Source organism: Chrysemys picta, chromosome 2 (genome assembly GCF_011386835.1).
Source record: "Chrysemys picta bellii isolate R12L10 chromosome 2, ASM1138683v2, whole genome shotgun sequence".
NCBI classification, from domain to species: domain Eukaryota; kingdom Metazoa; phylum Chordata; order Testudines; family Emydidae; genus Chrysemys; species Chrysemys picta.
This window is the reverse complement of record NC_088792.1, coordinates 238,441,833-238,513,921: the sequence shown is the minus strand read 5'-3', so window position 1 is coordinate 238,513,921 and position 72,089 is coordinate 238,441,833. Positions and strand designations below refer to the sequence as shown.

The 72,089-nt window shown below is 45.0% G+C and overlaps 1 protein-coding gene across 2 annotated transcripts; it reads left to right on the top strand.

The window, feature by feature from the left end:
• Positions 1-53,126: 53,126 nt before the first annotated feature.
• On the top strand, positions 53,127-71,657 carry IL7 (interleukin 7). Of its 2 annotated transcripts, XM_005301534.5 has the most exons (5): positions 53,127-53,947; positions 59,254-59,393; positions 61,892-61,978; positions 68,750-68,905; positions 70,459-71,657. In XM_005301534.5, exons 1-5 carry the CDS (start codon positions 53,938-53,940, stop codon positions 70,606-70,608), a joined length of 543 nt encoding a protein of 180 aa, XP_005301591.1. In that variant the 5' UTR covers positions 53,127-53,937; the 3' UTR covers positions 70,609-71,657. The 2 variants fall into 2 exon arrangements, with proteins under 2 accessions (XP_005301591.1, XP_042700694.1); XM_042844760.2 differs by lacking the exon at positions 61,892-61,978 and having other exon boundaries at positions 53,805-53,947.
• Positions 71,658-72,089: the final 432 nt, after the last annotated feature.

The following is a 72,089-nucleotide window of genomic DNA, read 5'->3' as shown; positions in this document are numbered from 1 at the left end:
TGGGTTCCTGCCCAGCCTGTGCACCCACACCAACCACACCTGGAGGGGCCAAAGGCGCAACCTGGCGTACCGGACCATGTATATGCAGGCCGCCAACAGTTTCATGCAATTTCTGGCCATAGTTGTGGGGATTTTGCAAAGGTTTTCAATAACGTCCGTGAGTGTTTGGAAGCATGGCTCGGGCAGGAATGCCCTGGCCTGCGTGGAGTCCAAGAGACCTCCTATGAATTCTATTCTCTGCGTTAGGGCTAGTGTGGAATTGGGCACGTTCAATATGAGGCCCAGCCTGCGGAAGGTGGCCTGAGCCAGAGACACATGCTCAGCAGCCTGTGCTTGCGAATCGGCCTTGATGAGCCACTCGTCCAGGTACGGGAACACTTGCACCTGACGTTTGCAGCAGAAGGCTGCCACAACCACCATATACTTCGTGAATACCCGGGGGGCCTCCGATAGCCCAAATGGGAGCACCCTGAACTAGTAGTACTGACCGCTGACCACAAAGCGAAGAAACCATCTGTGGGCTGGGATAACGGAGATATGAAAATACGCATCTTTCAAGTCGAGAGCAGCGTACCAGTCTCCTGGATCCAGGGAAGGAATGATGTTGGCCAGAGAAACCATGCAAAACTTCACTTTCCTTATGAATGTGTTGAGGTCTCGCAGATCCAGGATAGGCTGGAGCCCATCCTTGGCCTTGGGGATGAGGAAATAGCAGGAGTAGAACTCCTTGCCCCTGAACTCCTGAGGAACCTCCTCTATTACCCCTAGACTGAGGAGCGACTGCACCTCCTGCAGAAGGAGTTGTTCATGGGAGGGACAGGGAAGGGGGGTGGAGGGAACAGAATTGGATAGAATATCCCATGTCCACCGTGCTCAGGACCCAGTGATCTGATGTGATCTGGGACCAAGCACAGTAGAAGTGGGAGAGTCGATCCTTAAAGAGGGGGTAAGGATCCAAGCTCGATAATGGTGCTCCATCCTCGGGTACATCTTCAAAAGTTTGGCTTCAGGCCCAAGGGCTGCTTGGCTGAACCCTGGCCTTGGCCTGAGGAGGATTGTGGCGGACGCCTTCTATTATTCCTGCCCCATCTCCTGGACGAGTCTCGCCTCGGGAGCCCAGAGTAGAAGCGGGACAGGGGCTGAGGCCTGAATGGCTTTCTTTGGAGTGCAAGGGTGTGGATCCCCAAAGACTTTAAAGTTGCCCATGAGTCCTTAAGACTGTGCAAGCGAGAGTCCGTATTTTGGGCGAACGAGCCTGCATAGTGAAAGGGCAGGTCCTAGATCGTGTTCTTGACCTCAGGCGCTGCATCTCATTGTAATGGCAGTGGTCATAGTCAGAGCTGCCGAGTCTGCTGCATCTAACGTGGCCTGGAGGGTGTGGACGCCACCGATGCGGTCCTGGAGCCCTGACCCTTTGCCTGATGATAGGCCCAAGGAGTCCAAAAGGGCCATTGTACTGGGCCCTGCCACTGAGGTGGCCAAGAGACCGCCGAGGCTGATGAGTCCCCAACTCTGTGGTGCTGAGACCAGTGCCGGGACTGCAAGTGGTTCCGGCTGCGTCGGGAGACAGAAGACTCAGTGTCTGACTCGGAAGAGTTCTTTGTGTCCGACCACGGGGGGCGGAGCCCGACGGCGCCATAACATTGTGGTCTTGTTGTGATGATGAAGCAGGGGCGCTGCTGCTATCGGTGCCGCTCAGGGTGCCGGAGATGGTGCCATATGTGGAGCTGCCATAGATGCCACAGACGGTGCCGTCGTCGGTGCCGCTGATGGTGCCTGAGCTTGCGGTGCTGGAGCTCGCATCTGCAGGGCTGGTAGGGTGACCAGAGAGTGAGTGTGAAAAATCGGGATGGGGGTAAGGGGTAATAGGTGCCTATTGTAGGAAAATGCTCCAAATATCGGGACTGTCCCTATAAAATCGGGACATCTGGTCACCCTAGGGGTCGGGGACTGCTCTGTCATGGCAATAAAGTTCTGCGCTATCTCGCAGGTATCTGGCGTGGAGGGGAGGTCAAGCTCTTCCTCCAAATCCTCCCGAGTCGGGGAGTCCACCAGCACCAGACTCAACAGGCCTCCGGTTGGGGCCACAGTCAACGGTGCCGGGTCTTGAGGTCCAGACCGTGGGTGTCCCGGTGGGGAGGACGCACCCCGCTGGAATCCCCCGCGGCTTCTTAACAGGGAAACGACCCCTGTCCACCTTCTTTTTCTTATGTGGCACCCGAGACTGTGAGAGGTGCCGCCCAGTAGCACTGGCCTTACGAGCTGGGGAGCAGTGCCGATGCTCCTTGGAGGAGTCCTTTCTTGGTGCCAGGGCATCCCGCACCGAGGCCAGGGCACTGCGCACCAATGATGCCATTGCCATTTCCGGTGCTGGCTGGGGGCGGAGGGCCAACTCCATCAGGAGGAGCTTTAAACGATAGTCACGCTCTTTCTTAGTCCTGGATCTAAAGCTCCTGAAAATTGGGCACTTGTCAGTGTGATGGCCTTCTCCTAGGCACTTGAGACAAGCAGCATGCGGATCGCCTGTGGGCATGTCTTAAACCCCTGCGACTGAGGCATGCCCTGGTGCCTGGGGAAACTAGGGCGGGGGAAAGCCCCCCAAAGTAAGCTTAGCTAACTAGAAACTACTATATAACTAATGATTTAACTATTTACAACTAAGAAATGGGAACCAGTAAGTAGGCACTTGCGAATGTGGGCACCAACGACCGTCACTGACGGTAAGAAGGAACTGAGCAGGCGGCGGGTCGGCAGGGACCTATATACCCTGCCATGAAGGCGCCACTCCCGGGGTCTCCACAGCCGACCTGACGGGTATCGCTAGGGGAAAAACCTTCCAACGACTGTGCATGCAGCGTGCACACACCTATTGGAATGCACATGAGCAATCACTCGAAGAAGAAACTCTGGTTTCTTCAGTAGTACTTCATACAGTCACATGGGCCCTTTTCTGGGATCAACTCTTCTGTTGTAGGATTTCTCAGAGTGGTTTATGAACACAGATCTCCACAATTTGATCATATGCACTCATGTCTTATTATACCAATGTATTAAATTCATAGTTCTGTATTTGGCTAATTTCATTAATACATTTATAGAAGAGTCAATGAATTCATCAGTTATTTGAAGTCACTGTCTGAATTGCACCATTACATCTCTATGTGCTGCAAAACAAGCATTTAAGATTGCTTTTGTTTCCTCAAGTGGGAAACTGGGGGAAATGATTTGCACACCATCTCTCATACACTGTTGCAAATGTCTCTCCTTTCATCTTATTAAGTGTTTTATCCAGTCCATGGATAGTCCAACCACAATGTTTTTTTCTGTACATTGGATGAGCTACATTAATTTTCAAAGACATTTAGTTTGCAACTTTCCCATCCATCACTACCAAACCCATCTCTCAGCACAGAAATGTTATGTTATCTAGGACGTATGGAGCCTAAAGTCTCTAAAAGTGGCATTTAATAAACTAAACACAAAAATATTATGGATTGAAGCAGAGACTCTGTCTCATACAGACGATGATGGTGTGGGTGCGAGGTTCCATCACTCTTTCTAGCGACTTTGAATTTGCTTAAATGAACACTGCAGTTAGATTAGCATTCCAGTAGATGGCAATACACTACAGCAGATGCAATGATAGAGGCAAAAAAATAAAAAAATCCTTTACTTTGGGTATGTCTACACTACCCACCGGATCGGCGGGCAGCGATTGATCCAGCGGGGGCCGATTTATCGCATCTAGTCTAGACGCAATAAATTGATCCCCGAGCGCTCTCCCATCGACTCCTGTACTCCACCACCGCGGGAGGTGCAGGCGGAGTCGACAGGGGAGCGTCAGCAGTCGACTCACCATGGCGAAGACACCGCGGTAAGTTGATCTAAGTACGTCGACTTCACCTACGTTAGTCACGTAGCTAAAGTTGTGTAATTTAGATCGCTCTCTCCCCCCACCCCAGTGTAGACCAGCCTTAGTCTTCTATACAGGAAAAACATAAAATACAAAAAACAAACCTCTATGCTGCTATTGAACTGATTTAGTTCAACTCTTCTGCCACTGGCTTTCCATTATTGTTAATATTTGCATTCCCATACTACCTAAGAGCCTTAGTTCTAGACCAGGACCCTGTTGTGCCAGGCACTATACAAACAAAGAAAAAAAATGAAAAATCCTGCCCCAAATCTAGATAATAATCCAAGGATAAGACAGAAGACAACAGATGAAGACAGACAGATAGAAAGGGGAGTACAAAGAAACAATGAGACAGTATTGGTCAGTGTGATACGTAGGGGTCTCAACACACCAGTGGTCTAACCATTGCCAAGTTCTTTGTCAGCATCAAGGCAAAGGAGAATTTTAAGGAGGATTTTGAAAGAGGATAATGAGGTAGCGGTGTGGATATTTATGGGGAGCTTCTCCCAAGTATGAGAGGCAGCATGATAGAAAGCATGAAGGGGCTTTTTTTTTTGAACAAATGGGTTGGATTCAGAGGTGCTGGAACAAGGGGAAGCCAAGGTGCCGTGTCCCCTCCCCTACATTTAGGCAGAATCTGTTGCCACTGGTTGGCTTAACAAGTGGGTTATGGAGGCTGGCATCATGAGCTGATTAGAGGTGGGAATCGACATCTCAGTAGTGAATGAAAAATGATAATGTGGCTATGCTGTGGAAGGCCTTAAAAGTGAAGACAAGTAGCTTATGTCTGATGCAGTAGAGAAGCAGGAGCTAGTGGAGGGATGTAAAGGGTGACACAGTCAAAGCGACAGGCTAGAAACATGATCTTTGCAGCAGCATTCTGAATGGATACGAGCAGGACAAGATTGCATTTGTCAAGGCCAGAGAAAAAGAGGTTCCAGAAATTGAGATGCAAAATAATCTGAGTCTGGATGAGAGTTTTAGCTGTGTGGGTGGATAGGAAAGGTCATATCTTAGATATGTTACGTTGAAAGAATCCACAAGATTTAGACATAGCCTGGATGGGAGGACGTAGAGAGAGGTCCAAGTCAAAAAATGATGCCCTGAGTGACAGGCTAGATGGCGATGTTGTCCATAGTGATGGGAAAAGGAGGTAACAGGGAGGGTTGTGAGCTGGGCAGGAAAGAGATTAATAGCTCTGTTTTAGCCACATTGAGCTGGAGCTGATGGTTAGGCATCCATGAGACATCAAGCAAGACAGGCTGAGATTTCAGTTTGGACGGAAGGAGACAGGTCTGGAACAGAGAGGTAGATCTGTGAGTTGTCAGCATGGAGATGGCAATTGAATTTGTGTTTGAGGATGAGATTACCCAGAAAGAAGGTGTAAAATGAGAAGAGAAGGACACCAAAGACAGAGCCCTTTGAAACCTGCACCAAAAGTTGGAGGGGGGGGGGTGACGAGAGTCCTCTGAAGAAGTGATTAAAGAGGTAGGAGGAGAACCAGAAGACAGTAAAGAAGCCTAGGGAGGACAAGATTTCAAGAAGACAAGCATCATCAATGTTGTCAAAGGCAGCTGACAGGTCAAGAAGGATGGAGTACTGATTCCAACCATCTTTCCCTCTTGCTTTACCATTCACAAGTCAGTTGAATTCCACAGTGACCTGTGAAGTGGCAGGGTACCAATGGCTAATGATAGTATTATTATGTCACACCAAACCATTGACAGAGATGACTGTTAGCAAGACAGTAATCTTCCTCAAAGCCCCCCCGAAACACACTGGACTCTGTTAGACTCTTCGGATGGACTATCTAATCAGGTCCTTTCCCCAAAATAACTGGTGCACTTTGCCTCAAATGGTCAGTCTGTAACGGGGTCTAGACTCACCACCGCTGGCGCCTCCTGCTGGTTGCTCTGTGAATTAGCTCTTGTCAGCTGCGCAGTGTCCTCTGCGCGTGGTGTCTCACCCGTTGTCTGCTCTGCTGATTTGGAAACCGCATTGCTCCCTGCTCGATGGTGTCTGCTTCAGGACACTGCCCTCCGGCAGTGCCCACCTCAGTGGCTACTGCCAGTCCTCATCTAGCCCCTGCTCACTGGGGCAGACTGCAGTCTGTAATTGCCACTCATCATTGGCAAGGGGTTAGGACCTGCTGCCTTTGCCTATCCCAAGGCTGCCCCTCTGCAGCCCCAGTACCTTTTTGGGCCTTTAACAAGGCCTGCAGCCTAGGGGTTTACAAGGCTGGAGCTCCCCAGCTCCCCTTTGCCCTTTCCCAGCTCCACTTCAGGTACCTTGCTCCCAGGCAGCTAGCCCTTCCCACTCAAGGGCTAGAGTGAGACTCCTTCAGCTCCTGACCCCACAGCCCTTTTATCAGGGCCAGCTGGGCCCTAATTGAGCCGGCCACAGCTGTGGCTGCTTCCCCAATCAACCTAGCTTGGCTGCTTTTAACCCCTGCTTATCGGAGTGGGGCAGCTGCCCCACTACACAGTCTATGACAAGGGAATACTTCCCACACCAGTTATTACCAAAACCATACTCGAAACAAATCCAGTCCCATGATTGACTCCTGTTTGTCTATTGGCACCGACTTTGAAGTTCCCCAGAATGTGCAGACTCTTTGAGTCAGGGGCAGTAATTTACTATAGAGTTGTACGGTGTCTAGCACAGCAGGATTCTGACCTGGTTGAGGCCTCTAGGTGCTACCACAATATAAATATTAAATTAATTTAAATAATGATTAGCCTAGGCTATGCCAATGACACTGTACATGAACTTTGTCAATGCAAGCAGGTATTTCATGGCGATTTGGACTTTGCACAGTCCAAGACTCACATTACTCATTCACAGTTACACTGTATCAAATGCAATTTTGGGTTGTGTCATTTAGGGGTAGGTGCAAACAGCAGAGTCATTCCCCTTTCCACGGGACTACTGCTGAACAAAGTAGTTGACTGGAGTCATCTGGATTCATAGTTAATCTAGAGCATCATCTAGTCAGGTCTCTGTTTTATATATATATATAAAGCCACGGCCTTCTAACCAAATCATGGATGGTAACTATTTTATTAGCCACTGACCTTTCATTTAACAGCCTGAATCAAAGAGCTGGGTTGTTATTTGAAGACCTCCTATGATCCTTGGACTAGACTCTGAGCATGACCGGTGAGATCTACATTAAATGCCACATTCTCAGCCTATGCTTCCAGGGACTGAGGTGTACAAACCCTCACAACCAATCTCCCCTGCACACAGTTTGCCATATCTTCAATTCACTGCAGTACTGTCACACTCTCTTGACAACCAAAAAGTTACCATTAAGAGAGACATCCTTCCAAAATGGATATCCAAATAGGGACCTCCAAGGTAGGCCAGATAAAATGCCAAATTCATGCAAAACCTGCATCATAAATGCAGATCTTAAGCTCTTCTACATAGAATCATAGGGTTAGAGGGGACCACAAGGGTAATCTAGTCTAACCCCCTGCCAAGATGCAGTATTTGTGGTGTCTAAACCATCCAAGACAAATAGCTATACATCTCATACCACATTTGTCTTGCAAATTGGATATTTCCATTGGACAAAATCCCATTTTTTCTTGGACTTCCCCCCTATGTGACACTGATGGTTAGATTAATCTTTTCTCTATGCAACCCCACCCATTAGTGCTTTCTGCAGAAAATGACTTGGGGATCACAGTGGACGAGAAGCTGAATATGAGTCAGCAGTTTGCCCTCATTGCCAAGAAGACTAACAGCATATTGGGCTGTACTAGTAGGAGCATTGCCAGCAGATCAAGGGAAGTGATTATTCCCCTCTATTCGACACTGGTGAGGCCACACCTGAAGTATTGCGTCCCCCCACTACAGAAGGGATGTGGACAAATTGGAGAGTGTCCAGCAGAGGGCAACGAAAATGATTAGGGGGCTGGCGCACATGACTTACGAGGAGAGGCTGAGGGAACTGAGGTAATTTAGTCTGCAGAAGAGAAGAATGAGGGGGATTTGATAGCAGCCTTCAACTACCTGAAGGAGGGTTCCAAAGAGGATGAAGCTCGGCTGTGCTCAGTGGTGGCAGATGACAGAACAAGGAGCAATGGTCTCAAGTTGCAGTGTGGGAGGTCTAGGTTAGACATTAGGAAACACTATTTCACTAGGAGGGTGGTGAAGCACTGGAATGGGTTACCTAGGGAGGTGGTGGAATCACCATCCTTAGAGGTTTTTAAGGCCCAGATTGACAAAGCCCTGGCTGGGATGATTTAGTTGGTGTTGGTCCTGCTTTGTGCAGGGGATTGGACTAGATGACTTCCTGAGGTCTCTTCCAACCCTAATATTATATGATTCTATGAACACCAGATTGAAAATTCCTAGTCTTTCACTCCCTTAGACCAAGGGAAACAGGCAAACCAAGCATTTTCACACAACTACCCTCCACCTCTCCCTGGAGAGTTGTTACAGCCCAGCACAAAACAGCTGGAATCGCTCATGAAAGCCAGATGTAAAATCACTCCCAGCCATTCACTCCCAGCCTCCTTTGATATGGAACTCTCCCTTCCTAAAAGTAAACGCCAGCATCCCTCTGCCAGAGGCCAAAAAGAAGGTAGACAAAACCATTCAATTATTACATTTTTAAATGATATTTTTAGAGTCTCCGGTCCTTGAGTTCTGAAATGTTTCTCCTTTGCAACATATAAAGATTGAAGAAAGAACATTTCCCATGGAAAATAAATGTACTTTATGGTTTCAATCTGTTATATTTATGTGGTGACCTCCAAAATACCACATCTTTTAGAAGGCAAATCTTTTTTCCACTGACCCACTATAATTAAGGGAATTATATTTATCAAACAACTAAGACAGTTACTAAATAAGATGCTTCCTCAAATGTTTCCTCCCCCACAAATTTTCTCTTCTGTGTGATTGCTAATAAATCAGAGGTTAATTTTACAGTACTAGGATCATAAGTAAGTTTACAGTAAGCTGGATGGGGAGAAATATTTATTTTTGATAATTTTCCATAACTAATAATTTACTTGGATAGCTTATATGTGAGTTCCAAATAATACATTATTAGAGGCAATATTTTTAAGTAGTTGTATTACATTTTATGATATGTAAATGTAAAAGATTGATTATTATTGGTGGCCACATATTGTACTTTATTTCTGTGCTCTCTACTGATGAATTGCTTACTGTTGTAGAGCAATCAAATAATTTATATAGCATTTGTTATATTTGAACTGGCTTGAGTTTTTAACTTCATGTTAGTATAATTTAATGCAGCATTATCTAGGTATAAATGTCACCCTATTATTCTCCATATGCATAGAAATCTGTAATCACAGTTAGGATAATTCTCGAAGGTATTGTGTTATCACATCCAGCTGGTGTTGGAAGACTGATGCAGAGAGGCAGCATGGTTTAATAGACAGAGCACAGTATTTGAAGATAATCAGGTGATAAGTAACAGTCAGCATGGATTTGTCAAGAACAAATCATGTCAAACCAACCCGATAGCTTTCTTTGACATGGTAACAAGCCTTGTGGATAGGGAGGAAGCGGTAGACATGGTATATCTTGACTTTAGTAAGGTTTTGAAACTGTCTAACATGACCCTCTCATAAACAAACTAGGGAAATGCAACCTAGACAGAGCTACTATAAGCTGGGTGCAAAACTGGTTGGAAAACCATTCCTAGAGAGTAGTTTTCAGTGGTTCACAGTCATGCTGGAAGGACATAACGAGAAGGGTCCTGCAGGGATCAGTTCTGGGTCTGGTTCTGTTCAATATATTCATCAATGATTTAGATAATGGCATAGAGAGTACACTTATAAAGTTTGTGGACAATACCAAGCTGGGAGGGGATGCCAGTGCTTTGGAGGATAGGATTAAAATTCAAAATGATCAGGACAAACTGGAGAAAAGGTCTGAAGTAAATAGGATGAAATTCAATACAGACAAATGCAAAATACTCCATTTAGGAAGGAACAATCAGTTGCACACGTACAAAACAAGAAATGACTGCCTAGGAAGGAGTACTGTGGAAAGGGATCTGGGGGTCATAGTGGACCACAAGCTAAATATCAGTCAACAGTGTAATGCTGGTGCAAAAAAAGCGAACATCATTCTGGGATGTATTAGCAGGAGTGTTGTAAGCAAGCCACACAAAGTAATTCTTCTGCTCTACTCTGTGCTGATTAGGCCTCAACTGGAGTATTGTGTCCAGTTCTGGGCATCCCATTTCAGGAAAGATTGGAGAAAGTCCAGAGAAGAGCAACAAAAATGATTAAAGGTCTAGACGACATGACCTATGAGGGAAGATTGAAAAAGATGGGTTTGTTTAGTCTGGAAAAGAGAAGACTGAGAGGGTACATGATGACAGTTTTCAAGTCCATAAAAGGTTGTTACAAGGAGGAGGGAGAAAATTTGTTTTTCTTAATCTCTGAGGCTAGAATAAGGAGCAATGGGTTGGACATTAGGAAAAACTTCCTAACTGTCAAGGTGGTTAAGCACTGGAATAAATTGCCTGGGGAGGTTGTGGAATCTCCACCATTGGAGATTTTTTAAAGTAGGTTAGACAAACACCTGTCAGGAATGGTCTAGATCAGTGGTGGGCAACCTGTGGCCCATTGGCCAGGAACAGCGAACCACAGCCACTGGGAGCTGCGGGCGGCTGTGCTAAGTAAACCAACAGTCTGGCGGCCCACCAGCGGATTACCCTGACCAGGCTGTGTGCGGCCCATGGGACGCAGTTGCCCACCACTGGTTGAGATGATACTTAATCCTGCCATGAGTGCAGGGGACTGGACTAGATGACCTCTCAAGGTCCCTTCCAGTCCTATGATTCTATGATTTGGAGCCAGGAACTTCTGAATTCTAATCCCACTCTGCCATAGACTCTTTAGGTGGCCTTGGAAAAGTCATTTAGGCAAAATTTTCAAAAGTAGCCTCTAGCTTTGGGTGTTGCCAGTTTTTGGATGTTCTGTTTTAGATGGGTAGGGCCTGGTTTCCAGATTACCCTAGAGAGAGCAGTGAGGTATGAGTCCATATTTTCTCCCACCAATCTGGGTGACTTTGTAACTCAGTGCTAAGAGCTACCAGCAACTTCAGCTCATCCTTAATAAGTGAAAAGCAAGATAAATATTTCCTTTTATACATCATGTTTTTTAAACATACCTCTAAGTCATATTTCTCCATTCACTGTAATTTGATCCTCCGTTACTGCCTCTTGATGATGCTGGCTATGGAAATAGCAATAATGAGCCCAATCCTGAAGCCTATAATCAGGCAAAGGTCCCACTGGCCCATTTAACAACATCCTGCCTCACCCTTTATTTATAAGGAGTACATTTTTATTGGTGAGAGTAATTAACCACTGGAACAATTTACCACGGGTTGTAGTGGATTCTCCATCACTAACAATTTTTAAATCAAGATTGCATGTTTTCCTAAAAGATCTGCTCTAGGAATTTATTTTGGGGAACTTCTATGGCCTGTGCTATACAGGAGGTCAGACTATATGATCACAGTCGTCCCTGGCCTTTGGGATCTATTAATCTACTTTGATTTGCCAATGACCAAGTTATATGTCTATTTAGAGGAAAATTCTAACATTCATTTAACAATGGTTATGTCTAGTGAACTGATTGTACATTCAATTGCGCCCACATGCATACACTCGGGGTAGGCCCAATCCTCCATTCCTTTTCTGTGCATCCGAAAAAAGGAGTAGGTGTTTTGCTGCTATTGCTTAGCTGGAGACAGGTCTCTTCAAGGCTTAATTGATAAGACAACTGAATGAATAATGGTTTCATTGTAAGATACAGCTTCATAACAGAAAGAGGCAAAAGGTTTAATTTATCAAAAAGAGCAAGACTAGATTCTGCAGAAAATAGATTGCAGAAAGATCCTAAAATCTTGGGATTCATAGACTATATTAAATGTAAATTTATTCATAGTAAAATAATAGAATACATATTATTCCATTAGACCCTACGTTCGACATTTAGTGATTTTTCTCTAAGTATGTGGCATTTCCCTGATAATTTCAAGTACTGGGAATACATTTTGTTTCTCAGCAGCAACTCACTCTTACATTTTATGCACACAAAAAAACATGTACATAAATTTGACATTTATTTTAAAAAGTACAGTACTGCCAAAAGAAAAATGAGGAATTCTTATTGGATCAACAAAACAGTCAGTAAACTGAATAAGTGACCAATAAGTTTGGTATGAAATATGGACTTCATTATGAGGACAATGTAATCTCAACCTGAAATGCTTAAATTTTCCTTTTCAATTTCAGCAGGCTTTATTTTCACTTTCAAGAGACAGTTTGAGCTCCCTCTCGTGGCTAATACAGCATGTGACAATGTTTGCTCTAAACGGAACATAGAAATTCATACATGTATAGATTAAGGCCAGAAGGAACCATTATCATCATCTAGTCTGACCTCTTGCATAATATAGGCTACAGAACCTCCTACAGTAATTTCTGTGCTCATAACTTCTATTTGAGCAATAGTATATCTTTTTAAACGGTATTTAGTTTCTATTTAAACACTTCAAGTGTTAAAGAATGCACAGCATCTCTAGGTAAATTGTTCCAATGGTTAATTATCATCACTGACAAATTTGCACCTTATTACTAGCCTAAATTAGTCTAACTTCACCATCCAGCCCTTGGATATCATTATACCTTTTTCTGCAAGATTAAAGAATGGTCTACGATCAGAAATCTTTTCCCCATGTAACTACTTGCAGACCAGGACCAAACCACCTTGTAACTTTCCCGGATAACTCACCTGAGAAGTGGCAGATCCCTGTTCAAATCCCTTATCAGGGAGAGAGGGAGAACTTGAACCAAAGGTCTCCAACATTCTGGTGTGTGCTCTAACCATGGGGCTAAAGATTATAAGGGAGGTCCTCCTCCTCTCCCCAGCTGTTTTGTGTAGAGGTAGGCAGTATCTGAGCATGCCTACTAGATCCGGTCCTGCAGGCAAAATAGCCAAGTGCATGACTATGTTTCCACAGTTCGTGAATCATCGTGGGTCTTAGGCAGGAGATAGGTGCCCACATAGGCACTGAGTTTTACTTTTTCCTGGGGGGTGCTCCACCCCGAGGCCCTGCCCCTTCTCCACCCCTCCCCCAAGGCCCTGCTCTCACTCTGCCTCTCCCTCCCCCCACTCCACTCCCTCCATGAGGCCCACGCCCACCTGCCACTCTCCGCCCTCTCCCAAGCCCCTCCCCCAGCCACCAAACAGCTGTTTGGCAGCACCTTCGATCAGCTGTTTGGCAGTGCCCCCATTAGCTGATCATCGGCGCCGCCAAAAAAATGGTTACTCACCTTTAACTGTTGTTCTTTGAGATCTGTTGCTCATATCCATTCCAATTAGGAGTGCGCGTGCTGCGTGCAAGGGCCGTCGGAGAATTTTTACCCTAGCAACACCCGGTGGGTCAGCTATGGAGCCCCCTGGAGTGGCACCTTCATGGCACTCGATATATACTCCAGCCGACTCAGCTCCCCTTCAGTTCCTTCTTGCCGGCTACTCTGACAGAGGGGAAGGGGGGAGGGTTTGGAATGGATATGAGCAACACATCTCGAAGAACAACAGTTACAAAGGTGAGTAATCATTTTTCCTTATTCGAGTGCTTGCTCATATCGATTCCAATTAGGTGACTCCAAAGCCTTACCTAGGCAGTGGGGTCGGACTGAAGCAACGTGGATTTTAGGACTGCTCTACCAAACGCTGTGTCGTCTCTGGCATGCCGGACGATGGCATAGTGCAAAGCAAAATTGTGTACCAAGGACCAAGTTGTGGCTCTACAGATCTCCTGGATCAGAACCTGGGCCAGAAAAGCCACCAATGAGGCCTGGGCCCTTGTGGAGAGAGCAGTGAGGGGAGATACCACCTTGGGAAGAAAGGCCGAAGCTGCACCTTATCTTTATGGAAGATCGTGTAGGGTGGTTCCGAGGTAAGGGCTCTGAGTTTGGAGACATGCTGCACCAATGTGATAGCGACAAGGAAAGCCGTTTTCCAGGAGAAATAGAGGAGGGAGCAGGTGGCCAGTGGCTCGAACGGGGGCCCCATGAGTCTGGAGAGGACCAGGTTAAGGTCCCATGTGGGGAATGGCTGTCGAACCTGTGGGTAGAGACAGTCCAGGCCCTTGAGGAACCTGCCAACCATGGGACTGGCGAAGACAGAGTGGCCATTTGCACTCGGGTGAAAAGCCGAGATGGCTGCAAGGTGAACTCTGACAGAGGATGCCGCTAGGCCCTGCTGTTTTAGGTCCAGAAGATACTCCAAAATGAGAGTCATGGATGCCTGGAGGGGGGGCATGTTGCGTTGAGTGCACCAGCACGAAAACCGCTTCCACTTAGCTGTATATGTGGCCCAAGTGGAGGGCTGCCCATCAGTACTTGCTGCACAGATTCTGAACAGAGAAGTTCTGAAGGGTTTAGCCACGCAGCATCCATGCCGTGAGGTGGAGAGATCGTAGGTCAGGGTGGTAGAGGCAACCATGATCCTGAGTAATCAGGTCTGGAAGAAGAGGCAACAGGACTGGAGTGTCCATGGACAGTTCCAACAGCGTGGTTTACCAGTGCTGCCTGGGCCACGCCGGAGCCACCAGAATCACTCACGCCCTGTCCCTGCACACTTTGAGCAAGACCCTGTGCACAAGGGGGAACAGGGGAAAGGCATAAAATAGTCGACCTGTCCACAGGAGCAGGAAGGCGTCTCTGAGAGAGCCCGGGGAGTGGCCTTGGAGGGAGCAGAAAGCTGAGCATTTCTGATTGCTGCGGGAGGGAAACAGGTCGACCTGGGGAAACCCCCACCTTCGGAAGACAGGGTGGATGACATCTGGCTGGAGCTACCACTCGTGAGAGCAGAAGGACCCGCTCAGGTGGTCCACCAGCGTGTTCTGTACCCCAGGTAGAAAGGACGCCACCAGGTGAATGGAGTGGGCTATGCAGAATTCCCACAGTTAAATGGCCTCCTGACAGAGGGGGGAGGAATGCGCTCCCCCCCCCCCATTTGTTGATGTAGAACATGGCTGTGGTGTTGTCTGTGAGGACCGCCACACAACGACCCTGCAGCTATTCCTGGAAGGCTTGAAAGGCAAGGAGCACCGCCATTAGCTCCCGGATGTTGATATGAAGCGAGAGTGTGGACGGGGGCCATAGGCCCCGCGTCTGAATGTCCCTGAGCTGGGTGCCCCATCACAGGGCTGACGCATCTGTGACCAGGGACAAGGGCTGCGGGCTGTGAAAAGGGACTCCTTTGCAAACCACCCGGGGATTTAGCCACCAGTGGATGGTGACCACCCAGTACAGGCTGTCTTGACCTGGGCGATAGACTGATACCAGCCAGGCTTGTAACGGGCGGAGTTGAAGTCTGGCATGCCTGGTCACGTATGTGCAGGAAGCCATGTGGCTGAGAAGACTCAAGCAACTTTTGCTGATGAGGTTGAGAAGCTCTGAAGGCTCTGGACGAGGGCCACTATAGCCTGGAAATGAGCGTCCAGCAGGAGGGCTCGTGCCTGCACGGAGTCCAGAACCACCCTGATGAATTCTATTCTCTGGGTCAGTTCTAGTGTCGACTTTGCCACGTTGAGGAGGCCTAACTGACAAAACATGTCTGTGACCAAGCGGAGGTGGGACTGCACCTGTTCTCTGGTGCGCCCCCGGATAAGCCAGTCATCGAGGTCAGGGTATACCTGCACCTGTCATCGACGAAGGAAGGCCGCCACGACTGTCATACATTTGGTGAACACTCGGGGGGCCGTGGAGAGACAAAGGGAAGGGCCATGAACTGATAGTGTTCGCGGTTGATCACAAAGCAGAGGAAGTATCTGTGCCCCGGATGAATCGCTATGTGGAAATACGAGTCCTTCATGTTGAGGGCAGTGTACCAGTCTCCAGGATTCAGGGAAGGTATAATGGTGCCCAAGGAGACCATGCTGAACTTCAACTTTACCATGAACTACCAAAGCCCACCCTTTGCCTTGGGGATTACGAAATATCGGAAGTAAAACCCCCTGCCCCTTAGCTCCCTTGGAACCTCCTCGATCACACCCATGGCGAGGAGCATCTGAACCTCCTGAATAAGGAGTTGCTCGTGAGAAGGGTCCCTGAAGAGGGACGGGGAAGGAGGGTGGGGAGGAAGAAAATTGGAGAGAGTATCCCACTTCCACCATGCGGAGGACCCAGCGGTCCGTGGTTATGTGAGACCAAACATGGTGGAAACGGGATAAACAATTCGAGAAAGGTGGGGTAGGATCCTGAACTAAGTCCAGTACATCGTCCTCGGGCGTCCCTTCAAAAGGCCTGTTTTGAGCCCAACAAAGGCTTGGATGGGCCCTGGCCTTGCCCAGACTGGGGGTTGGAGGGCTTCCTTCTGCCATTACGTCCCTGCCTCCTATAGAAATCCTGCCTCGGCCGAGGAGGAGAATAGGAGTGTTGTTGCGGCTGCTGGGGTTTGAAGGGTTTCCGCTGGGTAGCCGGTGTGTGCATGCCCAGGGACTTAATATCATCCTTGAGTCCTTAAGGCTTTGTAGCCTTGAATCGGTCTTTTCCGAAAACAGGCCCCCTCCATCAATGCGGAGGTCCTGCAGTGTTTGCTGAAGTTCCAGTGGCAGGCCGGAGGCTTGCAGCCAGGAGATACGCCTCATCGCGATTCCTGAGGACAAAGTATGAGCGGCAGAGTCTGCAGTGTCCAGCGAGGCCTGCAACGAGGTCCGTGCCACTATTTTGCACTCTTCCGCCAAAGCCCCAAACTCCTCTCTAGACTCAGGAGGTACTAACCCCTTAAACTTCAGCATGGAGTTCCAGGAGTTAAATTGTAACGAATCAGAAGCACCTGCTGATTAGTGATCCTGAGCTGAAGTCCCCTCGAGGAATAAACTTTGCGTCCAAACAAATCAAGGTGCTTGGCATCCTTCGATTTGGGTGCTGGGGCCTGCTGGCTGTGCCATTCTTTCTCGTTCACGGATGCCACCACGTGCGAACATAATCATACCCCTTTGAGGGGACAAAGTATTTCTGCTCCGCCCCTTTAGCAGTCAGGGGGATGGACGCAGGTGTCTGCCAGATTGTCTTGGTGGTGGTTTGGATGGTCTGAATAAGGGGTAGGGACCCCCTTGATGGAGCTTCTGCGGACAGAATATCCACCATGGGGTCCTCTACCTCTACCACCTTCTCTGCCTGCAGGTTCATATTTCATGCCTCCCTGCACCGGAGGTCTTGGTGGGCACGGAGGTCTATTGGAGGGGGACGCCTCGTCGGGTGAGGAGGAGGAGGAGGCCACAGGGGGAAGAGGGTCATCTAGGGCCTCTTGCGGAGGCGGGCCCAGCTGTCCTATGCCAGCGACCTCGGGGCCCAAACCGGGAATTGGTGTTGGAGGAGGTCCTGTAGCGGGGAGAGAAGCTGCCACAGTCTCCATGCCCCCCAGGGTGGGCCGACTGGCGGTATCCTCTGGCACTCATGGCTCGGATGGGGCTGATCAAGAAGCCCCAGATGGAGCACCCTGGGCCTGGTGGTATGTCCCAGGCATCCAGAATGGTCATTGAGTGGGTCCTTACTCCTGCCAATGCCCAGCCTCTGACTTGAGGTGGCTATGGTCCAAATGGTGACGGTCCGAGAAACGCGACCCCACCTCCGATCCCGAAGAATGAGAAGCGGTGATGCCGAGTTGGTCTGCACCGGGTCATGTTGACGAGGCAATGGGGAGCGGTGCCGTGAAGCTGGGGAACAGTGCCAGGACCTGGAACGGTACCAAGACCTGAAACGGTGCCTAGATCTGGATCTGGGCTGAGATGATGACTGGCGTCGCGAGCGGCGTTGGGTCCATGATCTGCTCCTCGATGGAGACCGGCGGGCAGAGTGGTGCCACGACCAGGACTGGTGCCAGGAGTCAGAGCAGGTGCCACGAGTACGACTGGTGCCATGAGTATGACTGGCGCCGCGAAGGAGAGCAGTGCTGGGACTGTGAGCAGCGTCAGGAGTGGGAGCGGTGCCAAGAACAGGATCGGTGCCGCGGCTTGACCGATGGTGCCAAGGGGTGGATTAGGGCCGGCTTGCCCTCGGACAGTGCCGCGCATACAGGCACCGGTGCCTTGGCATATGGCTGAGGGGATGCCGGTGCCATCATGGCAATAAGATCCCTTGCAGCCGCAAAGGTATCTGGGCTGGATGGCAACTCGATCTCAACCACGCTGTGTGTCAAGGAGTCCAGGGGTACCGGACTCAACGGCTCTCCCCTCGGGGCCGGAGTCAACGGTGCCAAAACCGTAGGCTGTCCTCCTAGATGCTTCCCTGTGGGACACGTCTCCATGGGTGGTTCCAGGGAGGCTGGTCTCTGAGGAGGTGGGCCACCCTTTTCTGGCTTCCGGTGCTGCTTCTGGACAGGAGAATGGGAGCGGTGCCGGGCCGATGATGTCAGTTGCGGTGTCAGGGAGCATCGGTGCCGCGGGTCTTGGTCAGAGTCCCAGCGTGGTGCCACTCCTACTGCTGCCGCTGGGGTGCTGCGCACCGAGGCGCTCAGTGTCGGATCTTGGCGCACAGCAGGAGGCTGAGGGCTAAAAGCCGCCTCCATGAAACGAAAGTCCCGCTTCTTCTTAATCTGGGGACAAAACCCTTTGCAGATCCTGCACTTCTCTGCTTGATGAGATTCCCACAGACACTTCAGGCAAGAGTCATGGGGGTCACCCGTTGGCATGGGCTTAGAGCAGGAATCGCAGGGCTTGAATCCCAGAGCCTTGGGCATGAGCCCAAGAGAAGAATCGGGGAGAAGGGGAAAGACCCTTCCAACCCCACTAAGTAAACCAACTATAACTATCAAACAACTATAACTATATCTATCAACTATTAACTATTAACTATTAGGTACACTAGTAGAGTGGAGAACAGTGAAGCAGAACTCCACAGTTCCAATGATCGTCACGGGCGGTAAGAAGGAACTGAGGGGGGTGCTCAGTCGGCCGGGGTATATATCGAGCGCCATGAAGGCACCACTCCAGGGAGCTCCACAGCCGACCCACCAAGTGTTGCTAGGGGTAAAAATTCTCCGACGGCCGTGCATTCGGCACGCGCACACCTAATTATAATCGATATGAGCAAGCACTCGAAGAAGAACATCTGATCAGGGGCTCCTCCAAACAGCTGTGGCTGGTGGGTACTGAGCACCCACTATTTTTTTTTCAACAAAGAGTCCTGTGGCACCTTATAGACTAACAGATGTATTGGAGCATAAGCTTTCGTGGGTGAATACCCACTTCATCAGACACATGACATGTGTCTGACGAAGTGGGTATTCACCCACGAAAGCTTATGCTCCAACACATCTGTTAGTCTATAAGGTGCCACAGGACTCTTAGCTTGGATCTGTAAAAAGCAACAAACACGGCTACCCCTCTGATATTTTTTTTTCAGCGCCTCTGGGTGCCCGGACAGACTGAGGCAGCAGTGTGCATGTCCAGAGGCAGAAACAGAGGTGCTTAAGGAAATTTTACTGCAAACTCTTAGGTGCCTGCACGGTTAAGCTGCAGCTGAGCTGGATTTCTGTGGATTGCGGCGGCGCCTAAAGCTGGGAATTGGGTACCCAAGTACCTTTGTGGATCCAGGCTTAAGTATTTTTATATATTACTAGTCAGGACGATATTCTGTTTGCACATAACAAATGAAATTCTATTATGATCATTAGTATCTAGGCAACCATCTATTTTTAATTCAGTGATCAATTCTGAGAGGCATAGAATAAAGTAAAACTAAAAAGCACGTTGATGATCCCTTGTAGTGAATTCCCTAAAACAAGTGGCTGAAGTTTTTCGAAGAATCACATTCTCCTCCTCAGGGCATGAAAAGTTGGTCAAGGAAGAATACAGTCATGGGGTGTTAATTCAATCCTTCTTCATAATTAAATTCAAAGATACCATATATCAAAGTGTGGGTGTCAGAGAAAAGTCCATACGGGGTGGACCGGAGTTCCTCTCCTTAACAAACAGCTGGAGTAGACTAGTGTAAAATTTTCTAAAGCACCTACCTTCCAATTTCAAAAGGGACTGGGGTACCTAAGTCACTTAGACACTTTTGAAAATATTACCCTAATACTATCCTTTCCCTTTGATTTCTATTCTGATTGATGGACCTGCTGTTAAAATTTATCTGCAAAAGATGTGAAACCCATTTGCTGAATGGTATCACTGATTTTGATGTTTGACATGACCTAATTACTCTAGAATACACTCTCTTCAGACCATTGTGATCCCTAGACTGTTCTCCATGGATGTGATTTTAATTCATGTTTCAGTGATCTTAAATGCTCCACTAACATAAGGACCAGATATGTTCCTTTACCAACTGGCTTGTTTCATTATTAGACAAAAGTTTCAACGAGGCAAATATGTTCAATGGTCAGTCAATTTTTCTTCAGTTCCTATTTACAGTTACTACACTGAATATTTTACGCTTGTACAAACTTTTTGTGAGAAATGTAAATATTTGGGGACTTAAATTCTCCCAAGAACAGCGGCAGTCATTTTTATGTCAGGATTTTATTACAAAGATAACATATGAGTAACTTAATACCTTCTTCAAGGATGCTATCTGGAACTGAGTGAGGATGCAATAAAATAATGTGATTTGTGGTGCTATGAGGGATTTGAAGTTGCCTGTAATAATCTGTGAATATTATATGCTGATGTAGATATTGTGTTGTCTACTGGATGCATATATTAAGTTATTTCAGTAGCAGGATCGTTAGGAAATGCATCCAGGAAGTTGTGTGTGTGTGTGTATCGGGGGGGGGGGGGGGGGGGGGGAACAGGCGGGAGGAAGAATCAGATATATATTTCCCAGCGAACACTTTGGAGACCAGGTAAGAGCCATTTACTTTACTGGTTTGGCTCTGAGCCCCTGCAGAGCTCACTAAATTGGTTTTGGGCAGCAGACTGAATGAAGCATGTGAGCCAAGAGAACAAAAAGAGTTTGGCTGGATTTAAAAACAGGCCCTGGGGGAGCTAAGGGAAACAAACTAAGATCCAGACTCCAAAGGTAAGGAAGGGCCTGGGGGTAAGACAGACCTGCATAAGACCCTAGGTAAGAGAGCCATGCATCTAAACTCTTTATTATTTTAACAATCCTTTTCTGTTATGTTATGCTTTGTTCCTACTGTTAAGATTAAACAATACTTTGTTTCAAGGTAGCTATTTTTGGTCACTGCAAATCACTGGTCACTGAGTCCCAAAGAAAAGAATAAACTGCAGGTACCCAAATCTAGTTGGATCTGCTGAACAAGCATGTTTTAAGCCACAAGCAACTGTAGCCTAGGACCTGGTCTGAGTGGGAGAATCATGGGCTTACACCCGTAGGCTACGTCCTCACTACAGGGGGGGGAGTGTCGATTTAAGATACCCAAATTCAGCTAATCGAATAGTGGAGCTGAATTCGACGTATCGGAGCCGACTTACCCCGCTGTGAGGACGGCGGCAAATCGACCTCCACGGCTCCCCCGTCAACGGCGCTTACTCCTACCTCCGCTGGTGGAGTACAAGCATCGATTTGGGGATCGATTGTCGCATCCCGACGAGACGCGATAATTCAATCCCTGAGAGATCGATTTCTACCCACCGATTCAGGCGGGTAGTGTAGACGTAGCCTGAGAGAGGTAAAGGCGTGAGGCCTAAAACCTGTGAGGGTGCACTCAGAGAGCTGAAAGGGGTCAAAAGTGCAATTAGCCCTGTCACTGTGAGAGTTGCCAATAGTATTTTAGTCTGATTTCCCAGACGTACTGAGCACTCACAACTCGCACTGAAATAAAACTAGTGCTCAGCACCTTTGATAAATAAACTTTCAGTTGCTCCCACCCATTATGGACTTGATGAAGACAAGCTTTCTATCACATTTACATTATAATAGTTTGAGATACAGTGATATCTAGTTAGAACAAAGGACTGTGCCTTAGGTCTCCCAGCTTCTATTCCTAACTCTGCAGCTGCCTCACTATGTGACAAGGCACGTCATCTTTTCAGTTTACTTGTCTATAAAATGGGCATAACATCACCTACCTCAAAGAGTTTAAATAGGATTAGTTGTGTTTGTAAAGAACTTAGATTCTCAGAATACTCTAGGTGCAAAGAGATTATTAGATACATATTCTTCTACATGAGATTTAGTAGTGACCTCAGAGGTATTTTATAGATCTGTAGTTGCAGATATATGAGAGGTGAGAAAGTAGCACAATAAAATGATTTGAAGAGAGTGTGTGAGAAGGAACCAGTAAAGGGAAAGAAAACAAAACCATAGACTAAAGAACACACTAGTTCAGGGCCCACTACTGTTCCCCTCCCTCTCATGAAAATTAGACTGGCTCCAGTGACACTCGCTTCCTCAAAATCAACCAGGGATTCTTCTGCTGTTCTGTACTCTCCTTGAGAGGCCCATCTCTCCTCTGAAAAGGGGAGGAGAGGAACAGGAGCCCCAACACAATGCAGTTTTCTCCAGCTCCATACAGTGCAGCAAAAAATCTGCCCCAAATCAGAGCCCTGGCCAAGTCTGGTCCTCATTCAGGGATCCCAAATAATGCAGCCCCAGGAAGGAACTCTTTCCCCCACACAGGTATTTTTATAAAAAGAAATGAAAGCAAAGTAAACTGACAACTTCTCAAGGGTTCCTGGACCCTTTGAATAAAAGCCCAAAAGGCATTTGGATGGTAAGAAGACAACAGAGCACCTTTTTATGGTCCTCTTTCACTCACACGTTGATCCATTATCTGGTATGGGTTTTGGTAATCTTCCATTTAAATCCCTCATGAATTTAAAGACTCAGAGTGCTAGAGGAAGAGATGCCAGATTTGGAGAGAGGTGGGGAATGGGCCTCTGCACTTTGGTCTGGAAAAGCCTATTAACACATTTGCCATTATGCACTGCCCCATCTTCTGGTACCCATTTCAAATCTCTCAAATTGGTCCCTACTACAGGACATGTTTGCCATAGTAAGGGAGTCTCCTAATACAATAGTTCTGTGCAGGGATCTGCAGCATTCTAGCTTGCTTATGTCTTCGCTTTGTTCTTCACAGTGCTTCATGCACTGAAGTTCTAAGTGCTAGTCTAGCATCTTGGGTATTTTTCAGTTTGGTGGAGGCTTGTTTGTACCACTGGTGTTGTTGAGTCCAGGGAATGAGGGTATATAGAAATGGATTGTGTTGTCATTCAGATTCCTGCCACGGTTCTTAAAACCACTCTCCCCTGCCCTTTTTTTAAAAAGCAGATCATCTGAATGTAGATGATTTTGCATGGTAAGTTGTTATGGGAGCCAAACTTGGCTAGTGGTTCTAGTTTGTGTTTTCAAAATCTGAAGATATGTTTTGTAGTAAACTACTGTAGTCTTCAGAATGGAGGCTCTGAAAGCACAGGGGACTTTGCTATTAAGTCAAAATGGAGCTTGACTTTGTAGGGAAGAATGCCTGCATGTTATAGACTATTTTCAGTCATGGTACACAACAAAAACAAAAACAACCTCCGCCACAACCCTAGAAATAAACTGTATGAAGAACAGAAGTTTGTTATGTTTGCACTCCAGGTCAGGCAAAGGCATGTAGCCAAAATTAACAAATACATTTTTAGCTAATGAGTAATACTACCTCTATTGATCCACTCACTGTACATACAAGCCTTTCGTACAATAGTAGAGACTGTGAAAAGAAACATGGAACAAAAAGAGAAATATGGTACAAGAACATTGCAAGTTATGAGATAAGACTTACACTAACAGTTCAAGCTATACCATAACTACTGGTTCCCCACTATCCACAAGGTTTGTTACTGTCAAAGAAAGCTGTTAGGTTGGTTTGACATGTTTTGTGCTTGTCAAATCCATGTTGTCTGTTACTTATCCCCTTATTGTCTTCTAGGTGTTTGCTTGATTTGCTCCATTATCTTTCTGGGTACTAAGGCTATGTACACACTACAGATAAAATTGGTATAAATTATGTCACTCAGAAGTGTAAATAAGCCACACCCCTGAGTGACATAAGTTACCGTGACCTAAGTGCTGGTGTGGATAGTGCTATGTTGGCAGGAGAGACATAGGTACCACCGCTCACGGTGGCTGGAGTAATTAAGTCGATGGGAGAGCTCTCTCCAGTTGGCTTAGTGTGTCTGCACTACAGCAGCACAGCGGCATTGGGGAAGTTGCGCCGCTGTAAGCTCTGTAGTGTAGCCATAGACCAGAGGTCGGCAACCTTTCAGAAGTGGTGTGCCGAGTCTTCATTTATTCACTCTAATTTAAGGTTTCGCGTGTCAGTAATATATTTTAACATTTTTAGAAGGTCTCTTTCTATAAGTCTATAATATATAACTAAACTATTGTTGTATGTAAAGCAAATAAGGTTTTTAAAATGTTTAAGAAACTTCATTTAAAATTAAATTAAAATGCAGAGCACCCTGGACCCGGGCAGTGCGAGTGCCACTGAAAATCAGCTTGTGTGCCGCCTTTGGCACTTGTGCCACAGGTTGCCTACCCCTGCCATAGACTCACTCCCTGGGTTATCCTTATTCCGCTTTTAATAGATTGGCACTATATTTGTCCTCTTCCAGTCCTTGGGAATCTCACCCATCTTCCATGAGTTTTCAAAGATAATGGCTCAGATATATGATGGGTCCTGCAAGAGCAAGAAATTAAGGAACTTCTTGAGAAGACACGTGGACTCTCTCACACAGTAACAGTAAGTTAGTGCCAGAGACCTTTGTTCTTATGTAAGACAGAGTGCTGATATATGCAACTGGAGATGAATTGCATTGTGCCTTGTCATCACTGGCTTCTGAATCCTGCCCTTCAAAATAAAGAAATTCCTGTGGCGGTTGATATCTCCGAGGACTTCTTAGGTGGATCAAAGAGTGCCAAGACCTGTAGTAGAGGCTCTAGAGCTACAAGGCCTTAAAAGAACACCTAAGGATGTCACCAAAGCACCTGCCCCCTGGGATATTTAGTGATAATTATTACCTACTTTAGCCTAGGCATTGGCTTGTCAAGGCCTCAGACACAGCTGGCGTTGTGATTGTGACCATAATAGCTCATTGCTCTTAAATCTCAACCTGTTCTAGGGGATGGGTGTGAAAAGAATCTCCCATGGCAGCTGCTGTTAAGGAGCTCTCTCACCTCATTGAAATCTTACATAAACTCCCCAATACTCTGACTTTAGTAATTATGCCACAGTATCTGAGCTCTTCACCTTTTCTGAAGTAGATTCATAGACTCCTCGGCCAGAAGGGACTGTTGTGGTTATCTAGCCTGACTTCTTGTAGAACACAGGACATAAAATTTACTGAAAATAATTCCTAGAGAATAGCTATTAGGAAAAACATCCAATCTTGATTTAAAAATTGTCAGTGATGGAAAATTCGCCACAGTCCTTGGTACATTGTTCCAATAGTTAATTACCCTCTGTGACGGGGCAAGGCAAGATAGCTATAGAAAAGTAGTGGGAGACAGCTATATTAGCCCAAGGCTAAACAAATCCCTCTTACCAGGGTAAGCAAATGGCAGTTGCTCCAGGTCAATTAAGACACTTGGGGCCAATTAAGATCCTTCCAGAAAGCAGTGAAGACAGCTAGGTTGATTGGGACACCTGAAGCCAATCAGGGGCTGACTGAAACCAGTTAAAAGCCTCCTACTTAGTCAGGTGGGGGCACATGTCAGGAGCTGTAGGAGGAAGCCGCACAGCTGGAGAAACTGAGCAGTACAAACCCTATCAGGCACAAGGAAGGAGGCCCTGAGGTAAGGGTGAAGTAGATATTGAGGAAGTGGGGGCTTCTGTGGGGAAGTGTCCCAGGGAATTGTACTAGTCCTGTTTCCAAAAAGCCAGCTACCAATAGCTACTAGTATTAGGGTCCCTGGGCTGGAGCCCGGAGTAGAGGACGGGTCCGGGCTCTCCCCTCTTCCCTATTAATCACCGAGACTGTGAGACAACAGAGACTGTGTAAGGGAGGGTTGCTTCTCCTCACCTCCCTTGATGGCGTATGATAAAAATAGCTCAGAAGGCTCTGACCCTTGCCTCTAGAGAGAGAAGGGCTACATGGAGGGTCACAGTGAGCCTCTGAGGCTAGCGTAATCCTCCAGGAAGTCCGGGACCCACTGAGACAAGGACGGAGCTTTGTCACACCTCATTATAAAAAATGTATATCTTACTTCCAGGCTGAATTTGTCTGGCTTCAACTTCCAGCCATTTGATTGTGTTGTACCTTTGTCTGCTAGGTTGAAAAGCTCATTATCAAATATTTGTTCCTTTTGTAGGTACTTAGAGACTAATCAAGTCACCCGTTAAGCTTCTCTTTGTTAAGCTAAATCAATTGAGTTTCTTGAGTCTATCACTGTAAGGCATGTTTTCTAATCCTTTAATCATTAATATAGCTCTTCTCTGAACCTTGTCCAATTTATCAACATCTTTCTTGAATTGTTGATGCCAGAACTGGACACACTATTCCAGCAGTCTTTCCAACCCCTTAGTCATTTTTTGTGGCTTTTCTCTGAACCTCATCCAATTTCTCAATGTCTGACTGTGAGAAGCCTAGAAATAAACATGACATTCCAGAGGGCATACCATGCCATCAGTTTTTAATCAGAACCTCCGCTAGCATGAATGGGAAGTTCTGCTTTAAAAAAGTCCCTTTGACATAATATTGCCCCACATGCCGTTGTATCTAGAGTCATGCAGAGCAGGACAAAATCTCATAGTATTTTGCAATGTTTCTCAGAAGTCTCAAGTTAACTGCATTAGTACTAACTGGTGTGAAAAGAAATTTGTTAGTCTCTAAGGTGCCACAAGTACTCCTGTTCTTTTTGCGGATACAGACTAACACGGCTGCTACTCTGTAACTGGTGTGAAAAAGTCAGACCTGACAGCTATAAGAGAGGTATGTCAGCCCTAGAATGGTCAAGGCCCTTCTCCTTATCAACTGAAAAGAGGCTACCCCGGGTTAGCTAGAGACATCTGAGTGAAATTAAGGGTTGCTGGTGACCTTTAAAAAACCCTCTTCTGGTGAGAGAGAGGGAGGAGGGATGAGAAACAAGCTTCATCATAGTTAGTGGCAGCAGGGAACAAAGGTTTCTACTAGGTAAAAAAATAAACCAGAGTGAAGAATTAAAAACCTCCAGAATAGGACTAACTTACTCCAGCCCCCACACCGCCAGAGGGAGAAACAATGAGGCAGACAAATCAACTGCTGATGAACCAGAAGGTCCAGGACCCAGGCAACTCACAGGAGGCAGAAGACAACTGAAAGCCCTGACTGCTCTGGGAGATGGCCATTATAATTGCTGGCCCTCAGGGATCAGGTCTTATCTGCAAAAGTTGATGACAGAAGAAAATGTTGAGGCAAATCTCTGGTACATCATGGGGAGATGTCTAGTGAAACCCCAACTGAACAAGATAGAGCAGGGGTCGGCAATTGGCACGCGTGCCGATTCTGCCTGGCACGCTGCTGCCAGCTGGGGTCCTGGCCGCCGGCCCTGCTCAGCCCACCGCTAGTCTGGGTGAACGGAAACCCAGGCTGGCAGCGGGCTGAGTGAGGCCGGCGGCTAGGACCCCGGCTAGCAGGAGCCAGCAGACGGAACCCCAGACCGGCGGCAGGCTGAGCCGCTCAGCCTGCCGCCGGTCTGGGGTTCCGGCTGCTGGCCCCACTCAGCCCGCCACCAGCCCCTTGCCAGCTGGGGTCCCGACCACCGGCCCTGTTCAGCCGGCCGGCGGTCTCGGATTCTGTCTGCTGGCCCCGCTCAACCCGCTGATGGTCTGGGGTTCCTGCCGCCTGCCCCTTGGCAGCCGGGGTCCGGACATCAGCCCCGCTCAGCCTACTGCAGCCTGAGATACCAGCCACCGGCCCTACTCACCTCGCTGCTGGTCTGGGAATCCAGCCACCAGGACCACTGCCAGCTGAGGTCCAGGCCTCCGGCCTTGCTCAGCCCTCCTGCTGCCCTGGGGTGCCGGCAGCCAGCTCAGGGCTCTGCTCCTGGCCTGGGCCCAGCTCTCTGCAGCCGCCCCCAGCTGTGGCCCACTGGTCGCCCCCAGCTGTGGCCCACTGGCCGCCCCCAGCTTGGGCCAGTGAGGGGTGCATACAGGGGAAAGAGAGGGCGCAGCTCAGCACCCCCATGTTAAAAATTTCCTCTGTCGCCATTTTTTTTCCCACTGAGAGTTGAGGGGAACATTTGACAAAATGTCAGCTCCTAAGAAAGCAAAGTTAGATGTCGGTTCATTTCAGCCTTCTTGGACAGACACATTTGGATTTATTCAAAAGAAGGACTGTGCTATTTGTGCTTTCTGTTGTGAAAGTGTTGTTTGTCGCACATCAAGTGTTTGACGACATTTTGAAACGAAGCACGAGAAAACCTTTCGTGACGAAGCAGACAAGACTGAATTGATCAAGAAGGCAGTAGCAGGATATGAGAAGCAAAGCCGTGTTTTTAAAAGCTTAAGTGTAAGTAAAAATCAAGCTACAGAAGGAAGTTACAAGATTGCACAGTACATTGCAAAAAATAGAAAGCCGTTTACAGATGGGGAATATATAAAAAAAGTTTTTCTCAAAGCTATGGTTGAGTGGCACACCTGCAAGTGATAAAGGAGTAGATGGCAGTGCAATAACTGGATTCTTTATTTCTTCATTTCTGAACTCAACATTTGGATTAGAGTTGGTTTTTTGAAGCTGTAGAATTTTTCTAAAGAAAGTAATTTGGGGAGAGGGTGCTTTTCAACAGAGTCCAGCTTTCAGCCCTCATTTTTAAAAAAAATGTTGAGCTGGAATTTTTTTAAACCTGTGTCAAGAGTTTAAATTGGGTTTATATAGGAGAGGAACTCTGCTCCAGCAGGTCACAGAAGACACACCAAAGCAAGATTCTTTCCATCCGGCAGAGTTTGTGTGAGGGAGGAGGAGCAGGAGTTAGATGTGGGATATGGGGTTAGCGGACAGCGGAGAGGAATGGATAGAGGAAACTTATTCACATGAAATTTCCATACAGTTTCAAACTGAGAAAGTATTAAGCATTTAACATGAAAGAAGGATTCTCCTTTCTCTGCTACCCCCATGCCCCATAATGCCTCTCCCAGCCTGCATAACCCTTCTCTATGCCCCTGCCTGATGCCCCTCAGGCCTGTTCATCCACCCTCTATGCCCCACCATCATCCAGTCCCTCATCTATGCTTCCTCTCCTCCTAGTCCAAAATATCCCCCTCCAGGCCTTCTACTTTTAACTTCTACCTCCTTCCCAATCCTCTGCCCCTCCATTCTATGCTCCCTCTTGGAATCTTACCCTTCCACATTTCTTTCCAGTCTCCTACTGCAACCTCTGTGCCTCCCTCACCTACCCCTGGCTCAGCAAGCAGCTGCAGTAGCACTGCCTTGAAACAGCAGCAGGTCAGTTTACTTGATAAATTTCAATCATATGAACATTTGACGCAATATAGATTTTTATCTTTAAATGTCCATCACCAGTAGATTATCACACAAGTCCCTTTCCCACACACACTTACTAAGAAGGTACCCCTTCTTGGCAAGGCAAACCCAATAGATTTGAAATGTGTTGGCCAAGCCTATTAGGTAAGAAGAACCAATGAGATGTTTGGGAAATTTCCCAAAGAGAATGACAGACGTTTTTGAAATGCTATTACTTCAGAACTCATTTTCTTATTATTTGCAAACCTCCCAGAAAAATTCTACCCTCTGATAAGATGTGGCACATTATATATCAGAGAAATTAAAATTAGGCTTATAACAGGAAGCAGGCTTCAGTCTTTATGGAGTGGCTAATACTGTTCCACAAAACATGGAACAATGAAAACCGATCAACAAAATCCAGGCAACAGCAGTTCAGAGGATCACAAGTAACAAAACAATAAATCTGCTGGTACTAGATAACATGCTTCATGTAAACTGAACTTCTACCAAGAATATTTCCTTTATTAGTCAGAGATCAGTAACAATGGGTGGAGTTTCACAGATACTGAGTTCAGAGTCACTGTGTAAATTATCAGTCACTTTAGCAAGTCTAGTGTTTTGTAAGCAAGGCATAGCTGGGACTTTATACTCCCCATCTATTAAATTCTTTAGTAATAACTTTCTTTAGGATACAAAATGTTTGTATTTCCCTAGACATGTTTTGTAGCTCATAATGTAAGGGTTAATTTTCTGCACAGACATGTTTTCCTTAGAATAACCCTAGGATGCCAGATTCAAGAAATGTAATCAATTGCAGTCAATGCACTACTGAACAGCATGATGTAATGTGCATCTCAAACATTTAACTCCACAATTATTGTATTGTATCGGCTAATACCTCTGCTTAGCCAAGTTAGAGGTTTATACAAAGGATAAAACTAATAAAAGCTGTAAGGCAACAAAAGAGCATGACTGAGTTATAGATTCATTACATATATCAAATCCACCTCTTTCAGTTAGATCTGGATGGCTACCTTTACCCAGTTACTGTAAAACAGGAGTCTCTCTAATATAAGTTCAAGTCATCAGTCTAAATGCAGAACACTTTCAGTGATATACATACAGTGTTCCACTCCCTTTCACTAAGACACCTATCCAGAATGCTTGGAATACTACCTGGAAATCTTGAAATATTCTCAATACTCGGTACCAGGGTCAAACCTTAACGGTTGAAGAGGAGGAGTTGGCTATGACATGGACATCCAGCAACAACAACGTTATGTATTCTGGATTTTTTTCTTCAACAGCAAACATAAACAAGCATATGAATTTTTGAATTTAGTGAAACATTCAAGTTTTTTAAAATCAGGTTTATTTTTGTTAAAATAGTTTTTAACTAAAACTGTTAAATGAAATATTAAAAAAAAATTAAATTGACTGTGTCAGCCAGGTCAACATGAGAAACTTAAAATATTGGCTTTTGCAGCTAACTCAATTGTCTTCACCTTCATTTTCCTGTTTGTTCATAATCTGGAAAAGAAAAAAAACAAGCTTTCCTGCTTTTCCAGGTCCCAAACAATTTCTCAATTTGGAATGAATTAGTCCAAAGGAAGAAAATATTCTTTCTACACCAGCAGAAGAAGCTACTACTGTTAAAAGTGAGATTACCACTTCAACAGTCTCTGAATCCAAGTGCTTAAGTGACTTCCACCACTTCACTGGTGTGACTTTCTTTCAAACATCGTCAGCACACATATATTTGTTGAATGGTTCACCCTTAGCTCTGAAGTTTATTATAGCTGGCATTATGAAGGGATGATTTTAGTTAAATAAAACGATTTAAATGTCTGTCTGGTGATGTTCTCCTCCTAATACTGCACGGCAAGAAAATCATCCAAATATTAATGATTAACCTGTTGAATTGGAGATAGTTCACCTCCCAATGACTTCATAAATATCTGCTTCAATTACCTTTGGTAAATGAAATAACCAAACAATCATTCATTGTCTGATATAGCTGTAAAACTAAATCACTTTAAAAATGTACAGTGTGTACCTTCTGAAAATGACATCTACATCTATCTCTGAGTTGTGAAGAATATGTATTAAAGTTATAACAACCAACAAGAATGCACTTTTATGTAGAAATCCATGATTAAATCAAGTCTCCCTTACTAGTGATTTAAATCATGATTTAAATCAAATCCAGCCGGCTTTTGGGAACTGTAGGGAGCCAGGGTGGCTTCCCTCCGAACCTGAGGGTAAAGTGCCTTTCTCTCAGCCTGAGTGGGCGGGGCCAGCCCAAGCTTGCTCCACCCCCCGGAAGGGGAGGGGTGGAACAGGAAGTATAAAGGGCGGGGCCCTTAGCTCAGTTGGGGCAGCACCAGGGAGGGAGGCAGACACAGACCGCGGGCTGCTCCCTTCAGAGCCTGCTGCCACACCAGGGGAGGCCCTGGACCCATGGAAACCTCACCTGGAGGACGGACTGGGGCTGCCAGGACTGCCTGCTGCCGAGTACCCAGAGGAACTGGAGGAGCCGGAGGGGGAGCGGGAGCTGCCAGCAGCCGAGTACCCAGAGGAGCTGGAGGAGCCTGAGCCTGAGGGGAAGCCGGAGCTTCCAACAGCGGACTACCCCGACGCACTCACGGGACCAGAGGAATTCGGGCGAGCAATTGGGTAGGAAGTAGCCCAGGGACAGAGCTGCACAGTGGTGAGTCTATGTAGCAGGACGACCCCGCTGACCCAGTGGTGGGACCCTCGTTCTGCCACTGTCAGGGCCCTGGGCTGGAACGCAGTGGTGTAGGGTGGGCCTGCGTTCCCCTACCCGGCCGAGCCACGCCGGGACCTTTGCCGGCGCTCCCCTGCCTGAGGGGCGCGCCACTGACCTTTGCCGGCGCTCCCCTGCCTGAGGGGCGCGCCACTGACCTTTGCCGGCGCTCCCCTGCCTGAGGGGCGCGCCACAGACTCTGGCTGGCGGCCGCCCCGCCGCTAATTCCCCGCTGACGGAGGCGTGACCCAGGCCGGCCAGTGACCTCGTAGCTCCCCACCGCCCCCTAGCGGGTAGGTGGGCCGACGCCGATCACAAGAACACTATTACTGTTGTGATCAAACTGCATTTATACTTACCACTTAAGATTTATATATGGAAAGCAGAGAACAAGCTTCCTGAATGAATCCTTTTTCATTTGAGATCTAAGAAGTTTTGCAAAACAATGTATTTAAAAGGCTAAGACACATGGGCCATTTGTAATTGTCTGTTAACCCAAACAATTTTTTTCTTTATTTAAAATATTTAGGAAAGACAAACCTGACCCTAGCTGGCACTTAGATTTAAAGGTTTACTTACAGTAAATCTCATGTTTTGGGGTCAGATTTTCAGAGGGGCTGAGTACCTGGAGCATTTATTGACTTCTATTAGAGTTGTGAGTGCTCAGCGCATGAGAAAACGAGGCCTTATATGAACTTGAGAACTACACAACATGTACATAGCTATAGCAGAGGTCAGAAATGTTGTTTCTGGCTCATCCATTTGGCTCGAATCCTTACCAGAAATAACACTCCATGTGTTATCACAGGTATCCTAATACATCTGCATGAAATTATCTTTTACATTGTACCTCATAAAATTGTATATGACTATTTTTATCGAACGGGTCATTGGCTACTTGTGCTAATCAAAATAAGTCACATCTGCATGTTTATTTTCCAGTCAGTTACATCCTACTCAGTCATAGAAAAGGCTATTATACTGAGTAGAAGCAATTTTAAGTACAGCACTGTGTTTATTTTATAGTTTCCTCATTTACTATGTCATAGTGTCTAGGAATCCAGGCAACATCTAGTGGCAGTAGTATACAGCCATGACATTTAATGGTACATTTAGCCTACACTAAAGAGACTAGTAACTGATTATTTAATATCACACCTATCGCTATGGCATTCTGACCCATATACAATAAACAAACTACCTTCAAAATAATGGCTCTTAAACTGACACTACCATGTCACTTACATATACTATTCAGAATGTAATTATGATTATCTGAAATGATTACATAGATTTTTCTAAATAGCTTGTTTTATTTAGTTTCCACCATGCTGACCACAGAGGATATCATCCTACTTCCAAACCCAATGTAAATGCTGCTCCATATAACCATTGAAAAGGGTGAACAAAAGTACACTGCCCTCTCCTTTTCTGATAAACTTAGCAAGGAAGCCAGGGCCAGATTCTAACTCTTTAACATTCTTGATCACTGAAAGGAACTGTCTGACTTTTCTGCATTTAAACAAATTGTTTGGTTGCTTTCCATGTTCAACTGTTTGCTAGACAGCAGCAAACTACTATGTCCAACATATTATGGTCCATTATAGATGTAAGCAGAGTCAGAATGAGCTCTCCCCTGATATCTGATGGTGAGCTGTGGAAAAGGACTTTAGGGGATGATATTGTTTGCATGGGCACACCCACCCTGCCTAGCATGATGGACGGCTTGCCCAAATGGTCACTTTGGCTGCTGTGGGATCCCCAGTCTCTTTGTTATTGGGGCAGGAGTGATAAAGGGTTGTTATTCTGGTTATGTGAATCAAGGATAGTAGAACTGTACTTGGCATTTTATGTTGGAGGGACTCGCCCTCAACTAAGTAGAACTTGCTAGGCAAGGGACATGGGTTCCAAAACTCAGTGAATTGAGACAAAGAGAGAGGTTGGGGACAGGCATGTGTACTTGGTAGTGTGGGCCCCTTCTGAGAGCCCTAAATGCCACTTTTACTTCTCCTCTCTCCACTGTACAATAACAGAGCTAATTTTGGCTCCATTAGGAGTCTTGTTACATGCTACAGAGCTGAAATCACTGATACCTAGGTCTAAACATTAGACCTACTTTGGGCTAGTGGTGCACTAGCAGTGAGACTCCCCTACTACCAGCTAAAATCACTGAGAGCTGAAGTCACTAAGGGTATGTCTACACTATGAAATTAGGTCAAATTTAGAGAAGCTGATTTTTAGGAAGTGATTTTATACAGTTGTTAAGATGGCGGAGTGCATCCACAGTACCATGGCTAGCGTTGACTTTTGGAGCATTGTACTGTGGGTAGCTATCTCACAGTTCCCACAGTCTCCACTGCCCATTGGAATTCTGGGTTGAGCTCCCAATGCCTGATGGGACAATAACATTGTTGCGGGTGGTTTTGGGTACATGTTGTCAGTCGCCCCTCCCTCCGTGAAAGCAACTGCAGACAATCATTTTGCGCCTTTTTTCCGTACAGACACCATACTCCTTTCAGTAGACGGTGCAGTAGGACTGCTAACCATCATCATCCAACCACTGCTTCCGCTGCAACTCTGCTCTCCTGGTGCCAGGAATCCACCTTGCAGGTCCTCTTGTTGTTCGGTATAAATATCTATTTTCGTGGCATCCGTCATCATCCTCCACTTCCGCTGCAACTCTGCTCTCCTGCTTGTGTCTCGATAGCGAATTTCTCTATGTTGTCTGTCATGGGCTCCCGGGAACGTGTGTTCATCCTCGGGAAATGTGCGTGGTGCTAACCGTCGTCCTCCACCACTTCCACTGCAACTTTGCTCTCCTGCTCACGCCATACCACAGCAAGCCCACTCAGCTCACCGTGCTGTTGTGAGCATTGTAAACATCTCGCGCATTATCCTGCAGTATGTGCAGAACCAGAACCTGCAAAAGCAGGCGAGGAGGCAATGACAGCACGATCACGATAGTGATGAGGATATGGACATAGACTTCTCTCAAAGCACGGGCCCTGGCAATTTGGACATCATGGTGGTAATGGGGCAGGTTCATGCTGTGTAACGCCGAGTCTGGGCCCAGGAAACAAGCACAGACTGGTGGGACCACATAGTGTTTCAGGTCTGGGATGAATCCCAGTGGCTACGAAACTTTCGCATGCGTAAGGGCACTTTCATGGAACTTTGTGACTTGCTTTCCCCTGCTCTAAAGCGCAAGAATACCAAGATGAGAGCAGCCCTCACAGTGGAGAAGCCCTTTGGAAGCTTGCAATGCCAGACAGCTAACAGTCAGTCGGGAATCAATTTGGAGTGGGTAAATCTACTGTGGGGGCTGCTGTGATCCAAGTAGTCAATGCAATCACTGAGCTGCTGCTATCAAGGATAGTGACTCTGGGAAATGTGCAGGTCATAGTGGATGGCTCCGCTGCAATGGGATTCCCCAAGTGTGGTGGGGCGATAGACGGAACACATATCCCTATCTTGGGTCCGGACCACCAAGGCACCGAGTACATAAACTGCAAGGGGTACTTTTCAATGGTGCTGCAAGCACTGGTGGATCACAAGGAACGTTGCACCGACATCAACGTGGGATGGCCGGAAAAGGTACATGACGCTTGCATCTTCAGGAACTCTGTTCTATTTGAAGAGCTGCAGGAAGGGACTTACTTTCCAGACCAGAAAATAACTGTTAGGGACTTTGAAATGCCTATCATTATCCTTGGGGACCTAGCTTACCCCTTAATGCCATGGCTCATGAAGCCATACACAGGCACCCTGGACAGTAGTAAGGAGCTGTTCAACTATAGGCTGAGCAAGTGCAGAATGGTGGTAGAATGTGCATTTGGACGTTTAAAAGCGCGCTGGCGCAGTTTACTGACTCGGTTAGACCTCAGCAAAACCAATATTCCAATTGTTATTGCCGCTTGCTGTGTGCTCCACAATGTCTGTGAGAGTAAGGGGGAGACGTTTATAGTGGGGTGGGAAGTTGAGGAAAATCACCTGGCTGCTGATTACCCGCAGCCAGATACCAGGGCGATTAGAAGAGCACAGCAGGGCATGCTGCGCATCAGAGAAGCTTTGAAAACCAGTTTCATGACTGGCCAGGCTACGGTGTGACAGTTCTGTTTGTTTCTCCTTGATGAAAACCCACCCCTTTGGTTCACACTACTTCCCTGTAAGCTAACCACCCTCCCGCCTTCGATCACCACTTGCAGAGGCAATAAAATCATTATTGTTTCAAAATCATGCATTCTTTATTAATTCATCACTCAAATAGGGGGATAACTGCCAAGGTAGCCCAGGAGGGGTGGGGGGAGGAGGGAAGCACCGAGTGGGGTGGTGGATGAGGGGAGGAGGGAAGGACAAGGACACACTACAGTTCAAAACTTCTTGAATGCCAGCCTTCTGTTGCTTGGGCAGTCCTCTGGGGTGGAGTGGTTGGGTGCCCAGAGCCCCCCCGTCCCCGCGTTCTTGGGCATCTGGGTGAGGAGGCTATGGAACTTGGGGAGGAGTGCAGGCAGTTACACAGGGGCAGCAGCGGCAGTTTGTGCTCCTGCAGCTCCACCAGACGCCGGAGCATGTCAGTTTGATCCCCCAGTAGCCTCAGCATTGCATCCTGCCTCCTCTCATCGCGCTGCCGCCACTTCTCATCTCACTCGTCCCGCCTGTCCTCGCGTTCATTTTCTGTTTTCCTGGACTCTGACATTGTTTGCCTCCACGCATTCTGCTGAGCTCTTTCAGTGGGGAGGACTGCATGAGCTCAGAGAACATTTCATTACGAGTGCGTTTTTTTCACCTTCTTATCTGTGCTAGCCTCTGGGACGGAGATGATAGGGGTAGCGTTGAAACATTTGCAGCTGCGGGAGGAAAAAAAGGGAGAATAGTATTTAAAAAGACATTTTAGAGAACAATGGGTAGACTCTTTCACGGTGAACCAAGCTCTTAACATTATATAGCACATGTGCTTTTGGTACCAGGTCGCATTTTGCCTCTTATATTGAGGGCCTGCCGGTTTGGTGGAAGAGATCACACATGCAGAGCCTGGCATCAGAATTCGGCTTGCAGGCAGCCATGGTAAGCTACAGTCTTTCGGCTTCTTCAACCTTCATAACATGTGGGGATTGTTTCAAACAGCAGCGCCCTCCTTTCCCATACCAAGCACCTGTTGGGTTGGTCATTTAAAAGGGGAGGCTGTACTGGCCGCGAATGCATCCCAAGTCTTCAGGGCAAATTAATCATTAAACATGCTTGCTTTTAAACCATGCATTATATTTACAAAAGTACACTCACCAGAGGTGCCTTCTCCGGCTTCATGGTCCATGAGCCCGCCTTGGAGGGTTGGGAGGGTATTGGCTCCAGGGTGATAAACAATTCCTGGCTGTCAGGGAGAATCGTTTCTCCGCTTGCGTGCTGTGCGCTATCCTTCTCCTCCTCCTCATTTTCCTCGTCCCCAAAATCCTCATTCTTGTTGCATAAGACTCCCCCCTTGCAAATGTCCATGGACAGGGGTGGGGTAGTGGTAGGGCCCCCCCCTAGAATTGCATGCAGCTCATCATAGAAACGGCATGTCTGGGGCTGTGACCCGGAGCGGCCGTTTGCCTCTTTGGTTTTTTGGTAAGCTTGCCTGAGCTCCTTAATTTTCATGCAGCACTGCTGCAGGTCCCTATTGTAGCCTCTGTCCATCATGCCCTTGGAGATTTTTTCAAATATTTTGGCATTTCGTCTTTTGGAACAGAGTTCTGATAGCACGGATTCATCTCCCCAAACAGCGATCAGATCCAGTACCTCCCGTTCAGTCCATGCTGGAGCTCTTTTGCGATTCTGGGACTCCATGGTCACCTGTGCTGATGAGCTCTGCATGGTCACCTGTGCTGATCAGCTCGCCACTCTGGTCAAACAGGAAATGAAATTCAAAAGTTCCTGGGGCTTTTCCTGTCTACCTGGCCAGTGCATCTGAGTTAAGAGTGCTGTCCAGAGCAGTCACAATGGAGCACTCTGGGATAGCTCCTGGAGGCCAATACCGTCGAATTGCGTCCACACTACCCCAAATTTGACCTGGCGATGTTGATTTCAGCACTAATCCCCTCGTCGGGGAGGAGTACAGAAATCGATTTTAAGAGCCCTTTAAGTTGACAAAAATGGCTTTGTCGTGTGGACGGGTGCAGGTTTAAATCTAAGGCTGCTAAATTCGACCTAAACTCACTCGTAATGTAGACCAGGGCTAAGAGCTGAGAGCTGTGTTAAGTGGAGGGGGTTGGGGGTGCCTGAAGACAAGTTGGTGAGCAGCTAGCAGGCCAGCTAGCAGAGTGGATAGCAGGGCGGCTGGTGGAGAGGAGCGGACGGCTAGCGGAGCGGAGTGGATAGCAGGGTGGCTGGCAGTAAAGACTGCAGCAGAACCCCACAGAGAGGTGTGGCAATAAGCTGTCAACCCAAGCAGCGGAGCATGTAAAATGCCCCCCATGCCTCCCCCCACTTCCACCCAGGCTGGGAGGTAAACTCTGCAGAGGAACTTCTGAACTCTGGGGGCTGCACTGACCAAAAGGACAGAAACTGTGGGAAGGGTGACTTTTGGGTTGCTGGACTCAAGAACCACTCTGGGGCTGCACTGACCAAGGTGAGAAACTGTGGGTGGGGTGGGGTGACTGCTGGGTTGCTGAACTTAAGACCCTGGGGGGAAAATGACCTGTCAAACTTACTTGGGCATGGGTCTTTTGCTCATGGTTTGTGTTATGAATCTTGTTTGTGGTGTTTCCCTCAACATAATGCCGCATTGTTTCCCTCCTTTATTAAAAGGCTTTTGCTACACTCAGACTCCGTGCTTGGGAGAAGGGAAGTATTGCCTCTTAAAGGTTGCCCCAGGGGTGATATGTAATTGTCCCAGGTCACTGGGTGGGGGCTCGAGACGGTTTTGCATTACGTTATTGAAACGGAACCCCTAGATACTGAACCCGGCCCTTGTTTGCTGCCAACTCTGACGGGCAGAAGGGTTACATATATGCACCATCACATATCCTATGGAAGGAGCCTACCTCATTTCCTACCCACCTCCTCTCATTGTGTGGATGCAGGCAGGGGTCCTTCTGCACCTCCTTTCCCTACGCAGCTTCAAGTGTCATATGGAAGGACACAGGACTCTACAGACCTTCTTAACATTTGCATGCATAGAATCATAAAATATTAGGGTTGGAAGGGACCTCAGGAGGTCATCTAGTCCAATCCCCTGCTCAAAGCAGGACCAACACCAACTAAATCATCCCAGCCAAGGCTTTGTCAAGCCAGGCCTTAAAAACCTCTAAGGAAGGAGATTCCACCACCTCCCTAGGTAACCCATTCCAATGCTTCACCACCCTCCTAATGAAATAGTGTTTCCTAATATCCAAACTAGACCTCCCCCACTGCAACTTGAGACCATTGTTTCTTGTTCTATCATCTGCCACCACTGAGAACAGCCAAGCTCCATTCTCTTTGGAACCCACCTTCAAGTAGTTGAAAGCTGCTATCAAATGCCCCCTCACTCTTCTCTTCTGCAGACTAAATAAGCCCAGTTCCCTCAGCCTCTCCTCATAAGTCATGTGCCCCAGACCCCTAATCCTTTCCCTTGCCCTCTGCTGGACTCTTTCCAATTTGTCCACATCCCTTCTGTAGTGGGGGGACCAAAACTGGATGCAATACTCCAGCCAATGTACACTGACAGACTGAGTTGATTTACAAAAAAAAAGTGTTAATTTATTAAATATATTTACTAACATTGACAGATCACACCCAGTTTTCACCAGAACATTGTGACTTGGGGGCCATGCTCCTGCCAAATTGCTACCACTTGTGCACTAGAGCATACACAAGTTACATTTAAATGTAATAAGACAAGTATTCCTCTCCCTGCAGCTTTTGATTGTTTTCATTCTAAAAAAAATTGCTTGACTGTGTTTATGCAAACTTTCCAAATTTACTTCCAGACTGAGAACAAATATGCCAAATTTCAGCATGTAAGTAATATCTAAGAAGTTAAAAGCAACCAAAAAGTCATGCTAAACAAAATGAACTTCATATGGCACAAAAAGGAAGAGAAAAATGCCTTCCCTCCAAAACTATCTTGTGTCCCATATCACTCCTGACTGAAATACTGTTAGAGATTACTAGTTTTACCAATCTTACTGCATTCTTGCCTTACTACAAATCTGCACTTGTATGAATGTATTTGGGAATGGGAGCACACAAAAGAACCTAGGATATCTTGGATTCCACCAAGAAATTGGGGTGACCTTGCTCCCTGTGGATCCAAAATATGAGGAAAATGGAAGTGTTCATGGAATTTCCATAGATATAACACAATAGTTTGCACCAAAGACAACGACTGTTATAAGTATAATACCTGTGAGAACTTGGCCAAGTCATTTAATAACTCTGTACCCCAACTATAAAATGGGGTTGATACTTCCTTTCTCCTACCCTGTGTACATTCTTCAGCTTATGTGGGTTTGGCAAGCATCTAGTAAAACGGGGCCCTGATCTTAGCATTATTGCTGTATTAATGAACAATAAGTTCTTAAGAGGAGTGTGTTTAGGCTTGGTCCACACTAGAATCAGAATACAGTTAAAAGAAGAACAGGAATACTTGTGGCACCTTAGAGACTAACAAATTTATTAGAGCATAAGCTTTCGTGGACTACAGCCCACTTCTTCGGATGCATACGAAGAAGTGGGCTGTAGTCCACGAAAGCTTATGCTCTAATAAATTTGTTAGTCTCTAAGGTGCCACAAGTATTCCTGTTCTTCTTTTTGCGGATACAGACTAACACGGCTGTTACTCTGAAACCTGTCAGAATACAGTTAGTTACAACTGTGGCAAAACAAAATCATTGCTGGCAGGTTTCTATTACTATTCCTTTAGCCCCTAGGTAGTAATGCCCCAAGGTGATCGATCCTCAGGAAAACCAGGCTAGCATCCTACCAATAAACACATTTAGTCAACTTTGCAACTATCACAATTATGCTCCCGGTGTGGAGAGAGCCTTTGAGTGCACATGTGCTACGTGATTAGGAATCTCTGGGATGGGACATGTATGGTTCGTTTAACTTAACTTCTATGTTCTCTCCATGTAAGTGTTGCAGTTAAGTATTGCTTTTATATTGATTATTTCACTGCTCTATTTTTAAGACACACTTCAGTTTGTTAAATACAAAACAAGCACATACAATTTAGACTTCTGAAATATGCCTGAGTTAATTAGTTACAATATATGCTGCAAGCACATGCTATAGGTTACCAATTCCATACCTCAACTGGAAATCCTTTGGTCTTGTAGCCAATAAAAAGGTATTAGATGACCTAAAAAGGGAATAAAAAAGGAAAAGCTACTCACTGTAAAGAGAAAGACACCACATCAACATCAATTTGATCTTGAATGAACAATAAAGTTAACCAAAATACGTATCTGATCTAGAGAGGTGAGTTTCAGAGTCTGATGAAGAGGAGCAAGGATGAAGAGGTACTATAAGGAAAAGAAAACCAGACATTAAACAAACCACCAGCCAAACTGAAGCATTAATGGATTGGAGGAAGAAGGAACTGAAGGGTGGGGCTTACGGCTTGTCTACACGGAGCTGGCAAACCGCACTGGAGGGATGTAATTTATGACGTATTCTATTATGTTGTGCTCTAACTGTCCCACAGGTAGGGATGCTCTTCTTGCTGGCATGATCTAAAAGGTACCTAGTTCGCTTAGCATTCATGTGAACTATGTACCTTTAAGGGCATTCTAGCAAGGTCTACGTGGAGCAGTTAGAGCACTTTACAAATCACACCCCACTGACACACTTTGTCATACCCTATAGATAAGCCCTTACAGTCAGGCTTTGTCCTGTGTTGGTCTTTATAATTATACCAGAGCAACTTTAAATAGTTAGAAGAGACATTAATGGAAAACCCAAAGACCAGCAAATGTGGAATTTTTGTTTTTTGAAGAGGACTGGATAGTTTTGTGAGTAGCATCTGTAGCTAACCAAGACAAGAATTCACTTTCTTAAAATAAAATACTTAGCATTTATATAGCACAATTCATCTTCAATGCTGTTTACAAATTTGATAATCCTTATAACACCTCTGAGTAGATGAGTATTATCCCACTTTCAAAACTGGAGAAGTTGAGGTAAAATGTTGAGTGATTTGCCCCAGTGCCCAGCAGGAATCAGATTCAGAACCAGTATAGTAAGTCAGAAGCTCTGTGCATCCAATCATGTGCTCACATTGTGCCTCTGAGCTCTCCCAAATAGAGTAGACTGCAGTAGTCAAGCAAGATCTGCATCCAGTGAAGAGGGCACAATTTCCTGGACAGATGCAAATAGGTGGGGGGAGGAAATTATTCTGGTCACTGCCATATGATTGTCTAAAAGCAAGTGTATATCTAACATTACCCTTACTTTAGGAACTTGGATGGCTCATACTGGATTTACTCTCAAAGTACTGCTATAACCTGCAGCTGCTTCCCCAATGATCATCACCACCTCAGTTTCACCGGGACTGACCTTTAGCTAGCTTATCCACAATAATGCCCTAATCTCACAGCATTGGCAAAACACTCATCTTCTGGGTTGGATGAGATAAGGTACAATGCTGGATGTCACACATACTGAGAATTCCACACCTCATGACTTCTCATGGCCTGTGTAAAAACTGAGTAAGAGGTATGGCAACATGGAAACTTGTGGCACGCCATACTTAAGAATCTTTTGGGGTCGGGCAAGATGCAATTACTACTATACAAACAGCTATGATGTGTTGCATGGAATTTTTTAAGTAACATTCTAATGAGTTGGATAGGGACTTATGTTATATGCTTTATTACTTTAATATTTTTTCCTCTTTCAAAAGATGTCTCCCAAGAGAAGTCAACAGAATAAGCAGGGGACAGGCTCAGAGAAGAACAGTATTGTAGCCTTTTATTTTATTTAAAGTGAATTTTGTAATGTGGTATTACACCACCGTGGGTTTGGCTCTGGTGGCTACAGTTTCAAGCTTAACAGAGTAAAAGTCACCTCTGGTACTTGCTTCAGAGTTAGAGTCTCTAGAAACACAAAGACCAAAGGTAGTGACCACATATGCATTCACAAGTACAAGGTCTAGACCAGTGGTTCTCAACCCGCGGCCTGCTTGCGGCCCAATCAGCACACAGCTGTGGCCCATAAGACATCCTCAGGGCCATACAGGCAGTATATATATTGTGGGGTGCGGCCCACAAAACACAGAGAGATGCATATGCAGCCCACAATAGTAAACAGGTTGAGAACCGCTGGTCTAGACTGTTTTACAAGTTTTATTAAAGTTACAATTAAAGTTATGATTACCCAAGCATACAGAAATTCTATACAGACCTATGCACAAGTTACAAATATAGTTATACTCACATTCTTAACAATAGTGTTAGGGTCTAATGGGTCTCTCATGGCTTGATCATCAGTAAAGGGATGGTTCCTGCTGGTGTCTCCCATAGGGAGCTCAATTTTCCTGTTCTGGGCATCCCCCTTTTATAATGTGATTCTGTCTACACCTGCATTCTGCACATGTCCATAAAAGTGTCAACCCTATTTTCTCTTACTGGTCTGTGTCCTCTGGAAACTTAAGGGACCTCAATTTTCTATAGGCTATGTAAGTTCCCTTTATTGTCATTAGCACTGACGCATAACCTGTATCCTGTGGTTAAGACATATGTTGGAGACAGATGTGCCTTTACATTATTTTTAGGATCTAATATTAGTCTTCTGGGTAATTTTTCGCAATCTTACTAGTTGGTACCTCTTTTCCCATGATCTTAGTGTATCGGATTATTTTCTGGTCACTTACTTATGTCATCATTTCTTGTCTCCAAGGCCTAAAATAGCTAAGCTAAAGTCTTGCAGGCCTCAACCTACATGTTCTTGTGTTTCAGCTTGTCTTACTCATGCCTCATACTTGTTTCCTCTAAATAATGATCAACCTTATACTTTTATAATCCTACAAATTCATTTTAATTAACATACAATGAATATATATGATATAATAGATGATTAATCATAATATCACACAATAAATGGATAATAAACTAAAATCATTGGCTGCAATATGTTACTTCAGAAATTTCTATGAGAGGAAAATGTTGAGTGGGGGGAAGATTTGGTGGTCTGTCCTTCCATTCCCCAGACTGCATTAGTTGCGTGCAGCTGCTCACACTGCTGTTCCTTCAGATTAAAGATATCTCTTTATAAGCCTTCCTTAAAAAAAGAGACTGGATATGTCACTCAAAGCAGTGCTTTCTGCAGAACATTTCCCAAACCTCACTAACTTCTTTAAATCAAGGTTTGATGCACTAGTTTCTAAGATTGTATTGGGAAAAAAGATGGGGTAATGCTAGGTGCTTTGCAAAAGGCAGAGCAGTCTATGGTCAGGAGGGTACAAGGGTGGATTAAAGCAACCGTAGATGTCCACTGCACTGCGAGCTCTGGGCTGTGCTTCTTAAAAGTGCATCATGGTGTCTCACTGTGATTATGAAATCAAGTTTCTTTTTGTGTGGATAAGCAGATTTTGCAGGAGTGACTAAAACCTTAATAAAAGCATGTATATATTTAAGATCTCCTTCACATCTCCAAGCACCCTTATGTTCCTTTTTGTATCAAATATGAAGATGACAATATGGATTCTCAAGTTGTGAGAGTCAGAATGAGCGACTTGGGAGCGAGATTTAAAATTTAATTATATAATATTAAAACATATTAAAGTGTCTCAAATTATTGATGCAAAATCTCTTCTACAAATAACGGAAAACTGAGTGAACGCTCTCTGGTACCATTTTCTAGTAGCTGTAATATTCTCCAGAGATTCTGTTTTACAAGACAGTAGAATATTATCTTTAATAAGAACTCCAGTGAGTTTGTATTTTGACCCTCATTTTAGAAGACTTTATCATAAACAGTTTGACCAACAAGGTTAAGATTTTCCATTGCCCCCATCTTTTCCCCAGTACAATCTTAGAAACTACACTGCCGCTGAGGGTGGAGTTTCTGGCTTAGGTAGACTTACCTGTGCTCGCTTTGATTGAGCTAGCATGCTAAAAGTATCAGCGTAGTCGCAGCTAGGCTGGCTATGGCCTTGGCCAGCTGCCCAAATCCATGGGGATACACCTGGGTGGCTAATCTGAACCACCATGGCCAGAGCACTACTTTTAGTGAGCTAACTCAGCAAATCTAAGGCATGTACATCTGCCAAAGCTAGAAATTACAACTCTCAGCTGCAGGACGGACATACCCTAAGATAAAGATGTCTCTTTGGGCTGCAGCACTGGTCCACAGTGGTGTAGACCTACCTCGAACACACCCCTCCCCTGGCTCACTCCATATGCCGGGGCTTGCAGTGGGGTCCTCTGGAGGCAGGTTTATGGCTATCTTCCACGGAGCCAGTGCCAGAGGTATCTTGCCCTGGTCACAGCCAGGACTTTTAGGGGCTCTTTACATGGTTCTAGCTTATTTACCCAGAATAAAGGGACCAGAGCTGGGGTGACGGTCTCAGCCAAAAATCAAACAAAAACAAAAAACAAACCTGTATTAAAAGGAGAGTTGGGCTTTTCCCCCTCATTAAGCTATACACCAAAAGAATACTTTTTAGATTTACATGATGCCAATATTGACAAAACAGATGCACACAGCATGAACTGAGCTAACATATTCCCCATTTCTGCAGCAAGTTCCACACAGCTGAACCCCCATGCCCATACAAAGCCCCACTAACTTCAATGGGATCAGATTGCAGAATCAAGGCCCTAGATGCTACTGATTATTTATTTTAACAAATGTTTAAGTTTCACAAACCTTTTTGGGTATTAACTGCAATCTTGCCCTTATTGTTAGGGCTTCAAGGATTTAAACTTTTGTCCTTTGTGCACTAGTGCATATCAAGATCTAATTATTTGGTAACTGCACAATGTGGTTTGGGGAGTTCATGTTTGTATCAGTAAGTTTTATTGATATAGTATGCTTTGATTATTAAAACAATAATGGAAAGGAGACAAAACCAGTGTAGAGAAAAGAAAAAGCTGTCTATGTTAATGTCACCCGAGTGCACTGAAAATTTACAGCCAGAACTTTTAAAATGAGACTGCATAGAAAAAGGAAAATAAAATATTTGGTTTAGAATAAAAGGACAACTTAGGAGACTTATTAAAATAAATCAAAGCATCAAAATAGAGATGGTCCATCTTTTCAGTGCAGCTACCGACCACTCCAAATCTGTGAACACTAATGGACGTCCTTAACTTCAAACACATAAGTAGTCCCATTCAAGTCAAAGGTAAAGTAAAGCTTTTAAATGTTTGTAGGACCAGATCCATCATTTTTAAATTTTAAGTTTAAAATGGCTGACTTGCTGTGACACTGGCTTTTACTCACATCTATCAAAAGGTGAAAAATGTGTTGTTTTATTCAAGACAATTTATTGCACTCCAGTAAAATGCTGCATTTATGGACCCTTTTTGCTTCTATTTTGATACATATAGGATTGGCCCATTAATTTGACAAATATAAATTGTTAAAATGGAAAAAAGGACAAATTTACTAAACTAATTACAAATTACAAAATTATAGCAGTTGCACAGGTAAGGTCGAGTTTGATTTTGCACTAAAAGCAAGTATTCACCCTCTTTGTTACATATGAAAGACACTGCAGATCCTCTCCAAAATTACAATACTTAGTCGGTAAATCTGTTAGTTAATTTAAAAAATAGGTCCCTCAAGAAATTTAGCACCCTTTTCAGTAGCCTTTTTGTCCTGAATGGTTTTAAACAATCCAATAACAGAGACTTCAAAATGTTCCCCTATAGTTAAAGCTTGCTGAAATTTCATGCAAAGATTGCATCTGAAGAATTTTTTTAGGCTCAGTAAATGATGTAATAGTGCATGTTTACAGAAAATTGCAAGAGACCATATAGCAAAAAACCAACAAGATTTAAGAGCTGACAGTAATTGAGACCTACAGGCCCTGATCATACAGAGACGTACATACATGTTTACGTTTACATACTGAGTTGTCCCAGTGACTTCAATGAGACTGTTCAGAGTGGAATCCTGGCAGAACTTCCATCTATTTCAGTGGAGTCTGGAGTTCGCCCAGTGTATAAAGTAACTGCATGTCTTTGCAGGATCGGGGACTAAGAAAGAATACAACTGTAGGTCAATACAAATAAAGTATCCAGATTTCTTAGGGTAGACAAGCGCGAGGAAGGGGAATAAACTCCCAGTTTAAAAAAAAAAGATCTTCCCTCAAAACAGGCTGTTCCAGCGTTTCTATATTACAGCTATTATTCACCAAGCCCTTGATTCTATCATTCTCTGATGGCAAACAATTTTAAAACATAAATAATTAAGGAACAAAAGAGCTAGAAAACCACTATCATGTATTTTTACAGCCAACGGCGTAGAAATACAGGTTGTAGAAGTGCATTTAGAATTTTTTTAATTTGCAAAAAAGACCCCAAACCAAAAAGCAGTGACGCTTTCATAAAAACAACCAATTCAGAAGGAACAGGCATGCCTGCATGCATTTAGGGAAGTGCCAATACTACAGAAGGTCAGTAATTAAATCAAATAAAAAGTCACAGAAATGTACATAAAAGGTGAAATCAGTCATGTTCAAAGAACACAAACTTTTCTACATAGTTACTTTAGGAAAAGAAGTGTAAAAGTGGTTTAACATGCTGTAGAGTTTTCAGAAAGTGTCTTTTGGAATATTCACATACTGTTTTCTACCACATCTGACAGTTTTGAGTAAGGCGCCCAACACCATCTGACAGAAAAACATACTTTTTGTGTTTCTTTAAAACTTTAGTTCTGTTGACAAGACAAATCAGATAAAACTTCTCACTGTCGACAACTTGAAATAATTGGCTGAATCAATTAATTGTGACCGAGCCTTCCAAGTATGTATACATAAGGTGTCTTAACGGAAGATGTGAGAAGTTTCTCTCCTTACAAATTATGATACACTTTACTAGGAAACTTCTTCTAGAGAATAGGAAAGGTAATAAATATAAATCAGGAAAGAAAACCTATCTGAAAATATTTCAGTGAAGCATGAATTTTGGAGTTCAATCGAGAGCTCACTTAAAAAATATTTCCAAAAAAGCTGGGCAAACACTGAATATATCTTTTCATTATAAAGCAGCAGTATCCTTTATGTCATGGACTAAAGGAAGAGTCAAATAAGGCATGCTTCATCCTTACACTTTTCAGAAAGTTATTAGTAAGATTTTAGTCAGAATCCAGACTCCACACATAATCCAGTTGAAAATAAAACATGTGTTTTTAAAAAATGTGTGTCTAGGTCACTACTTTTTTCAGTCCTAACTCAATCCCTTCCTCATAATTATGCTGTGTACAACTAACAAGTGAGGTTTATTCTGGCCTTTGAAGTGTTATAGTACTTATACTGTGATGTTTTTATGAGAAATGTGACATTATGAAAGAGTTCTGATTTGTCCTGTCAACTCCAAATGATATTAACACACAGTCTGTAAGTATGTATGTTTTGTTCGCCACAAAAGTTTTTATAAAAAAGTCAATATAGGGCATTCCTGGTAAGATTTAGAAATCTAGGAATGTTCCAAAATTCAAAAAAAGTTTATTACTTTAACGACTTCAGGGACATGTGAATTACAGAAAACTTCAAAATGTAGATAGCTTTAATAAAAAAATATATTCCATAATGTCAAAGCAGTAACAATCTTGAAGAAAGTTGTTTACATCTATTGTTTTGTTTCTTTATCCTTACGGTTTTTCTCCTAATTAGGTCTCCAAAAGCCTATTTTGAAATATTCTTCAAATGAACTTTGATAAAGTTTTAAACATATATTTTTTTTCTTTTGCATACTACAAAATGCATCACAAATGCAGAATATTCCAACAAAAAAAGCTCATAAGAAACAAATTCTTGTTTTCCCCCTTCCAAAACACAAAAGGGCTCAATCCTACAGCCTTCAGATTTTCTTACTTCAAGATTTCTATACAAGTTGAGTACATATAAACACTTCCAACCTAAAAACAAAAACAAGAAACAATTTATTTTTCAGATTACAATGGCAGCAGACCTAATATAAGTACCTACTCTTCTGCAGTGCACAAAGGTAGTTGCAAACAATGTGTCCACTAAAAGGGAACTCTATTTAATTCAATTCAGAATGTTAGTATGGCAATTTGTAATAGTTTATGTCCTGTGTAGTTAGCTTGATCCATGAAAAAACACCACAGAAACTATTTTGTTTTTTCTTTTAATTATGCTTTAAAGTCCAACTCTGGCTATAATGAAAATACAAATTTTCTTCAGAGAGTCTTTTCGAAGCTAGCATTTGTGGGTGGCAGGGAGAAAGAAAAAAAGGCCATTCTAAAGGCCCAATCCTGAATTTCTCTTAAACGTTAAATGTCTAATGAAATCTATTTGAGGTGCAAAAGGAATGCAGGATCAAGTTCCAAAGGGTGCAGGGTGTAGGGGGGAAGATAGACTATGCTGGCGTTCTTACATAAAAATATACATTTGGTTCAGTTAGAGAAGTAGTGCATTTTAAAAAACAGTCATTTCACCTGTTTGTCCTATAACATACAACTCTAAAGATAACAATCACTGTATGGAGGGGGGGGGGGGGGGAGTATCTATCATGCATTAACAGAAGTCAGTTAACATTTTTGTGTAACTATAGGATTGGAACCCTAGGTCTAGCTGCACTATAAAATAAGGCCAAACCTGCATGTAAATGGAAGTTCTGGGTGCCCAATGCATTTGACATTGAATCCCAAGTAAGCAAAGGCTTTTTGTAATGTATAGAAAATCCCTAGCATATTTAACATTAAATTGTAACAAACTGAGAATGAGAAAATTCAATTAAGTCTATCACCAGTCATATATTTATACTTAAAATATAAGGATATGAATAGCAGAAACCCCAATTTATTGGATTCTGTCAGTATGTATCTCAACTACAACATTTAGCTTTTTTACCCCAAAATAAAAAAAGCTCTTCTGCTACATATGTATTTTGATAATATAGTTTTTAAAATTAATCATTCACCCATTTTGCGGAAATATGATTTACATAATAGGCTATAATCTAAACTTACGCAATTATATACACAAGATGTTATCGTTTATTGAAAAGCAGTTAAAATATATATAAAATGTAAATAGCAGTAAGTCCCAACCCTAAAAAAACACTTCAGCATGTGCCCAGCATTAGCCACATGAATAGTCCCACTAAAGTGAAAGCTTGAAGGATTGGGCCCTTAAATGTTCTTCCAACTAATATGTTTAAGTAATTGCTGCCTATTATCTATTTATTTTTCATCATTGCAGAAAGTTAGAACATTAACAGGTCTACTTTAAAAAAAGTAATCCAGTCTGTCATTCCAGTAATACCCGCTGAAGGTAATTTAGATGAACAGCACTTATCTTCACAAAATCATATATTAAACTCATGGAGTATGATCATGGATAAATTGAGAATGTTACTGGTATCTTGGAACTGTTTGAAATGCAAACTTCAATGCTTTCTCTGTTTTTCAAAATTATGTCTGGTTATTTTTCAAAACTTGGAAGAAATCAAGGTTATATATCAGTGAATGAATACAGGAAACATATGCATTTACAGACAGGAACAGACAAAAAAATACTATATGTACAGAAAGAATCATCACCTAAATCTTTCAGAAAACCACCTACTCTCCACTCTTGCTTAGTTAGCCAAATCATAAATAGTAAACTGAAATATTTGATTTTTTTGGCGCTGTCTAGTATTGCAATTCAATAAATGTGTCCAATTCTATAGTACTTCTCAGGCAACATGCTTACTGAAGTCAATTAAAGTTTTTCCCCAAGTAAAGACTATAGAATCAAGACCTAAGATTTTTTCTGTTAAACGGTAGCCTGGTCCCATTCCAGTGAGTGAGTTTTGCTATTGACTTCACTCCTAGCACGGTTGGGCCCTATGTATCAAACATGTTTCCTAAAATTTGAAAAATGATATCAGTTAATTAGACTAGCTTAGGGTTAAATCAGTTAGTCTTTTTAATATCATTGATTCTCCAATGATTCTTTCATCCAGAACTCATGAATGCTGAGATATTCCCATAATACATGGAGTTGATTTACATTGAGTCTTCACAACCATAATTTTCAATCCCTGCTGCTTTTAACATTCAGATTAATTTATTGCTGAATAAATCTTAGTCATAAAACAGTAGTTGATTTCACAATAGTCTTATTTCTCTTTGGATAATCTGAGTAATTTTAACAGATGACAAAACCATGTTAAAAAACGAGAAGCTACTACAGAGATGAAAGAAGTATTGCATTTATTTTTTTACATGACCATTAAATAAGTTTACATTTTCTAGTTTACTTTGAATATGCTTTGGGAACCAAGCTTCTTTACACTTTTGATGCTTTTCTACGACAGAGCGATGTTTTCATATTAAGCAGCATTTATGAAATAATGTCCTTGGATGATGGCATTCAATTATTTATTTGTTCATATTTTACTTAGGAAGGTCTTCAAACACTGGTAGATCCATGCATACATGTGAATCTAATTGCAAGACCCTGGCCAAAATGATCAGACTAAGCTATTGGTTTGCTTGTCACTCTGACTACAGAAAAAAAAAGTTGTGCATATTTCAACAATACATTACCATGAAAAAAAACCACTTACATTTATTTAGAAGTCGCAGGGTGTATTCTTGGCACCACTTACGTCAAAATGCCCATTGACTTCAGGATTTAACTCTCAGTTTCAGAATGGATTATTAAAGGAACGCAGCCTAGTAACTAAATGAGTCACACTATGGAAGGTTTTATTAATCATTATGATTATATTTCATATCTGCATTTTTTGATATGCTGATTTTCTAGTGTTTTTTATCCAGAACATCTAAAGCCAGCTAAATAAAGTACTCTTATAAGTTTTACATACTGTTTGCTAGCATGTGAATATGTGAATTTGGTACAACTTTTCGCTGTGATTTTGCAATTACTTACACAGACACCTACCTTGACTCATAGCAGTAGTACCACCAGAAGTCAATAGGACTACTTCAGTAAGTAAAGTTCAGCCCATGCAAAAGTGTTTGGAGGACTGGGGCCTTACAATGCAAAGTTTTCATCCCCCCAAGGGTTCCCAGTTCTTTACTATGAATCACAAATCATGAACCCTCTTCAAATACAACCAGGCCAGCTAACACCCTAAATCATAACCTATCCTTAACCTCCCCCCAAACTGCTTTCCCCCACCAAGAAGCCCTGCAGCATGCCTTGAATTGAATATCAACCAAGTCAGGCTACTTTAGACCAGAGGGGGTGGCAAATTTCGATATACGTGGGGTGGAAGGCATGCTTGCCCAGTAAAACCAATAAAAAACCGGTGATAATTCAATAGTCTCATGAACAGATCTAATTAAGGACCAAATCTTGAAAGTTTTAGTTAGGCAAAACTCTCATTCCCATGTAACTAGCTATCAACGTTAGGCCCCGATCCTGCATGGAGATCCACGTGAGCAGACTGCTGGGGTTTGGAAGTGGGCAGAGCTCCACAGATTTCAGTGAGGGGCCACGCACGCACAGCGCTTTGCACGACCGGGCGGGCCTTTTTGCTAAAGCAGACTCGCTGGGAGAGGTATTGTTTATTGGATAGGTAACATTTCAAACCTTTTCACATGGCTCAGAGTGCATTCCCCCCTCGCCAACTGCTTTCTCCACTTTGCAATTACTCTCCAGTCATTACTATCGTTTGAAACCTAAACAGCCCCAGCAAGATAAACTAGTGGACAATTTCCCGGGAAAATCAATCGAACTAAAGATTGGCCGACGCTCTTTCAGGAGCGTTGAAAACGAGTCAAGGAAGTCCAAAAGTAACCTCCACCCGGCAGCACGTTACATATTTCAATCACATGCTACTGGATGCAAGCTGGGTGCAGCCCTCAGGTGGGGAGGCTCTCACAGGCAGGGATCGGGCAGCACGCCCGCCCACCCCAAACATACAAAAAAAAAAAACCCCAAGCAAACAACAAAAACCAGCCTTTCACAACGGCCTGATTACTAACGAATGGTTCTTTCCACGCGCCTTGCCAAGGTACATCCTTCTGCCTCGGCCCGCACTTTGGGATCCCCGAAGGGCTGGGCGTGGAAGGCATGTGTGATCCCACCTCCTCTTCCACGGACCGGGACGAGCCACACAAGCAGCGCCTCCAGCTGTCACTTCTGTTGGGGCTCTGGCCTTTGGAGTGCCGCGCTGCCTTTTCCCCCCTTCTCCGCCCCCGCAGCCGCGCTCTGACCGCAGGCTCTGGCTATCTCGGTGGACTCGCGGACGGATCCCTGACCGGGCGGTTTGGGGGCGCTTTTCTGCGCAGGGGGGAGAGGAAGCGCGCTAACTTCGCCGTCCCACCTGCTCTGCGGCAGAGCGTCCGGGAGGGGAATCTCCTGCGCGAGCGCCTGCCCAGCCCCCGGCCGCGGTGCAGCCCTTGAGTCGGCAGCCTTGGCTGGAGAGCAGGGGCCACACGGGCAGAGCAGAAAGTGAAAGTAACTTGTGCACGCGGAAGTCCCATGGGAAAAGCAGAGCCCCGCGGAGCCAGCGCGTCTCCCCCAAGGAAGATGCGGCCAGAGGGCTGGTGAGTCAGGGAACTCCCGCTCCTTCGCACAGCAACTCGTGGCGCAGCCTGGCCCGGCGGATTCTGCACTCCCAGAGCCTCCCCTCGCGCTCTGCACCAGCCTCGCGCCATGCACCAGCCTCTGCCACCACCATGACCGAGAAGCCCCCAGCGCAGCTCTCTCTACCTCCCCCTGCGGACAATGTTCCATGGTAAGGGGCGCGCACGGGAACCCCCCGAGCCGGCGACTCTTGCAGCCCTCCCGGCGCACAGCCCTGCGGATTTTGCACCCCAGCCTGCAGAGCCCGCTACCTGCCGCCCGCAGCCCAAGCGGCCCCTGCCCCGCGGCGCGCGCGTCTCACCCGGCTGCGCTGGCTCCCTGGCAGCTACCGCTCGCAATGGTGCAGCGGCGCCCGCGAAGGTGCTTTTATCCCCGCTGCTCCGGCCGGGAATTTCCCAGCTTTTCAGAGCGAAAGTGGAAGCGCGCGGTTCCCAGCCTGCCTGGTGTCGGGAAATCAGGATTGCGCTGGTGGGAACTGCAGGGGTTGAGGAGCGGGCAAGGGAGCGCCGCCGCCGCCGCTCTCAAGGCCGGTGCAAACACCTGCCCGCGGACGCCCCGCAGGGAAACCGGCTGCCCCCAGGCAGCGGCTGGCGTCCCGGGAGCGGGTCCGCTGACAGCCCCCTCGGCTCCTGCAGGGAAGAGCCGCCCCTCCCCGCGGCGTGCGCCTTGCCCACGGCCTGCCATGCCAAGCCAAGGGCAGGCACGCTGCACCGAGCCCCGCACAAAGTTGAGACAGGCACCAAACGGGTGCCTCTGAGAGTCCCCACGCGCCCAGCCAGGGGCTCCTCAGCCAGAGGGTCCCAACATTAGGGGCGTTGTCTTATATAGGCAACTATCCCCGGAGGAAAAAAAGTATCCCGATTTTTCACACTTGCTGTCTGGTCAGCTGAGGGGGGAGGGAGATGCATTAAGCCTCCTGGGTTTGCAGGCTCTGGCAGAATCCTGCTCTGGGGCAGGGGGCCTGCACAGGAATAAAAATTTGACTGCTTTTGGAAGGGCACTACCCCATGCGGCCAGACGAGCTGCTTCCCTCCCTCCACTGTGCCCCCACTAATTAGGGGGGCTGTGCCCCTGCTTGTCCCCCCCTTGTGCATGCTCCTGCTTTGGGAAGCTGGGTGCAGGAAGGTAACACACTCTTCTCTCCTTCAGGCCAATGGGGCATTTCCATGGCTTGGGGGGCTGAAGGACACAGCCGACCCTGACTGCCCAGTGCTCTGAGCCACAGCAGGGAAAGCCCAGACTGGTCCTGCTGGTGCTTCTGAACAGCCTCTGGTGGAGGCTTTCGGAAGCATTGAAACCCTGCAAGGAGGCTACAACCTGGTAGCTTTCCATTACTGTCACTTAATCCACAGATATTGCAAGAGTGTTGCTGAGGAAATAGAAGTGCCCCTGGGTGGTATAACATTGATAGTGTGCCTGCCTGGCCCTTTTCTTGTACACTGAAGGGACTAAAGTTTGCTTTTTGTAAATACGGGCTTTTTCCTCTGCCTGAAACTCCCAGGAATGTTAACTCTTGCTGGCTGGGGATTTCAGGAAGTAGGAGTTATGAACTCATATACTTTCACTGGAAGAGCAGAATGTTCACTTTGTTAAAAGTTTCATTTCCTTCAAAATAGCAATGAGTCATTGCAGATAAATAATGTTCACTTTTTTTTTAATTATAAACAATCTGACTGAAAATCCTTTCCCTTCTCAATCATCTGTCTCTTTCTTGGCTCTTGTTATGGTATCAGTATTATGAGTTCATTAGGACCTAATTTACTAATGTAAAAAAAAAACACATGCCAACAAACCTTTCAGGCCTTCTTTATAAAGATCATAGAGAGGCAACAAAAATTAATAGTAATGGCATAGGCCCAACTCTTTTTTCTTTGCAGGTTATCTTTAATCACAAACTGCTAGATTAAGTAGGTCTATGGCTACAGTGTTCTTGCCATATACTGATCTCTATAAGGGTTCTGATTCATTCTTGTTTAATGTTACTGTTGGAATCTGTTGCACTAATGACAGACTTAGACCACTGTTATTTGTCTTTTGAAATATGAAACAACTGGGAAATTGTTAGTTATATTAGAGAAGATGGGGATTAGTATAAGAATTGTAAAGTGGATAAGGAACTGGTTAAAGGGGGAGAATGTAACAGATTGTGCCCAAAACGACTGGAGGTAGGTTACTAGTGGCATTCCTCAAGGATTGGTTTTAGGATTAATCTTACTCAATATTTTTAGTACTGACCTTGGCACAGAAAGTAGGAGTATGCTAATGAAATTTGATGGGGGTACAAAGTTGGGAGGGACAGTCAGTACAGAAGAAGATCAGAATATTATACAGGAAGATTTGGATGACCTTGAAGACTAGAATAACAGAAATGGGATGGAATTCAATAGTACAAAGTGCAAGGGTCATATACCTAAGGTCTAATAATAATTTCTGCTACAAGCTGAGGTTTCATTAGTTGGAAGTGACGGAGGAGGAGAGAGACCTGGCTGTGTTCCTTGATCACAGGATGACTATGAGCCAGTAATGTGATGCAACTGTGAAACAGGCAACTGCAATCCTTGTATATATTCTGGTAGAACTAGAGAAGTATTAATACCATATAAGGTACTAGTAAGACCTCATTTGGAATTTGGTATACAGTTCTTGTCATACGTGTTCAAGAAAGTTGCATTTAAACTGGAATGGGTGCAGAGAAGATTTACTAGGATGAACAGGGAATGGAGGGTTTATCATATGAGAGAAGACTCAAAGAGCTTGACTCGTTTGACCTAGCAAAAAGAAGGCTGATTGCTCTCTATAAATACATTGAGGGGAGTGTGTGTGTGTGTGGGGGGGGGGGGTAAACACTAGGGCAGGTAAAGAGCTATTTAGGACAGTGTTGGCACAAAACCAAATGGATATAAACTGGCCATGAACAAATTGAGGCTGGAAATTAGGAGAAGGTTTCTAACCATCAGAGGGATGAGGTTCTGGTTCTCCTATGGCCTCTCAGTAGGAGTTGTGGGGGCAAACAACTTAATTAGTTTGAAGAGAGAGCTGGACAGTGTATGAGTGTGATTGTATGACGGGGTAGGGTTCAGCAGCCCTGGGGCTCACTTCCAGTTTGCTTCAGGGCTTCAGCTGGCCACCTGCAGAAAGGGATTCTTCCCTCCCCACCCCACCCCACCCATGCTGTGGTTTTTCATTCTGTTTTGGTCGCTTTCCTCTGAAGCAGGGATAGCCAACCTGAGCCTGAGAAGGAGCCAGAATTTACCAATGTACATTGCCAAAGAGCCACAGTAATACGTCAGCAGCTCCCCATCAGCTCCCCTCCACCCGCTCCCAGCACCTCCCACCCACCGGCAGCCCCACCGATCAGCACCTCCCCCTCCCTCCCTGCACCTCCCAATCAGCTGTTTCGTGGCATGCAGGAGGCTTGGAGGGGGAGGAGTGAGGGCAGGGGAGGGGGCTGGAAGGGGTGGAGTGTGGGCAGGGCCTGTGGCAGAGCCAGGGGTTGAGCAGTGAGCACCCACCAGCACATTGGAAAGTTGGCGCTTGTAGCTCCAGCCCCAGAGTCGGTGCCTATACAAGGAGCCACATATTAACTTCTGAAGAGCTGCATGTGGCTCTGGAGCCACAGGTTGGCAACCCCTGCTCTGAAGCATCAGAGATGGCCACAGCTGGAGATTGGATATTGGATGGAGTGGGCCGGGGCTCTGGGGTGGCACTGAGCATTCTGTTTTTTGGGTGCTTGCCTGGCTGGTTCTTGCTCATATGCTCAGAGTCTAACTGAATTTTTCCCCAGGTCAGATTGGTAGCAACCTTGTGTTTCCTTTGACTTCCTCTGCACAGTATGGGTGCCAGTCACTTGCCAGGATTATCTGGGTACATCTCACTTAATCATTTCCCTACCATTACAGGGGCCTCTGCCATTGGTGTACCATAATCATCTAAATTCCTGGGGGCTGTAATACTTTAAACCCTACATTTAGAATAGGGTGTGGGGCAGTGCTGGTGGCCTGTGATATTCAGGAGATCAGACTAGATGATCTAGTGGTCCCTCTGGCCTTAAACTCGGTGACTCTGTAGAAGTCAGAGGTCTGAATAGCAGGATCAGGGACACATTATGTGATACATAGATGGCAGATACAGCCTTAATAAATTATAGGCTTTTACAGCCTTACATTTACTATATTTATGTCTTTAATCTCAAGAGATTACAAAGCACTTTGGACCAGATTTTTAAAGTTAGTTAGGAGCCTAAAGATGCAGACAGGTGCCTAGGGCTAGCTCTACTGAGGAGACTTAGATTCAGTATTGCAATGCCTAACTTTTAGGCACCCTGCCAGTTAGTGTAATCCACAGGCCTAAATTAGGTGCCCAGGCTTCCTGGACAATGTGTGTTATATGTGCTCTTGTATATATGTTCTTAGGACCTGACTAGGTCAAGGAATGTGTAATGAGATATTGACCCGATCACCTTTATTTGACTTGTTTAAATCCAGCCCTGACTGTTAGTGGCGATAAATTATTTCCCTTGGATGGCTCTTCAATGACTTATGATTTTGGTGATGGGTGCCCTCGAAATACCTAAGATAGGGATAAAGAATTTGCCTGTTACTCAAGCAAAACTCTCATTAAAAGTCAAAGGGAAATTTGCCTAAATAAAGACTGTGAAATTTGACTAACAGCGCTGAAAAGAGTTTCTCAGTTCAGTTTCTACAGGGTAGCTGTCTACCCCATGATCAACATTACCACAATTGACAACATCAGCAGAGAGGGATTGAGGGGGCATGAAGACTGAGCTATATTCTTATTCCTAGAGGTAATCTTCCAAGACAGCATTAAGGTCCATTGGTAGGGAGCTGTGGCGAAACGTATATTACAGAATAGCTGTTACATGTACATTGAATTTAGTTGGATTTCTGCATTGACTTCACTCAAAGCAGATTTGGCACATGGAGGCTATTTTAGTTTCTAGGACTGGCAGCCTGCATGACTCTTTGAGGGGCCCGACCTTCCCAATGGAGGGCAAATAGGACAGTGTCTTTCATGAGCACTAACTTTACTTTAACCCCCCCCCGCCATCCAAATATTTAAAAAGTAAAATTATACTTGCAAACTTGTATACTTCATCTGCTGTATACTGTAGTACTTCAGGATTTCTAACAATACACCAAAGGATATTATTGTCCCCTCAACATAATTAATGCTAACAAAAGTAATAAACTAAGTTTATGTTAATACCCCTAGGGCAACATACTCTGAAAATGCATTTAAAAGATACCTTGTCAGAAAAGTATATTTACAGGCATTTTCACATTTCATACCCAAAATGGACTGTAATGTACCAGTTATTTGGTAGAGTTGAACAATAAATCCCAGATAAGTTACTATAAGAGACTTCATTATATAACAGTTAATAGAGCATACTCTGTGGTATTAAATATATACTTGATTGATGTTGTTGTAATCTAGTTTTTTTTAGGTCTGTCTTTGGGATTCTGCCTCTGTTCGTAGTTCTGTTGCCAGTAAATTCATCTACTTGTGTGATGGAAAATACAACTGTAATACGTGAAAAATATGAGAATATCCTAAGCCACGATATTGAATTGCTGGTAGGTAGTCATATTCTTTTGTTTTAAAATTTTTTTTTAAAGTAAAGGTCTTCTTTTTGTGAATAATTTTAAGGTTAATTCATCCTAAATGTCACAATGAAAGGCACACATTAAAATGGGTGTGCAGTTTTTTTTTAGGGGACATAACGATGCAGCCTCTAATTTTGCACTCACACCTAGCTGTGAATGCAGTTATTTGCAGGTGCAAATGATATGACTCAGATGATTGTGTCCTTGCAACAGGTAGTTAGAGATATAAAATATTTAGGTCTAGATTGTGTAACACCTAATCCCATTGGAGAGCACTTACACAGTAGTTGTGGTGAAGTCACTGAGACTACTTGTGTTTGTAAATGCTATTCAATATGAGTAGAAGCTACATAATCTGACCCATAATTTGCATCTCTTTATAACTTTGCCTGAAGTTTTATGCCCTCTGTTGAATATATGCACAAACCAGAGTCAGCATTTAAAAAACTGGTCCTCAGTCTTGATCTCTACCTCTCATTGCTGACAATGATCCAAACTGGAAATAATCACCATATTTGAAATCCATGTGAAAGGCCAGTTAAGGGGAAAACTGACATACCCAGACCATTAATCAAGTATTTTATATCTTTGTGCCAGCACATTAAATAGAATGCTTGAGTCAACAGCTCTCTACATCAAGTGAATCATTCCTAGTCGTTAGAATTCCACAGGAGACTAGGAAAAAATGAAAGTATTTGCTATTTAATTTTTATTTAAGGAGCTGTGAATTTAGTGCTCATGAAAGGTATGGGATTGTGAATATTGAAATCTGTAGTCCTCACAGAATAGGGGTAGCACCAGCACCTATTTTGCTGATTCCCTCATTTCCCAGCCAATGTGTGTTACCCCAGCTCTGGAGAGGTTAGTTCAGTCTCCATGTCTAATCAGCGCTTCTCTGTCTGCTTAAATTACCAGAAAGAACTGTTAGTAATACTGTTTGTGTGGTAGAAGGTGTCCACTAGCCTCTTGCCTGAGATCACATAGTGATAGCAAATAACTTTCAGTTACTACAAAACCTGTGTTCTGGTTTGAACCTGGAACCTAGAGGCAGAAGGATCTTTACCCCCATTACACTCACCGAGCCACCATAATTAATAGTTCTGATAAGTACCACGCTGCTGCAGTGTGTGTAAGACAGTTACTTTTCTTTTAGTTACTAATTTCTGTCTAGTCTGACTCAGAGCAGGATTTGCAAGGTTATGCTCAAGGCTAAATTTGATCTAGATTTCTATAAGTGCAGTGGTTCACAGAGCAAAAATATTAAAGAATAAAATAAAAACTTTGATGACTGTCAATAAGCAATGTCACCACACAGAGAGAATAATGTTGATTTCTCCCCCAAACTATGGTATGTGTTTCTTAAATTCTCAAGAACCAAGGTTCCCATGATCATTCCCCCCAAATTATGGGTGAGTTTAAAAGAATGGCAAGAGTAAAATATGATTTCTATTAGAGGTTATGTGTGGCAATGCTCATTGTGATTTTGCTCCATATCTGGTGACTGCAGACATTAACTACAGGCAGGTAGTGGGTATATCCTGGCCCCCTTGAAGTCTAGGGGAGTTTTGCCATGGACTCCAATGGAGCTAGGGTTTCATTCACTGTCTTTTTGTCCCACCCAGTGAGCTACCTACCTACCAACCAGAGTGATTATTGTGAAGCTATTTGAAAAGTCAGGCGGAGCTGCTGACTGACTGGCCCTTGTGTCTGGAATGGAATTTCAGCACTTTAGCAAACAAACAGCTGTTTGATGCTCTCTTAATTGTTTTATGTCTTTGAATATTTGACTCTTTAGGGCTTTGTGTTGAGTCACTACCTCTCTGTTTACACAATCTACTGTTTCCAAAGTTTGAAGTCAGTTTTGTTCAGATGTGCTTCTGAAACACTGACAAAGTTGGAACAAAAATACAAAGGGAAACCCAAAGGATAGAGATGACTAAACCTTTCTTGAATTTTTTAAAATATAGGATGACATAATATTGATATGAATTAATACATTTCTTCTGCAAGGTTCAGAGAGACTTTTGAGGGGGGTTGGAAAGAAGAGAGGGAGAGAATGTGTTTCCCTGGGGATCAAGAGATTATTACAAGCATCTGGATGACATAAAGAAAGGTGTGGAAGAAGGAAACAAAGGGGAAAAAATGGCGGAGCAAAGGGGCAAGCCTTACAGCTTAAGAGAATAAACTTTAAACAAAAACAAAACCAAAAAAACACTGTTAAGAATCAAGTAATTAAGTGGAATCTGTAGTTTCAAAATTATAAATAACTACCCTTGCAAACTATAGCTAAATTATTTCCTCCTTAGGTTACTTGCCAAGAAAAAATTCAGCATTCTCTATTTCCACTGCTACTCTTGATGCCGTCCTAAAAAGCAGTGTAAGGAGTTAAGTTCATCAACTGTTGAAAGAGAAGCCAAGCCAACTTGATTAGAACACCGTTACATTATTTAACGTATGATCTATTATAGGAAAATATGTCTGAAGAGTATCGTGACAGGTGCTGCAGGAATAAAAGACATGAAAACCCCAGTGCGTTTTTCTGCAATGATACTCAGGTAAAAGACAACTTCTTCTTTGAATGATTGCATGTCGGTTGCAATGTAGGTGTTTGCGCGCCCTGAGCACAGTCACCAGAAAATATGCCCTCCGTGGTATCTGTCAAGTCGGCTCTGGTGTCCTTTGGTGCTACACGTCCATAGCGTTGGTATGTAGGGCACTGCTGACCACGTCCTCTCAGTTCCTTCTTACCACACATGATGGTCGCTGGAAATGCTCTATCCTTATCTTGCAAGTCTTCCTCAGTGGACTTTGTTTCCTTTCTTTCTATACATATAGTTTTGTTCATAGTTGGTTACGTTTCTCTTGTAGTTGTTAGAGTTAGTTTCCTCCGCTCCCAGTACTGAGGCATGCCTTGGTGGCTGAGCTTCAAGCCTTGTGGCTCCTGCAGCAAGGCTATGCCTCTGGGCTACCCACATTCCAGTTGCCTTAAGTACATAGGGGAAGCTTACGTTTGGGAATGCTGCAAGAGTTGCAGGGACTTCAAGCCCTGTACCAAAAATGACCAGGATGCTAGGCTGAAGTCCATCTTAATAGAAGCAGTGCTTGGACCTCTATTGGAGCCAGGCCATTCAAACTCGGCACCAAGCACCTTGGTGTCACAGAGGAGCACTCCTGCCGCTGTTTGGGCACCTTAGCACCATTCAGCATCTCCAGTGCTGAGTTAAAAACAGAAGAAGATGCCAGTCAAGAGAGGACATTCCCCGACCCCTAGGATGGCCAGGCATGGAGACCAGAACAGAGTGCGACCCACATTGGGCCACTCCACAGCCTTTGGTACTGTATAAAGGGAAGCTGGCTGTGATGGCCCAGTTCCAGTGTTCCCTGCCTTGACACTGTTCACTGGCACCTATGGGAACCGCTCCTCCGTGGTCTCTGCACAGAGACTTCTTGTCCTCGGAGGTGGAGTCGTATATCTCCCACAGGAGTCAGCCCCAACAGGCAAGTCGGCACTATCCTGCAATGGACCTGGGCCAGGCCATACCGTCGACTGCTTGGCCTGCTGGCTAGTGGCAGGTGCCTGCACAGTGGTCCTTCTAGAACCTGTGGGCATTTCCCTTTATTCAGGATCCTCGATGGAGATACTCATACTCGGTGGCCTGCGAGGGAAGAGTGCTGCCACTTCTTCAAGCAGAGCCTGATCCAGGCTCTAGTACCGAGTACCAGGAGCCAACGTCACGAGACCTGGCCGGTGCCAAAAGCAAGGAGTATTAGTGCTCCCTGCCAGTGCAAGCTTCCTCCTCCTATTCTCCTGATGAGGCCATGACAGGAGCTGACATGTCACCCTCTCACGATGACTATAAGGCCCATTAGGAGCTTCTTAAGAGAGTGGCCCAAAACCTGGGCATTCAGGTGGAGGGGGTTCAGGAGTCCTCTCACTCTTTGGTGGACATCTTGTGATCCTTCCCCTCAGTGAAGCCATCATGGACCCAATAAAAACCCTACGGTAAACCCTGGTGTCCCTACCTCCCATGGCCAAGAAGGCTGATAAGAAGTACTTTGTCCTGGCTACAGAATATGAGTTTTTGTATCCTCATCCCACCCCCACCGGATACCTGGTGGCTCCGCTGCCAATGAGCGAGAGTGACAGGGGCAATCCCGAAAGCAAAAGATGCAAAAAAGCTAGACCTGTTTGGGAGGAAGGTCTACTCAACTGGCGGTTTGCAGCTCAGGATCACTAATCAAATGCGCTCCTGAGCAGATGTGACTTTAACACTTAGGATTCCTTGTTAAAGTTTAAGGACTCAATGCCCCAAGAGGCCAAATGGGAATTCTCCTCTTTGGTGGAGGAAGGGAAGTCTGTAGCAAGGGCTTCCCTACAAGTGGCCCTGAATGCTGAGGATTCAGAGACCAGGTCCATGGCCTCCACGGTGGTCATGTGTAGGAGTTCCTGGCTCCAAGTCTCAGGCCTCCCACATGAGGTTCTGCAGACCCTCCAAGACCTTCCCTTTGAGGGCACTTCACTCTTCTCAGCAGATAGACATCAAGCTTCATGACCTCAAGGACTCCAGGGATAATCTGAAGTCCCTGGGCTTCTACACCCCAATGTCTTTGAGAAGCATTATAGACCCCAACATTCCTCCTGGTTCTTCCCTCTGCCGGCCCGGCAGGACTCTCAGAGAAAGAGGAGTAAAGGCTTCAGGCAGAGGCCTTCACCCCAATCCTCCTCAACATCAATGCCCGCTCCTCCCAGATATTCAGGGGGCTCTAAGTAGGCCTTTTGATGTGGCACTTGAGGACGCCATACCAGTCACACAAACTTTGGATCCAACCTACCCTTTGTTTGTGGACCGCTTGTCCCACTTCCTTCGGGCAGTGGTCCCATATTACTACAAACCATTGGGTACTGAGCACAATAGAAGTGGGATATACCCTTCAATTCAGTTCTTCCCTCCCACCTCACCCCTCTCCCCATCCCTCTTCAGGGACTCCTCTCACAAGCAACTTCTGGCCCAAGAGGTGCAGTTGCTCCTACAGGTGGGAGCCATGGAAGAGATTCCACAGAATTTAAGGGGTTGCAGGTTCTACTCCCAGCTTTTGGGATTAGGAAAAAAACAAGGGGGGGGTCTCAGACCTATCCTGGACCTGCGCCAGCTTAACAGTTATCTCAAGAAGCTAAAGTTCTGCAAGGTCGCCTTGGTAAGTCCATCATTACCTCCCTGGATCTAGGGGACTAGTACATCGCCTTTGATTTGAGAGATGCCTATTTTCACACACCAATTTTTCAGGGACACAGGAGGTTCCTCAGATTGATAGTGGATCATGTGCATTACCAATTTGCAGTTCTCCCGTTCAGCCTGTCAACTACCCCACAAGTGTTTACAAAGTGCATGGCAGTAGTAGCAGTCTTCTTGAGGAGCCAACGGGTGCAGGTGTATCTTTAGCTCAATGACTGGCTGGTCAGAGGCCAAACCAGGGCTCAGAAGGAGTCCAGCATCCACCTCATCCAGTTGATTTTCCAGGACCTGGGCCTGCTTATAAATACACAGAAATCCACCCTTACCGCAGTTTAGAGGATAGAGTTTATCTGAGCTGTGCTTAACTCTGTCCAGGCCAGAACCTTCCTCCCAGAAAGGTGTTTTCAAGCAGTCATGGAGTTCATAGCTTGCCTCAAGGATCGCCCAATGACGATGGCCCAGAGTTGTCTGAGACTCTTGGGTCATATGGCCACATGTACTTATGTAGTGCATATGTGAGACTACACCTCAGACCTCTCCCAACATAGCTGGCCTCGGTGTACTCGCCAAACTGCCCTCATCTGGATATGGTCCTTATGATTCCTTGCCTGGTTCTCAACTCACTCGATTGGTGGCAGGACCCACTGGCGGTTTGCAAGGGCAACCCATTTTCATGGCTCCATCCGTCACTCTCTCTGGTCACAGATGCATCAGCACTGGGCTGGGGAACTCACTTGGGTCCCCTCAGAACTCAAGGCCTGTGGTCCCCGGAAGAGCTCTTTCTAGACATCAATGTCAGGGAGCTCAGGGCAGTCCTCCTGGCTTGTCAGGCATTCCTGCCTCATGTTAAAGGCAAAAATGTGTTGGTTCTAACAGACAACATGGTGGCCATGTTCTCTGTGTTGGGAGGCAGTTCGGTTACGGGATTTTTGCATAACCTACTCAATTCACCTTGAGGCCTCCTACCTACCAGGAGCACAAAATGAGCTGATAGATCATCTCAGCAGATCCTTGTCCAATCACCATGAGTGATCCCTTGCCTAGATGTCATGAAGGTCATTTTCCAGCAGCGGGGGACTCTCCAGGTAGATCTGTTTGCTACAAAGCACAACAGGAAGTGTCACCAGTTCTGCTCCCTTTTGAGTCACAGCCCCGAGTCACTTTCAGATGCTTTCCTTCTTCCATGGACAGGTCACCTGTTCTATGCTTTCCCTCCTATTCCACCTGTGCACAAGGTCCTGTTGAAGATCAAATGGGATCAAGTGCAGGTCATTCTAATAGCTCTGGCTCGGCCCTGCCCGCACTGGTTCGCCTCTCTGCTGGACCTCTCAGTGGCGTCACCAATCCCACTACTTCTACATCCAGACCTGATCTCTCAGGACCACGGTCATCTGCTCCACCCAAACCTTGGGTCCCTCCACCTGATGGCCTGGAAGGTCCATGGCTAAACCCCACAGAACTGGCCTGCTTGGAGCAGGTCCTTGAGGTTGTACTAGGAATCAGAAAACCTTCCACCAGGGCGACTTACCTAGCAGAATGGAAGTGGTTTGCTATCTGGTCTTCCCAGAACGGTGTCTCACCTATGCGATCGTCACTGCCGTTCATTCTAGTGTACTTACTGCACTTGAAACTGCAGTCAATTAGAGTTTAAACGTGGCGTCGATTAGAGTCCACCTGGCAGCAATCTCTGCTTTTCACCCTTGGATGACCGATCCATCTTTCTAACCATTTCCTTAAGGGCTTTGAGAGGTTGTACCCGCAGGTGCAACAGCCAGTCCCCCTTCCCCCGACCTCAACCTTGTCTTATAAAAGCTTACAGGTCCCCCATTCAAGCCACTGGCAACTTGCTCGTTACTGTACCTCTCCTGGAAGGTGACCTTCTTAGTGGCCATTACTTCAGCCAGAAGAGTTTCAGAGATCCGTGCCCTCACTTTGGAGCCACTGTACACGGTGTTCTTTAAGGATAAGGTGCAGTTGTGTCCTCACCCTGCTTTCCTTCCAAAAGGTGGTCTCCCAGTTCCTTAGCAATCTTCCTACTGGTTTTCTATCCGAAGCCACATACAACAAGGAAGAGCAAAGGCTCCACTCGTTAGATATGCACTGGCTTTCTACATAGAAAGGACCAAACAGCTTCGGAAATCCATGCAGGTGTTTGTAGCGGTTGCAAACAGGATGAAAGGTCTCTCTGTCAGAGCTCAGGTAATTTCATCATGGAACATGTCATGTGTTTGCATATGTTACAAACTAGCGGGTGTTCCCACCCTGACCGCTCATTCAACAAGGACACAAAGCATCTTCAGCAGTGTTTTGAGCCCAGGTCCTTATTCAGGACATTTGTAGCACAGCAACTTGGTCGTCAGTACACGCATTTGCTTCTCATTATGCCATCACTCAGCAGGCTAGGGACAATGCTGGATTTGACCAAGCTGTGTTGCAGTCAGCATGTCAGTAAACTCCGAGCCCTCCACCTACAGAAGAACATAAGAAAGCCCAGTATCCTGTCTTCTGACAGTGGCCAGTGCCAGGTGCCCCAGGGGGAATGAACAGAACAGGTAATCATCAAGTGATTCATTCCCTGTCGCCCATTCCCAGCTTCTGGCAAACAGAGGCTAGGGACACCTGTACAACTGCTGGGGAGTCTCCTATGTTGGAATGAACATGTGCAATTACTCAAAAAAGAAAACCTTTCTGTAACTTGTTCAAGATATGTTGCACATGTCCATTCCAAGACCCACCCTCCTACCCATCTTATCGGAGTTGGCTGGAAAGAAGGAACTGAGGGGGTATGGGGTTGGCAATGCCCTATATACCAATGCTATGGACAGACAGCCCCAGAACACACCAGAGCCGACCCGATGGATACCTCTAAGGGAAAATTTTCTGGCAGCTGTGCTCGGGGCGCACACACATCTACAATAGAATGGACATGTGCAACACATCTCGAAGAACAGTTACAGAAAGGTTAGTACACTTTTTTTTTTCCAGAGTTTACTTGCACAGTCAACTTGTGGAACTCCTTACCTGAGGAGGTTGTGAAGGCTAGGACTATAACAGTGTTTAAAAGAGAACTGGATACATTCATGGAGGTTAAGTCCATTAATGGCTATTAGCCACGATGGGTAGGGAATGGTGTCCCTAGACTCTGTTCGTCAGAGGGTGGAGATGGATGGCAGGAGAGAGATCACTGTTAGGTTCACTCCCTCTGGGGCACCTGGCATTGGTCAGTAGACAGGATACTGGGCTAGATGGACCTTTGGTCTGACCCAGTACGGCCGTTTTTATGTTCTTATGAGCTAATAAAATAATTTCCTTTTAATCTTTTCTGGGCCTAAAATTTATGCATACTGCACATCAGTACTTGATTTTTATTTGAAACTAAGTCGTAATTCTGTTTCCAAAGAAGCCAATATCTCATACTACAGAGATTATATTCATTTATTAAAATGTTGATTTTTTTAAAATAGTTTCATTCAGTATGGAATGAAGAACAGGATGCCTTCTTTATGTCAGTTATTTGAAAGATTAATTTTTACTTGTTAACTGCTTTGTTTTATTTTCCTACCAAATTTTTTTCTGTTGTTACCAATACAACTAATCTTCACTTCAGATATTGATCTTTAATTCTATGTATGTAAGACATCTTTTACAAAATAATCTGCACTTTCTAGTAAGAAGTATTTCTAAAATAATGTTGTGGCAGACATTGTCCCCATGTAGAAGCCAAAGTTGTTGGGGGGGGGGAGGGAGAATCTTATTACTATACATACTAATATTCATAAATTCACACATAGGTAGTTGTCATAACCACAATCACTTTTAAAAATTTGATATATTAGTTTGTTTTAGATAAGATCAAAACCCACCAGTGTCAGTTGTAATTGCAGACTGAATTCAACACATCTAGTAATGCTTCATACACTATAAGGGTCTGAAAATTTAGTCAGGTTAATCACATGATATATTGGAAGAGAACAGCATAGCAGCTTCTAAACAAGCTAATGCCTACTGAAACAGCTTAAGACAGCCAACCATTATATAAAATCAAAGGGAACTCAAACTCAAGGCATCTTTTCTTTATTTCTTTCTTCATAGGAAATAAGGTCATTACAGAATATGGCATGTGACATGCTTAAATTCTTTTATAAAAAAAAGATCAACAAAGATTTCAGATGGCAAACTGCTCGGGTTTCGTGTATGACATTAGAAATTCTACATTGCAGATGTGATAGAGAGCAAAAAAATAGAAAGGTAAGTTGTTGGGAGAGCCTACAAATTACCTTGCATATTTTTATATAAAGAAGGAAGTACATTGCTCTCTTAAGTCTCTTCAGAATAGAAGGTTACTACCATCAACCAAAATGAAACATTATAAAACTCACCACATAGAGTATGCCCCTTGATACAGAGCTTAAGGCTCTGATGTAAAGCCCATTGACGACTATGGAAAGATTCTATGGTAAGCACTAACACTTTTCAAAATAAGTCCTCTACTAATATTTTTGAAACATAATTTTTCAGTTTCACCCTTTAATAGTACAGTAAAAGCTGAGCTGTCTGGCACTTTACCCACCGGAAAGCTCTATAAACCAGCATTTCTGATCTTCGTTGAAAGTCCAGTTGGCCCGGGGCCAGCAGGCTCCGTACCTGGCTCTGTGTGGCTCCCCGGAAGCGGTGACATGATGTCCCTGCTGCTCCTAGGTGGAGGAATGGCCATAGGGGCTCCATGCACTGCCCCTGCTCTACCCGCTGGCTCCACAGCTCCCATTGGCTGGGAACTGTGGACAATAGGAGCTGCAGGGGCAGTGCCTGCGGGCGGAGGCAGCTCGGAGAGTTGCCCAGCCATGCCTCTGCCTAGGAGCAGCAGGGACATCATGTTGCCTCTTGCGGGGAGCCACCCCCAGGTGAGTGCCGGCCAGATCTGGCATCCTGAAGCCCCAACCCAAACTCCCTCCTGCACCCAAACTCCCTCCCAGAGCCCACCCCAATCTTCACCCGAGCCCCCTCTTGCACCCACACCCCTTCTCAAACCCCAGAGTCCCCTCCTGTACCCCAAACCCCTCATCCCTGGCCCCACCCCAGAGCCTGCACCCCTTCACACACTCAATTCTCAGCTCGGCTCTCCCTCCCGAACCCTGAATCCCTCATTTCTGGCCCCACCCTGGAGCCCACACCCCCAGCCCAGAGCCCATATCCCCTTCCACACCCCACACCCCACACCCCTGCAATTGGTAAAGTATAACTCTTAGTTAACTGGCATATTTGATTAACTGGCAGCCCCCCATTCACCCAACATGCCAGATAACAAAGCTTTTACTGTAATTGGATTTGGGTTTTTTATATGCATTAATTAACCAAGGATTAGGCAAGGTCAGTACTTGCATCTGAAACCTTCAAAGCACCACTGGATGCTATAGGAAGATTTGTTGATAGTTCAGCAGGTGGCATGCTTCCTTCAAAGACAAAACTGAGGCTAGGTCTACACTTGGGGGGAAGGGTCGACCTAAGATACACTAGACGCGATAAATCGATCACTACCCGCCGATCCTGCGGGTAGTGTAGACGTACCCTGAGTTTTCTGGTTTGGTATAAAGAGGCACTGTGCCGCTAGTGGTATTGATTGGATTGTGATCACAAGTGACTAAGATTCTATGGCCTTATTGTGAGTAGCCCAGTGTTCTGGCTCAGTTAGGATAATTACATTTATTGATATATATTTGATTGTTTTATGTTTTAAAGTATTTCTCTACAGAAAGGAACATAAGCTCATCTCGATTAACAATTTAAAAACTGTTCTTTTACAGGTTTGCATATTGCTTACACAACCCAGCAAAGACATACTAGGGGCACAAGGCCCCAAGAAAAAATGTTGCCAAGAATTATGTGAACTAAAGGAAACTATATCTAGTCTTAGATCCTGCTGGAATAAGTTTGAAAAAGAAATTGCTAGGTAAAAAACTTAAAATGCAATCCTGTCTGTTCTTTCAAAGTACTATTGCTTTGCACTTTACATGCATTCTTCAAGTATCTCTGGCTGCTTACATAAATACTTTTTGCCAAAGTTCTGATGAGACGATCCAATACCTTGTTCCTGGGGACAAAGCCATTGGAAACCAACAAATTGAACTGCTAAAGTTCAAGAAGTGGAAGCTAACAACACAATTGGAAGCAAAGACAAACAGAACAGAATGCTGTAGCCCCACCTTCACACAATGAAAAGTACTTATACTTTGTAGCTATCTACAAATACTTGGTCATGTTTTTTCAGTAACTTTATATGAGTTTAAGTTGAGAAGAAACTTTGAGGTGCCTACTGCAATAAATAATCTTGGAAACGGCAAAGAAAGCAAAATGTCAAATTAATATGATGTTTTATATAACTACATCATGGATCAGAATTAACAGTTATGCTAGGTAAGAATGGCTCCTGAGCCAGTTCTGCTGATGCAATAATATTTGAAGTACTGGTATCTGATGGGATCTGCAAGCTGCTTTGAAGGCCAAAAAATGGAACCAGGACTGTGCCAGAAAAAGCTAGGGGAATTAATTATTTTTACACAGCCTAGGAAGAGGTATCAGTTTTGGAGGGATCTAGCACAGACGCTGCTGAAGTAGCTAGAGGCAAGACAGAGTAAGACCTGTGGATGGGGAAAAGGGTAGCTCCTGAACATGAGCAAGATCAGCTGACTGGAGAAAATATTGGCATTGTGGATTTGGTAATCACCGTTAGCTGCAGGAATAGTTAGAATAGCTTACATTAATTGTGATGACTTTAGTGTATATATTTTACATAGTGTATTTAACATAAAACAGACATGACTTAAGATATGTATGAGTATTTTCAGAGAATAATATATTGGCATTTTACTAATTATGTGTTCATATTTAATTTTTGATGAATTTATAAATATTTATTAGTTGCTTATACCTCACAATTTCTTACTTAGATATTACTACTCCTTTTGTAACAAAACCCACTTTTAATATATCTAACAAAATGGTGTCTCTTTTGGTATCATTGCTTCTGTTCTAGTTTTTGGTATATGAGAATATCATAGACAGAGCTGATAATGCCACCGTAGTTAAGATTAACTGACTGTCACATGTGTTGTACTCAGTGTTGTGTGGCACCTCCTGCTGGCGAGTAGCTCCGCCTTGTTCAGCGCCGCTTTTCTTCTCTTCCACCATTGCTGCTCTCCTCTCACTGATGGAGTCACACCATGGTTGCTTTGTGACTCAGCCCTCCAGCCAAGCCACACTGCGATTTCCCCTTCAGAGGGAGTCTTTCCAAGTCTCTGCACAAGCAGCGTCAGGCAGTCCTCATGCCCACTACCCTGACTATGTCAGTCCTGCAGTGACTCAGGCAGTCTTCCCATTCAATGCCCCAAGCAACACCACTCTACAATGGATATTAGGGGAACCCTGGCCCACCCTG

What these genes read in the sequence shown, in the direction of transcription:
- IL7 (XM_005301534.5), top strand. An exon ending in GCCACGATATTGAATTGCTG is followed by an intron (nt 59,394 to 61,891) that starts GTAGGTAGTCAT and finishes GATCTATTATAG; the next exon opens with GAAAATATGTCTGAAGAGTA. An exon ending in TTTTCTGCAATGATACTCAG is followed by an intron (nt 61,979 to 68,749) that starts GTAAAAGACAAC and finishes CTTTCTTCATAG; the next exon opens with GAAATAAGGTCATTACAGAA.